The 71,012-nt window shown below is 46.8% G+C and overlaps 4 protein-coding genes across 4 annotated transcripts in view; 2 read left to right on the top strand and 2 right to left on the bottom strand.

The window, feature by feature from the left end:
- Positions 1–5,247, top strand: part of DMKN (dermokine) — a gene marked incomplete at both ends in the record, with an annotated part of 11,719 nt that extends 6,472 nt beyond the window's left edge. Inside the window, 4 exon segments of the mRNA XM_081216022.1 lie at positions 1,387–1,443; positions 3,984–4,043; positions 5,068–5,091; positions 5,200–5,247. Coding sequence (XP_081072148.1) covers positions 1,387–1,443; positions 3,984–4,043; positions 5,068–5,091; positions 5,200–5,247 — 189 coding nt within the window.
- A 6,739-nt stretch (positions 5,248–11,986) lies between these two features.
- Positions 11,987–15,560, top strand: KRTDAP (keratinocyte differentiation associated protein; the record flags this gene model as incomplete). The annotated part of the gene is made up of 6 exons (XM_081216021.1): positions 11,987–12,073; positions 13,448–13,489; positions 13,586–13,627; positions 13,805–13,849; positions 14,722–14,769; positions 15,453–15,560. The coding sequence occupies 6 exons, from the start codon at positions 11,987–11,989 to the stop codon at positions 15,489–15,491; spliced, it is 303 nt and encodes a 100-aa protein (XP_081072147.1). The 3' UTR covers positions 15,492–15,560.
- A 25,369-nt stretch (positions 15,561–40,929) lies between these two features.
- Positions 40,930–43,034, bottom strand: LOC308605518 (free fatty acid receptor 2-like). Its single transcript, XM_081215626.1, has one exon. The coding sequence runs from the start codon at positions 42,933–42,935 to the stop codon at positions 41,946–41,948; it is 990 nt and encodes a 329-aa protein (XP_081071752.1). The 5' UTR covers positions 42,936–43,034; the 3' UTR covers positions 40,930–41,945.
- A 22,637-nt stretch (positions 43,035–65,671) lies between these two features.
- On the bottom strand, positions 65,672–68,174 carry LOC308605521 (free fatty acid receptor 2-like). The gene has a single exon (XM_081215629.1). It carries the CDS (start codon positions 68,108–68,110, stop codon positions 67,184–67,186), a length of 927 nt encoding a protein of 308 aa, XP_081071755.1. The 5' UTR covers positions 68,111–68,174; the 3' UTR covers positions 65,672–67,183.
- Between the last annotated feature and the right edge of the window lie 2,838 nt (positions 68,175–71,012).

Below are 71,012 nucleotides of genomic sequence, written 5' to 3'. Positions count from 1 at the left end.
GGCCAGAGGACTGACAGCCAAACGTTTTTGCACATCCGGGGGGCAGTAAGGGGAGTGCTTGCAGTCAGGCAGCATTCATTTGGGGTGGCTCCCCTGAGGATCGGATCTCCTAGGAAAGGGGCAGGACAGAGGTGGGCAGAGAAGAGGAGGGAGAGTCCCCAGCTCCTTCACGGTGGAGGGAGGGGCGACGAGGCAGCCGAGGACTTCAGCCAGGGTGAGGAGTCAGGACCGGGGACCAAACGTTCCTGGCAAGTATGGGGGTGGGGTGGGTTTCAAGCCCAAGCTGGACTCTCTGGATTTACCCCGATGACAGCCATGGGCCAAAAGGTCCCTGCAGATTTCCGGAGCAGGGGTCCAATCTACCCTTGCCTTGGTCCACTATTCCCTGAATTCCTAGTCCTTGAGCTCCCCCTTAGAGCTTATTTCTTTGCCCAGGACCAGAGGAGTTTCCACATCCGGTGACCTCCAGATGGATGGGGGCCCAACCCATTCTCTTTTTAAAAAAATTTTTATTTACTTTTTATTTTTATTTTGGGCTGCGTTGAGTCTTCGTTGCTGCGCGCAGGCTTTTCTCTAGTTGGGGCTACTCTTCGTTGCAGTGCGCAGGCTTCTCATTGCGGTAGCTTCTCTTGTTGCAGAGCACGGGCTCTAGGCGCACGGGCTTCAGTAGTTGTGGCACGCGGGCTCAGTAGTTGTGGCTCGTGGGCTCTAGAGCACAGGCTCAGTAGTTGTGGCGCACGGGCTTAGTTGCTCCGCGGCATGTGGGATCTTCCCGGACCAGGGCTCGAACCCATGTCCCTGCATTGGCAGGTGGATTCTTAACCACTGTGCTACCAGGGAAGCCCCCCTGACCAGGGAAGCCCCCTCCCCCCCAATTCTTAAAACACCACTATCTCCCCACTAATCTCAACCCTTGTCCTTGAAATAAATATTAGCTGTCCCACACTCCTGGTCTCTGCTCCTTTCTTACATCTCCACTGTTGTTCCAGGAGGGGTTAGGAAGGGGAGACTTCAGCCCTACAGCTTTGGGAGGTGGGCTGGAGGTGGCGGGGCAGGTGAAAAGGTGGGAATGTCAGGGGCAGCTTCTGGTCCTGAGGTTTTGCCACAGCTGTGTTCTGCCTGAGGCTGGGGGGAAATGGGGCTAGAGAAGAATGGTGTCGTGTGCTGTGTATGTGGTGGAGGGGTGGTTAGTGCCTCCAGAGACCTAGCTTCTCTCTCCTTGTTTCCAGAAACAGTTTTCTGGTGTCCCTAAAGACACCCAGCTCCCCCCTGGACCTTAGTCACAGTGAATCCTGTAGGCTGAGGAATGGTGGTCGCAGCAGCAGAGGGGCTTCGGCGAGCAGGGGTCAGACTCCCTGCTCACCTGTTCCCCACTTTCATCCACAGGGCCGAGTCCCAGACCTCAGCACTCGCATCCTCCTCTACTTCCGTCAGCTCTGGGAGGTAGGAGAATTCTCCCTCTTTGCAGAACTGAGGATCCTGGTCATCCTGTCCCTTTCCCCTCCCTCCCTCAAGGCAGCTACCCCTCCCTCCAGCCTACCTGTCACAAAATTCCCCCTCTTCTCACTTTTGAGATAGGTAATCTCACCCAAGTCTTATCACCAATGCCATCAGAAATGCTTACACCCTCAGTCTCCTGTAGGCTTATCTTTATCTAACCCCAAACTACACCCAGCCACCAAAACCTGTTCTTGAACATGACCTTGAAACTTTCCCAACCAGCTGCCCCCCTCCACCCTTGGAATTCTCTTTCCTCGAGGCCCGCTCATCTCTCATTCTCCCTCCAGAACTTCAAACGCAACACTCCTTTCTTGAACTGGAAAGCAATTACTGAGGTAAGGGCAGTGGGACCCCTCATTTCAGGGTCTGGAAGCTCAGCTCTGAGGACGCGGGGTTCTGGGCCCTGGGCAGTGGCTTGCAGGTTCTGTTCCGGTTCCTCCCCCTCCCTGCTGGGGGGGGTGCCTCCCTCACTTCCCACTTTCCTCCCTTTGTACAACGCCTCACGAGTGGAGGTGGGATGGGAGAGGGAAGCTGTGAGTCACTGAAGAAGGAGCAGCTTGGGAGGTCCTTCCTGGGATAAAAGCCGAGGTCCAGGGTTAGGGCCTCCACAGGCACAAGATCACGAAGCCAGCCACTGTCTCCGCCTGCTGCTGTTCTGGCTGGGCGTGGCCTGGGTTGGGGGAAGCCACAGCTGCGTGGGTACCGTGAGCAGGTGGAGGGGACCATGGGTTGGGGAAGAGGGAGGGACCTGGGACTGGGGCCAACTCTCAGGGCTGGAAAGGGGTTACTAGGGAGGAAAGTTGAAGGGCGGCGGGAGGGCAGTGTGCATGGGGGGAGGACGGAGGGTCATGGTCGAGTGCAGGCAGGTGCAGGGGGTCTGATTATCTGGGTCCTGTCAAAGCCCACACGTCCATTCTGCATGGCCAGTGGCCTTCGGGAATCAGGACGCTTGGGCACTGAGGCAAGGGCTGCCCACTCACTTGTCCATGTGGGCACATGAGGCTGGACAGATGGGGCCACATTGTCTGATTTTTCAAGAAAAGCTAGAAATCTGGTTTTCAACAATTTAATTTAAACATGTGGACCAAGCAAAAAATGTCTGGAGGCCTGCGGTCTACCAGTTTGTGCCCACGGTGTAAGGCCTAATAGTGGGGTTAGAATTCAGGTATGGATAAGGCAGAGAGTTAAGCCAGACTTGGGAAGAACATTCTGACCCTGAGAGAGAGAGAGAGAGAGAGAGAGAGAGAGAGAGAGAGAGAGAGAGAGAGAGAGAGAGTGTGTGTGTGTGTTTCTAGTAGAGAAGTGACAATGGCAGGAACTAAACTTCCCTCTTACTGAGGAGATTTTCCCCTTACCTCGATTGGGGCAGGGGAGGTGGCCAGCGCATCTGCAGTGCTTCTTAAGGGGGCTCCATCTGCTTTCTTGTATTTCTCCCCTTCCTTTCTCTCCTTTGACCCAGAGCTAACCTAACGTACTTCACTTCGTCTCTATGGATAACAGACCATCCTTCCAAGGACCCTGTAGAGAACAGCATTTGGGAACGGGGATTAAAAGGCCTATGAGGGGAGCAGGGTTTGCTGCAGGCAGAAGGCGGGCTGGGGCTGAGGTGCCCAGCTCTGCCCCGGGAGCTTGTGCGGGTACCGCTCATTTGTTACTCTAGCTCCGACTCCAGGTGCCTGGGTGGCCGAGGTGTTGCCAACCCGTTCTCTACCCTGGCTGTCCAATGCTGAGTGTAGAAATCTGTCCTGTGTCTATCTGGGCCATCGGTTTCCTCCAGGCCTTCTCTGTAGGCAGCACTTATCACAGACCACTGAGAGGGGTGGGGTGGGCCGGGTGGGATGCTGGGGCTCTAAAGGGAGGGCAGAGTCTGGGCGGTGGGATGCTGGAGCCCCGAGAGTCTGGCAAGGCCTGAAGCACCACGGAGCCACCCTCACCGCGGTGTCCTCTCCCTTCGCATCCATGCGTCATCGGACCAGAGGAGGGTAGGCGGTGCTGGTCAGGTGAGCCCCTCCCTTAGGATGCCCTAGAAGGTCCCTGGTTCCTCTCAGCCTTGCTCCCAGGTCTGGCCAATCTGCAGTTCTCTCTCCTCATGGCCCGTTCTGTAATTTTCTCAGCCTGGCACAGGATGCCAAGATGAGGCATCTTGGCATCCTGTGCCATGTACCATCTTCTAAGGTACGGTAACTGCCACCCGACCACCTGATTCAGACTTCACTTCTTTCCTTGGTCTCCTCGCCTCACCTCCCCAGGGACCCTTGAGGAGCTGGGAGAGGTGGGGAGGGGCAAGGGAGGCAGGGCCATCTGGGCTGGGACCATAAAGCGAGGTGAGGGCGTGGGCTCTGGCTGAAGGAGATTCTGTAGAAGAAAACACATGACACAAGGAGGGGAGGAGGCAGGGGCTTTGAGAAAGGTCCAGCCAGGGCCGGGATGTGGGAGCAAAATGCCTTCATCCCTTCTCTCCCGCCTCCTGCTTCCTTCCGCAGAACTATGATTGTAACCAGCAGACACACCTTACTGCCACTGGGGGGCAGCCCACCACTAAGGTAAGGCTTGCAACCTTCCTGACTCCCACTGCATGGGGTCTGCCTGGGGGCGAGGTGGGGGAGGCTTTCACTGCCAAGGTCCTCTGGGTAGGCTAGCTGAGGTCGAATCCTGTTCACTTTGATAGTCATGTCTCCCCACCCCTGTGCAGGGGGACTCCAGCTCCCTGAGAGAAGTTTGGAAGAGAAGGGTAGAAGGTTCACACCCACTCACTCAGAAAAGGTTCTAGGGGAGCCGTGGGTGCATCACCTGCCATGGAGAAAACTGGGACCCAAGATCCTCTCAGTGAGGAATATAAGGCTCCAAAAAAAAAAAAAAAAAAATCACACGACACACGGCAAAACAGACAGACAGGGTTCCTTTGTCTGCTTTCCACCTCTTTAACTGCTGACCTTTCCTGGGGAGAGGAGGCCAGCCCAGAAACTCTTGGTTGGTGGGAAAATAAATATTTCATTTCACAAAGGAGATAACAGGAAAAAAAAATTGAGGATTTTGTTTTATTAAGGTGCAAAGGAAACAATCTGATAAATTCATGAATGAATGTGCTACATACTAATTAGGCTGGTTAAAAACAAACAAACAAACAGGTAGTATTTCCCTCCATCTCCCAGAGTAATAAAGCCCCTGCCCTTGGGGAGAGGACTTCTACTGAGAGATCAGAAAGTAGCTGCTGACTGAAAGGAGGTGAAGATGTAGTTAACACTGCCTGTGGGTATCCACTTCTGCCCATCGCTCGTGGCCAATTTCTATCCCCCTAGCAGGCAGAGGGAGACCTACCTTTCCTCTTTTCACTCCCCTTGGTCAGTGTGTGCTCAGGGACCATATTCAATATCATCTTGGGTAAAATGCACTCAGGGTGAGAAATCTGCTGTGGCTGAAGGGTCACAATCAGACCAAAGGACCTTTGGGGTGATCCTGGTCTGAGCCTGTTCCCGCCATGGGCCCTTCCTGAGCCCTAAGGACATGGTCGAGTACAGAGAGGACACTGAGGTCCTCACCTCACCTCCTCTGATCTTCTCTTTACAGGGGGGAGTCATGATTTCTTCCTCGGTAAGTACTGGGGCAGAGAAAATCCGGCTGGCGAGAGAAGGGGTCTGAGGCCAGAGGGTGTGCCGGGGACGGTACTCTGTTCACTCAGACATTCTCCTCGTCCTGCAGGCTTCCCGGGCGCGACCTGACCTGCTGCAGTGGGTGAAGTTTTGGTAGGTGAGTGTCAGAGTGAGCTGTGCAAGGCTGCAGCCAGGAGCTGAGACACGCCGCCCCCCGGAGTGGGTGGGGGGAGGGAGGGCTGGGGGCTTGGCACTCCCTTTGCTCTGGGTGGACACACTAAAGGTATTAAGGAGGAGACCCCAGGGTGGGGTGTGGAGAAAGACTCATGAGAAGATGACCTAGAACACTCGGAATACCCTCTGAGTACTGGGTGGTGGCCTGACAGAGGCCGGGCCAGGCAGGGCCAGAGAACAGCAAGGCAGGCTCGGTTAAGCAGTGGGAACAGGATAAGCATTGTGGGGGGGGAGGCGGGGGGGACTGTAGTGAGGTGAACCTTTCGGGTTTAAAGGTTCAGAGGCAGAAAGACGTGCGTCGCCGGTGGGGAAGAGGTAATATTTTAGGGAGGAGTGAAGGTGAGGGGACCGCAGGTGACACAGGCAGGGCATGAGGGAACTGTGGGCGCAGAAGCTGGGTGAGAGGATGCCTGGTTTCAGCAGCTCTAGGAGTGGCCGTGTTCTACCATCTTCTCTTTTCTTGTCTTCTAGAAAATCACTTCCAACCGCGACTGAAGCCCTGAAAACCATCAGTCATCAAGAGACCTGACTGTGCCCCTCCCCCAGCTCTTGGTCTGGGTGCTAACACCTGCTTTTTCTAGGCTGGGGACCTGTCTGTCTGTCCCTTGTTTCCTCCCACCCACTGTGGTGTCTCCTTGACCATCAGCCTCAGTGGATACACCAGCCATTGCTTCACCTGCTCCATTTTGTGACCTGAAGTCACCGTGACAGAAATTCCGGAGGCACGTCCTACTTTAGAGTTTCTCTGTGGAAATAAAACATGAGTCTTGTTTTCCTAAGACTTTGGCAATTTTTTTTTTTTTTTTTTGCGGTACGCGGGCCTCTCACTGTTGTGGCCTCTCCCGTTGCGGAGCACAGGCTCCAGACGCGCAGGCTCAGCGGCCATGGCTCACGGGCCCAGCCGCTCCGCGGCATGTGGAATCTTCCCGGACCGGGGCACGAACCCGTATCCCCTGCATCGGCAGGCGGACTCTCAACCACTGAACCACCAGGGAAGCCCAACTTTGGCAAATGTTATTCTTTAATACTACACTGATGGCCTGGATCAGGGAGGAGGGAAGAGGGAGGTTAAGGGGCAGGTAACTCGCCTTCTTCCTGACAGGGGTATAGAGGATGGGCCGAGAGAGAGAAGACTCGGAGGTCCTGACAGGAAGTAGGTAGCGGATCTCACCGGGCCTGGGTTTCTCCATCTGTGAAAAATCATCTTTGCCCAATTTACATGTGACTAGCAGGCTTACTGCACTTGGAGCAGTCACGGATGTTCCGCTGGCCTGAAGAAGCCACAGGGGAGCTACTGAAATCAGGAGGTGGGAGTTAAGGGCTCTTCCAAGAGAGGAGACCCATCCTGGAGGGTCAGGGTCGGGCAGATGGAAGAGGGCGGGGCTGGCAGCGAATACGCCTCAGCCTCGTGCACACACCACGGTGTGGACAAGGGTGAGTCTGGGTGGACGTGTTTAGGAAGCTGGGGGGAGTGGCGAGTACCCAGTCCCTTGTCACGTGCCGTAGAGGCTCTCCAGGAGACAGAGGGGTGGTGGAAAACTTCTACTCCATTCATGCACCAAGGAAACAGCCAGAAGCTGGGGCGCAGGCTGAGCCCGGGCTGATCACCAGCCGAGGAGCCCTGGGCACGGGGCGGGGAGTCTGTGCTTAGAGTCTCTGAGCGAAGTCCTGCCAAGCCCACAGAGTGAGCCTAAACTAAGAGGCCTCACCACTCTCTGACACCTCTGAGGTCCTTGACCTCCCCTCAGGGACCCAGGAAATGAAAGGAGGACAGGAAGCATCCTGCCAGCTTAAGTGACTCCCTCAGAGATTGCAAGTTCTCCGAGGGCACGACCACTGTCTGCCTTGATCATTGTTCCATTCCCAGGGTTTAGCACAAGGGCTGGCACAGGGTGGGCCTCAAACAGTTGATGAATAAATGAAAGAAGTCGGGCCCAAAAAGGACTTGGGGGAACCAATTTGATGTGCATCCTCTTCTCACTTCTGTCCTTAAACTGTGGCTCCTGCCTTCTATTCATCTTGGGTTTCACCTGGGAAGGGAGGGCCTTGCAGTACCTCCTAGGAGCCACAGGGAAGAGAGTGCGGCCCGTCCAGGGGCTGAGGCTCGGTCCTTCCCGCTGACTGACAGCGGGCTTCCTGGGGTGTGGGGTGAGGGCTACAGACTGCTGGACCTCGGGTCACCTTGTGCCAGTCCCTGAGGGACTGAAGGAGAAGCTGAAGTGGTCAACATGTTTCTGGACTTGGGGCGTTCCTGGTCCAAAGGACTGAAAGCCACCCTCTGAAGTTTAAAGCACTAGTTGAAGCAGGCTAAGGCCCTCAGGTGTAAAGGACTCTCATAAACGGGCAAGCCACGCCTTTGTCCTGCCAGAGCCTCTGAAGCAGCTTCATGGCAGAGCCTCCGACTTTCGATTTTCCCCTAACGTCCATTCTCCCACGGCAGCCAGGGAGGGTCCCCTGCTCAGAATCCTCCACAAGCTCCATTAATTGTAGAATAACATCCCCTCGGCGTGGCTCAGCACCGTTTGGCTCTGGCTTCCCTGTCCAATGTCAACCTGGACCTGCTGGGAAAGGCTCCCAAGGAACACTGCTGCTACCTGTCCCTGGAACCCGAGATCTTCAGAAGGTTGGAACTTTACTGACTTTTGGTCTAAGTTCAAAACCCCAAGCCAGCTTAACCAAGGACACCTATCCAATTGCTATTACATCACCTTGTTTTATTTTCTTCACAGAACTTGTCATGTTCTCGAAATGATCTTGTTTCCTAATTTTTTGTTAGGTTATAATCTGTCTCTCTTTAACTGGAACATAAGCTTCACAGGACAGGTACCCTGTCCATCTCGAATCCTCCGCAGCAGGAGCCACAATGGCTGTTTAATAACTATTTGGGTTAGAGGATGGAAGGAGAGATCAGAATTAAGTAGGCTCAGTCCAAGAGGTCTTCCTGGGAGAAGTTTAAGCAAAGCGTGCACAGGGCAGAGGGTGGGCAGTGAAGGAAGAAACCACACCTGCTGGGCAACGTGACTGCTTTCTTGGGTGTGACCCTAACCCTGGCAGGGGGAGGACAGGACGGGACAGGGATGCCCTGGGCTCTGCCCTCCAGTAGCCCACACCCCAGCCTCCTTTCTCTCCAATGATTCTAGGCTTTTCACCTAGATGTTCACCAAGACCCTGAGGCCCCAGCGTGCATCCCTGCAAATCCCCCATTCCTTCCCTGAACCCAGGAGGCTGGCTCCCAGCCCCTAGGTGTGTCTGTAATGTAGCAATCAAGGCTGGGCCTGGCCTCCTACCCACACTCAAGTTCTGGCAGATTTGGGGTGGGGTGGGCGAAGGCCTGTGGGAAAACAGGGGTTTATTGGTATTCTCGGAGTGGGAACTAGCTCAAGCAGACTTGGAGCTGGGGTGACGCAGAGCCAGGCTCTGTGCCTCTGTCCGACTCCACTAACCCTCTGTGATGCAGCCGATGCTGAATCCCAGGTAGATTCTCCTGCCACCCATCACTCCAACCGCGGGGACCTTCTGCCAGTGAGGATCCCCCTACCCTCTCTTCCCCAGCCTACCCAACCACTGGACACTGGACACTCAGGGAACACAAACTCACTGAGGCAGTTTAGGTGGGGGAAGGGGAGGGGACTGGGAGAGAGACACTAGACTCTAGATTAGCATTTACAGCATAAATCATGTAAAGCCAAAATTACCCTTGAACATCCATCAGGATGGTGCCAAATGGAGACGGATCATAAGTCTAGCACAGCCAGTGTTTTTCCTCCAGAAAAAGAACAGAATTCCTTTGGTTGTGCACATGAAGTAGTAGGCTTGTATTTAGAGGCATTATACAAAAGAACCCATCTTTAAACACTAGAACTTCAAACACTAGAGCTAGAAGACTGTCTTTTAAACACACACTTGCTGTGACAAGATGCTCATACTATAAGAGGCTTCTGGAATCCGAGGCAATCACAGGTTCACCCTGAGACGTATGCTCACTGAGTACCATTAATCTCTTCATTCTCTTTGGCAAGAGCATAGTTTAACCCACTGACATTGATGCATGTCTGCTCAGAGCTGCCACCTATGGCTGTGCAGGCTGCACACCACAGAAGGACACCTGGTTGAGAGGACAAAAGGGGGTTAACTGCAGCCTTGACCCCCGACTCTCAGGGCATGGGTCTAATTCATACAGGGCGCTAGGTGGGCTGGCTGAGGCCCTTGGTAGGACACAGTACAGCAAAGGGGCAATACAGTTGCAGCCTCTGGAACTCTGGGGTTCTAACACTGGCCTTGCCACACCCTGGCTGTGTGACCTAGGGTGAGTTATTTAACCTTTATGTGCTGTGGTTCCCCTGCCTACAGAATGCGGATAATTGTTAATACCTGTCTCACAGAAGCACTGTGATATTTCAGTGAGATCATGCATTTAGAATACCTAGCACAAGGCCTGCCACAGAGTACGACATCAATAAATTGGCTAACCTGATTACTAGCGGCATTAGCATGAGGCGGAAAGGGAAACAGGGAAATCAATTTGTTGGAAAAGAAAGCTGGAGCCCAGCAGATGACGGCGTTGGGCTCATCTGTCGCTCTGGAATTACCCAGGCTGAAGTGCTCCTCCACTAGCAGGTCTGATTGGACTTCATCACTGAATATCAGCTCTAATTTGTTAATCCTTCATTCTGCTCATTGTCCATTCAACTTCATTCACAGTTGACGCTATGCTGACAGAATGGTGGTTAATGAGCTCTTTCAGTCCCTGTTAATTAATTGGTGAGAATTCATTACACATAAACACTTGTGTCCTCCAGAAAAACCTTTTGGGGAGGTGCTCCACCCATCTGTCATTTTCTCACTTGTCCCCTCTAGGAATACCAGCCTTGCGTGACACCTATGTGACATGGTCATCTATGCTTAGCGAGTTTTCCTCAAGCACCGCCTCCTCAGGTAGCTCTGCGAAAGGAGCGGTGCCATTAGAAAAACGGAGGAGGCTTCTTGAGGCTAAAGAGGGGCAGGATGTCGGGGACTGGGGAGTGGGGGGCAGGAGGAGAATCGAACTGAAGTGCCAGCTTCTGGGGTCCATGAAGACTGTTGGTGAATAAGATCCAGCCCGCTTCACCTCCAGGCCTGTTATCTCTGTGTATTGCATCAGGATGGGGTAAAGAGCCCATGCTGAAACGAGGTCTTGCTTTGTCCTGGCAGCATCCCTCTATGTTTCAGCACCTCCCTGTTACACCAGGAACCAGTTGGGCTACCTGAGCCTCAGTTGTGGAGAACGCTACTTGATTAGGATGTTTTGTCACTTTGAGGTGATACAACTGCCAAGCTGGGGGAGTGGGCTGGGGAGCAGAATAAGCTCAATGAAATGGTGTAGGTGCTCAAAGTTCAGGGTCTAGAGCCCAACTGGGTAGCTCTAAGACCTATTTTTGCTTTTTTGTGTTTCTCTATTCTCTCTTTTTTTTTTTTTGTCTGCGTTGGGTCTTCATTGCTGCACGGGCTTTCTCTAGTTGCGGCACATGGTTCGGGGGCTCTAGAGCGCAGGCTCAGTAGTTGTGTTGCACGGGCTTAGTTGCTTTGCGGCATGTGGGATCTTCCCTGACCAGGGATCGAACCCGTGTCCCTTGCACTGGCAGGTGGATTCTTAACCACTGCACCACCAGGGAAGTCCCTGCGTTTCTCTATTCTTTGTCTTCTTAGCTCAAGACAGTTACATCTCTGAAGACCCAAGAGTATAAGATGGGCAGCTGGATAATGGGTCCAGCCCCAAAGGAAGAAAGTGCACAACTTGGTGGAAGGATGCTTGAATTCTAAGATATCCAATCTAACGTATGTTGAATCCACCTCCACTGTGTAAGGGCATGGTGCTAGGGCATGGTGATGTAAAGGTGATTAAGACATAGTTCCTGACCTCAAGAACTTGATATTCTAAGAGGAAAGAACACAAGTTACTCTAGGTACAATGCCAGAGAGATACAAATGAATTGCTATGGCAATTACGGGAAGGGAAAAGTTTGGGGAGGGGGATGACAGATGATGGGAGACATCTGGGAAGCTTAATCCAGGATGGATGTTGGGTTCTGAGAACAAGAGATGAGAGAAGGGCATTTTAGGCATAAGGGCATGGGCAGCTGCTTGGAGGAGGAAAAAGAAGGCTATCTTTGGTAAGGAGTCCAGTTTGGCCAGAATGTGAAGTATGTGCAAAGGGAATGAAAGAAGGAAAAGTTAGAAGGGTGGGTTGAGGTCAGAGTATGGAAGGCCTTCAAATGCCAGTATAGGGAGTTTAGACAGAATTGGATAGGGTGGGGAAAAGCCTGAATTATAAGAGAGGAACAGAGAGATATAAGGAAAAGTGACAAAGACAAAAGGAGAGGTTGCTTGGGTGCCATGGCCAGTCCTTGGGAGAGACAGGTCCAACCTGTCTCCATCTCAGCTCCATTTGCGTGAAGAACCCCATTGCCAGCCTACCTTCCAAGTGCCCAGGGCAGAATGTGAATTGAGAAATCCAAGGTAAGTGGGAAACAGTCCACACCTCCCCCTCCCAGAGCCCCAGGGGTGGGCGACAGGATCTGGGCGTGAGTCAGTAGGGTGGGGACCCCAGTTCTGTTCAGATCTGCCTCCCTGGGAATATAAAGGGCAAGCCTTGCCTTGCCTCAGAACACCCCAAACTTGCCACCATGAAGATCCCAGTTCTTGCTGCTGTGGTTCTTCTCTCTCTCCTGGCGTTCCACTCTGCTCAGGGGGCTGCCCTGGGCAGTTCTGAGGTGAGCACCTCACCTGGGTTCTCTTTCTCTTATACCTTTTAGCTGACTCAGTCAGTCACTGGATAAGTGGCTCTTATCTTTGGCTATTACCAGGGGCTGAATGAGAAGCTGGGGCTCTGAGGGAGGGAAGAAAAGAGGAAGGAGACAAAGCATTCCTGGGAAGGGGCAGAGAGGCTTATATTTCTGGAAAGGATGGTAAAGTGCGGGGTAGAGGCTGGACATCCTGAGAGGAGACGGGGGCTGAAGTTGGTCGTCTGGGTTCAGCCCCACATCTGTTTTGTTTGTAACCCTGGGAATGGCTGTCAGGTGGCTAGAAGCGCCTTGCTGCCTCTGGAGCTTAGGCCATATCAAGAATCCTTAGGAGCCAGTCCCCAGCCAGGAAAAACCCTGAGGTCCCTCTCTCCCCACCTTATCGCACTGTGCGGGGGATGGGGGAATGTCCATGCTGGATGCGCACGTCTACGATAGGGGTCACAGACTCCACTGCTTAGGATCCTAGCAAGTGATGTCGGTGAGCAAGAGGGCTGGTGGGGCCTCAGGGGAGGTGGAGTGAATTTGCTCAATCTGGAAGGGGACAGTCTCTATGCCATCTGACTGCTGCTGAGTGGGAAAATGTACCCAGCATGGCCGGAGTTTAAAATTTTTCAAGAGAACCTGGAAATCGGATGTATGAATTTTTACTAATTAAAAACCTTTAATTCAAATTAAAAAACAAACAAACCAAATTGCGATGAGATCTAAACATTTGGGTCTAGCCTGTAGGCTACCTGTTTGTGACCTCTGTTGTGGGAAGGAAGAAATGAGGGGCAATGAAGCTGGGCAGCTGAGGTCGGGAGGGCAACAGATTGGAGGCACTGAAGTATGGGGGTGGGAGGTGGGCTTCCCAGCTGGAGCAGGGAGACGGGGACTCAGACTCTGGTGGCAATTCAAGTCACAAAGCAAACCAACCTCCAGCAAGTAAAGGCAGACAGGGCACCTCAGAAAGTTGGCCCCCACCTGCCTTCCAATCTCCCGCGCCCAGCTCTGTGGGCTGAGCGTGGGTGTCTTGGGAACACCCCGAGTCCACGGCAGAACCACACTAGCTCATTTTTCTTGGGAGGAATCCTCTTTCTCCACCCTCTCCTCCTGCTGCTGACGGTGGATGTGGCCCTGGGCTCCGACTTCTCTGTCTGCCCCGTGCCACTCTCCCATCCCTTCTTGACATGTGCACATCTGTCAATCATCCGCCTCGCTGGGACAGAGTGGGTTAACGGAGGCCCCGTGGTGGAGAATGGGACTGGCCTGTAGAGGGAAGCAGAGCTGGCAGAGAGGGTTTGGGGAAGGGGATTTGCCATCGTGTGATCATTTGTCCCCTTTCTCCTCTTCGCTTTCCAGGAAGGAATCACCATTGGTAATAATGCAGCAGGATCCGAGGAGGTAAACCACCTGTTTTCCCACCATCTGACGACGAGTTCGTCCCCCATCTGTTCATGTGTCTAAATAACTTTCTGAACACCCTGCTTCTTTGCCTAGACCTCTCACACCCAGTTTCTGGACATTGACAAGTTGCGATCTGTAAGTTTAATTCTTTAATTCAGCCCCCATAAATATCCACATCCTAAAGGAGATCAATGCCTGGGTAGAGAGCTTGCAGAGCTGTCATGGTCCTTCACCTTTCCCAGAGGGCTAGGGGCTAAGCTCTGTCCTTCCCTGGAACTGATCCTCTTCTGGTCTCTTTCTCTCTCTGCAAAGGTTTTTAGGCCTAATGAATACCTGAACTGGCCCGCCCTCTTCGAGGTAAGCACTTGGGCCCCCTTTTTCTCCTGACTGTTTGTCCGGGTAGTGGCAACGCATTCTAGAACCTTTTGGTTCTTTCCTGGGTTCTGGGAGGGAGTAACTGTCCCACTTGGATGCTGCCCAACTGAAGAAAACTTCCCGGGGAGGCTGTCGTGGCCAGACCTTATTTTCCTAACGTGGCCCATAAAGACAATCTCCAAAAAGGAAGAACTTAATCAGTCAAGAGTTTATTCGAATCCCCTCATCCTCCAGGAAGAAACTGAGGTTCTAAGTTGGGTGACTTACCCAAGCTTAGAAGGCTAAGTCAGTGGTAGTGCTGGAATTAGAGCCTGTAGTGCATGACCCTGCACATACTCGTTACATGCCCTCTTGTAAATGTCTTCACTTCTCTGAGCCATGGTTGCCTCATCTGTGATGTGGGGACGATGACAGTACCAACATCAAAAGACTGCTGTGGGGGTTCCCTGGTGGCGCAGTGGTTGCGAGTCCGCCTGCCGATGCAGGGGACACGGGTTCGTGCCCCGGTCCGGGAGGATCCCACATGCTGCGGAGCGGCTGGGCCCGTGAGCCATGGCCGCTGAGCCTGCGCGTCTGGAGCCTGTGCTCCGCAGCAGGAGAGGCCACAACAGTGAGAGGCCCGCGTACCACAAAAAAAAAAAAAAAAAAAAAGACTGCTGTGAAGACCAAATGAAATCATGCCTGTAAAGCAGTCAGTATAAGGCAGGCACAGAAGAAGTACTCAGGAAATATTAATGCTTACTGCAATTATAAAACAATGACACCGTCACCACTACAGAGAGCTCTTCAGCAAGCGCTTACTGATCCATGCTCACCTGACCTGTAACACATCACTCTCTCTTTTTCTGTTTTAGTCTATCAAAAGGAAACTTCCTTTCCTCAACTGGGATGCTTTTCCTAAGGTAAGAGGCAGTGGGCATTAGGAGAGAAAGGAGGCTGGGGCTGAGGGAAAAAGCAGAGGATCTGAGTGGGAGAGTGGGGAAAGTGAAAGGAGGATAAACCTTCTTCTGATCAAAGCTAAGTAAGTCACACAGAGGAAGACAAATATCATATGGTATCACTTATATGTGGGATCTAAAAAAAGGCTACAAGTGAACTTACCTACAAAACAGAAATAGAGGCACAGATGTAGAAAATAAACTTATGGTTACCCAGGGCGGGGGTAAAGGTGGGGAGGGATAAATTGGAAGATTGGGATTGACATATACATACACACTACTATATATAAAATAGATAACTAATACGGACCTACTGTATAGCACAGGGAACTCTACTCAATACTCTGTAATGGCCTATATGGGAAAAGAATCTAAAAAAGAGTGGGTATATGTATATGTATAACAGATTCACTTTGCTGTACACCTGAAACTAACACAACATTGTAAATCAACTATACTCCAATAAAAATGAAAAAAAAAACAAAGCTAAAGGAAATCGCAACTACTATAACTCAGAGGGGAACAGGAACTTAGACTGGAGCAGAGATTCCTTTCCAGAAGGGCCCCACCCTATCCTGGGCTTTCTTAGGACTCCGGCTCCCCGCACCCAAGGGTCTCCAAACTGACCGTCCTCTCTCTCCCCACAGCTGAGAGGAATGAAGGATGCAGCTGCCAACGCCCAATGACCAGCCCCTTCGAGACCCAGCACTGCTGATACCACTGAAAGAGGGGTCCAGTGTGGGATCTGATCACCATGCTATCTATGATCACTCTTTGCTGCCTCAGTAACTCCAATAAAATGTTTTCCAAACAAACGGCTCCTGTATCTGCATCTCTGTCCTTATCCTACTGGGCTCTAGAAAGGAATTAAGATGGAGTGGGCTCCAAGGCTGATAGGCAGACATCTTGACTTCTGAGAGGGGAGTAAGTAGTGGGACAGGAGAAAGTGGGAAGGGCAGGTATATCAAGCTGGCAAGAGACCCCTTGTGTCTCAGCACCTTAGTACTAGTTGATATCCTTGAGAAGCATGAAGCTGTGAGTGGTTTGGTAATATCCCCAAGGAAGCAATCCTGCCCCCTGAACTCCTGGCACCCTCCCTGACCTGCCTTCTGGGAACCTGATTCTTTTGATGGTGGCCATTTGGTATAACAGAGCTATCTGGAATCCAAGGCTCAGGACTCAGCTTAAATCATAAGAGCTCATCTGAAATCCTTTTTTTAAAATTAGGTAGGTTATAAATAAAGAAAACTGGTGGTGTGACCCTGGGCCTTTCTAAGCCTCCTTTCTTTTTTTTTTTTTTTTTTTGCGGTACGCAGGCCTCTGTCTGCTGTGGCCTCTCCAATTGCGGAGCACAGGCTCCGGACGCACAGGCTCAGTGGCCATGGCTCACGGGCCCAGCCGCTCTGCGGCATGTGGGATTTTCCCGGACCGGGGCATGAACCCATGTCCCCTGCATCGACAGGCAGACTCTCAACCACTGCGCCACCAGGGAAGCCCTATGCCTCCTTTCTTTATCTGTGAAATGAGTGTGGAAATAAACAAGAATGATAATAACTAGCTTGAGGTTTTGTTATGCAAGTCAAATGAGATAAGGTATATAAAGCCCTTTGCACAGGGCCAGGCATAGAGGAGGTACTCAACAATTGCTTGTTTTCTCCACTAACCGCCCACCCCCCACCAGAGTTACCACTCATTATTCACTCACTCACTCATCAATCCATCCATCCATCCATCCATCCATTTACTGCACAGGTCTAGAAACGTGGAATGGATTCAGTTTCAGTTCCTGCAGGTGTACTCAGTATGGAATTTGTGTACTCTGTGTGCCTGCTCTGTGTACTTAAAACGTTGAATTAGTTGGGATTATTTCTGGTTTCTCTTGAAAACTGGGAAAATGAGAAAGCAAGGGACCCGCGATTGGCTTAAATCCAAGTAATAGCTGCCCTCTTTACAGGACGTGGTCTCCAGATCAGCAAAGCTCCACTTGGCAAGTTTCATTTATTTAATGGTCTTTTGGCTCTTACAAGCAACTGAATTTGCAAATTATGGCCTGTAGCTTACTTGAAGAGGTAGTCTACATAGGGAAATTAAACTTGTGTAGGGGGAGGAAAAACTTCCTTCCACCCTCTGAAATTCTGTGGCTGGCCTAATAATTAAACTGACATGAGACAGATTAACAGGAGAAAAGCATACACATTTGATTTTTTTTTTTTTTTTTTTACATATACACAGGTGTCTCCACAGAAGGAAAATGAAGACCCAAAGAAGTTGTTAGGTCCAAAAGCCTGTAAGGTACATAACTTTTTGCAAAAAGAATGATAAATTGTGGGGATGTGACAAAGCAAAGGCCCTTGGACTAGGGGCAATAAATCGTGGCTCAGTGGCTAGGAAGTATGTGAGGGAAACGAATGGAAGATAAGGGTTATTTTAGTAAGTTTGTTTATACAGGCCGGAGTCAACTCCCAGTCTCTGGTGATAAGAATGTTCTTCTCTTCCTGGTACAGGGAGGGCACCTTTCTCAAGGAAAAATTTACATCCTGCTCTTAGGTAGAAAGGGGGAGAGCCCTTCCTGTATCTGCTGTTTCACAAGTGTCTTCAGCTCAAAATGATCAGTAATCAATAATTAAAGAAGAATATTTTGGGATGGCATGTTCTGAATCCCTTCACTTGGTTCCAGCTTTCAAGGAGCTTAAAGTCTAGATGAATAAGACATGTAAATGTTGTTTATACCCATCCTTCTAGTTAACTTACAGTAAGAGACACATACACACTAATGAGAAGCAACTTATAAATGGGCTCATTAACGGAAAAGAAAAAATGGAAAGTGGTCAAATGTCACAATCAATTAAAATATTTAGCAAAGACTGAGTGCTCATAAACTGGGTGACAGGAAATGGAGTAGAGGGAGAGGGAGGGGAAGTCCTTAAGCTACATTTATTGAGTGGCTAGGTTTTAGGGGAGGATCCAAGTCATCACAGAGAAGGCAAGAGTACCTCTGAGATAAAGCAGTTCTCGAAGTGTAGTCCTGGCATCAGCAGCAACAGAACCACAGGAGAATTTCCGAGAAGCACAAACTCTTGGGCTCCACCCCAGATCTACTAAATCAGAAACTGGGCGCGGGGCCCAGCAATCCATGTCTTAACAAGCTCTCTAGGCGAGGCTAACGGCTTGAGAACCACCGAGAAAGGAAAGCAAGAGAATGATTAATGCAAAATTCAGGATGGTGGTTACCTCGTAGGTGGAGAGACCATCATGTGACAGGGAAGGGGGCACAGGGAGGCGGATGGAAGTGACAGAAGGCTTCTATTATTCATGTTTTAATTTTTTCCTTAAACATATCAGACGGGAGGAAACAATATCTTTTCCTTCTATCCTTCGAGGTTCTTGGCTGGGTCTCTGTGACGAAAGACAGGTTAACAGGAGAAAAGCATACACATTTATCTAGTATAAGTTTTACATGACATGGGAGCAATCATAAGTAAATGAAGACCCGAAGAAGCAGTCAAACCTGTACGGTTTTTTTTGTTTGTTTGTTTGTTTTGCGGTACGCAGGCCTCTCACTGTTGCGGCCTCTCCCTGTTGCGGCCTCTCCCGTTGCAAAGCACAGCCTCCGGACGCGCAGGCTCAGCAGCCATGGCTCATGGGCCCAGCCGCTCCGCGGCATGTGGGATCCTCCCGGACAGGGGCGCGAACCCGTGTCCCCTGCATCGGCAGGCAGACTGTCAACCACTGGGCCACCAGGGAAGCCCCAAACCTGTACGTTTTCGTGCTAGGTTTGATGGAGAGTGGGAAGTCATGGGAAAACGTGATAGGACAAAAGGGATATGAGCTCAGTGAAGGAAACTGGGGAAACTTAGCAAGGTGTGTTCACTAAGATTCCTCTTGGGGGGTCCCTCTACCTTTGAGACAAGGAGGATCCTTTCCCCTGGGTAGAGGGAGGGCACTTCTCACATGAGGGTCTTATGACTTGCTACTAGGGAACGTCAGTGAGTCCTTCCTGCACCTATTTTCTCGAATTCCTTCAGCTTGAAATATTCAATATGCTAAGGCACCATATTTTGGGGTAGTGTGTCTTGAACCCCGCCGATACACATTTTATACATACTTATGTATGCAGCATTCCACAACAATATATTACCAAAACAAGAAAATGTCTTTGAGTAATTTGTGAGTGCTGAGGGGATGCAGAATAAAGAAACAATTTGAGTCTAGGAAGACTGGAATCTGGAGGAAAAGAATGTGCAGACATGCTTGTGTAAATGGGTGATGGATGTACTCTAGATCAAATGAAACTGACAAAAATGTACCAACATGGGTGAGATAATTCAGAGGATTCAAAGAACAGAAGGCAAGATACCTGTTCTCTCTGGGGAATGTGTAGGATGAGGAAGAAGCCAAGAAGTAGCCATACTTCACTCTACACTTTATAAAAACAACCAACGCATTCTGTGTGGACATTATGCCACTCATTAAATAGGATGTAGAGATATATGTTGAAATATGGAACAATCTCGAAGATTTGGTAGAATAAAAAAAAGGGGGCAGAGCCGTGTGAATAGTATGTTAGAAAAAAGATGGTACGAATATATGCTCTTATTTGCCTAAAGTATCTCTAGAATAAAACTCAAGAAGTAACAGTGATCACCTCTGGGGACTGATGTACTCGCACTCTTTGGTGCGAGTACCAAAATCCTTTAGGATTTTATGGAAAAAATTCTTTTTAGCATGTGTACATATTCAAAAGGATAAAGTAAAAAAAACAAAACCCTAATAAAACAAACACACCAAAAAACCTTCTACATTTTAAGGTGTCAAGGCCTAGCCCTTGAACTGGTCCTGAGTAGGCACTTCTTACTGAGTGAATGATATGGATTTCCCATACATTTACCACACCCTTCTGCTACTCAAAGTGTGGTCCTTGGACCAGAAGCATCAGCACCACTTGGGCTTGTGAGAAAGCAGAATTTCAGCCCACCCCAGAGCCAATGAATCAGAATATGCATTTTAACTAGACGCCCCCCCTGCCCACCCCCATAGGATTCAAATGCACAGTGAAGTTTGAGAAATACTGACTGCCTGAAGCATTATGTTAAGTGCTGTGCAGAATGCCTTCAAGGAGCTTCTGATCCAGCTGCAGTTAAAGGAAGTGCATAGGCAGAAAGCGCTGGATACAACTAGAAAATATGCATTTAGATTCAGCAGAAGGGAGAAATTCTTTTGGAGTCGGGGTAAAAAAACTAGGGGAGGGACTTCTCTGGCGGTCCAGTGGTTAAGACTCGGCGCTTCCACTGCAGGAGGTGTGGGTTCATCCCTGGTCAGTGAACTAAGATACCACATGCTGTGCTGCGCGGCCAAAAACAAACGAACAAACAAAACGCCTCCAAAACCTAGGGGAAGTAACTTTTGAGCTGGGCATTGAAGAATTCATAATAGGACTAAAAAAGAACAACAAACCCATTGGTCACCTTTAGAGGCTGCTGGGAAACAATTCATTATTTTGAAAACTGCTAAATAAAGGGAACCAACAAAGAAATTTTTTTATTGTTTAAGATGATTTGAAAATGGTATTATAGTTCTGTTTTTTAAAAAAGAGTCTTTATCTTAGAGATACATAATGACAAATTTAGAGGTGAAATAATTAAACTGTTTGGGATTTGCTTCAAAGTAATCTAGTGGGGTGGATAAATTGGAGTAGGTATAGGAAGTAAGGTTGGTAATTACTAAAGCTTAGCGATAAATACATGGGGGTTCATTATATACTAGTTTTTTACTTTTGTGTATTTTGAAATTTTCCATAATAAAAGTTTAAAAAATATATTTTTTAAAAGTGTGCTTTTGTTCTTTTGGAGCAAGGGGGAGGACGGTGGAGGGTCCCCCCAGTAGGCAGAGCATAAATGCAAAACTGGTAGTGCAGCATACTGGACTGGGGACATTGTAATTCAGCCTGGCTACGGGCTAGGGGCTGAAGGCTGGAAATGCAGGTTGGGTCTGATGATGGAGGGCCATGGCTACAAGGCTGAGAAATTTCCACTCCATCCCGCAGTCAGTGAAGAGATTCCTGCAGGTGGTAACAATCACAGCAACAAGAGCCACTCTTATTTGGTTCTTATCACAAGCCAGGCTTCATGCCAAGTGCTTTGCATGTATTATCTCAGTTGATCCACATAACAACGCTATTAGGTTGGCATCAATATCCCCATCTCACAAGTGAAGAAACTGAATCTCAGAGAGATGAAGTACTTACCCCCACTTTAACTGGAGTTGTACAACATTCATTTGCTTTATAAACTGGGGTTCTATATAAGATTTTGCTGGACAAGATGCTTCCATTTCATAAAAAAGTTTGGAAATCACTGCTGAGAATGATGGGCAGCTGCTGAAGGCATTTAAGGCACTATAGCCTGGTGGTTAGAACACAAGTTTTGAAATCAGACAGATCCGGCTTCAAATTCTGTTCCTACCACTTTACTAGCTATGTGACCTCTGGGTGGTCACTCTGTTGGGGCCTCAGTTTTATCATCTGTAAAGTGGGAATAATATCAATACTTCACAGGAGTTAAGAAACACTCAATAAATGTTAACCTAACATTCATATTAACAAAAGGTAGCTGTTATTAGTACTCTCTGTAACTCCAGTCAGATCATGACCCAGATAGATTCTCACTGAGAGAGCTAATATTCACAACTGCATGCATTTGCTCTCTCCTAACAGATGAGGAAACTGAAGCTCAGACAGGTGAAGTGACTTTCCCAAGGGCATCCAGAGAGGAAGCAGCAGAGCCAGGTTTTGAACCCAGGTTCTGTTAGACTCCAAAGCCTTAGAGCTTTCAATAATTCTAATTTCCTGTCCATAAGACACAAAAAGAGCACCTACCATGTGTAAGATATTGTGTTAGTACTTTACATTTGTGATCTTATTTAATCTTACAACTTTATGAAGTCAGTACTATAATCAAGTCTGTTTTATACAAAGGATAATAAAACTCAAAGGGGCAAATCATGGCTCGGTTTAACTTTCTGTCAATGAAGTTTCTCGTCAAACTTTTGAATGATAAAACCAGGACTGAAGTACAGAGTTGTGCATACGTGCACCCCAGCAACTGCCATCCAAGGGATACACTAGAAACTTGAACATATATGCAAAGAGGCAGGTATCCGGATTCTCACAGCAGCAATGCTTGCAATAGCTCAATGGTGGAAACCACCTATATGTCCATCAACAAGAGAATGGATAAATAAAATGTTGTGTGTCCATCTGGTGGAATGGTAGGTATCCAGCAGTGAAAATGAGATAAGAGTTACATGTATCAACCAGGCTGAGGTTAAAAAATGTTAATTGAAAAAATGCAAGTTGCAAAATAATACCTGCAATGTGAAACCATTAATACAAAGCCTAAAAACATGCAAAGCAATACTATGTGTTTATGGGTACATCTACCTGCCGTAAAAGTGTAAATACCAGTGGGAAGGATTTTCACTAACTTGAGGATTGTGTTCCCTCTGGGAATGGAAGACAATAGGTTCAAGAAGGGTACAATCAGGCTTCAGCTCTATCTATTACATTTTAGTTCTTAAAACAAGTCTGAAGCAAATAAGTCAAAATGTTAAGATGGATAAAGCTGAGGGATATGTACGCCGGGCTTTGTGAATATGGTTTCTCCTATTTTTATGTATGTTTGAAATATTTCATGTTAAAATATTTTAAAGCAACAACAATAAAGACGCCTTAATTTCAACCTGCCAAAAGCCCTTCAGCCATGAAGGGGTTCTGTGGCTGACACCGCACTCCTCCCGCCACCTCCTAAGTACAGTGGGTCCTGAGAGCCCGGTTTGCTTCATTACAGACGCCCACGACGCTGGCACTGTGGAGGCAGCCCAAGAACTTCGACAGATGAAATGTCCTCAGATGCTTCTGAGAAGCGAACACAACGTGCCACCCTTGACAACTATCATCCTATTAAGACCTCTCACTGCATTTCCTGACACCCACAGATAAACCTACAGCAGAATTCCTGGGTGCTCCCCTCCAAAGCCCATGACAACCCAAACAAACAAAAAGCCCCCAGTCCTCTCCCACTAACAGACCCGTCCCATCCCTCATATGAACCTGAGCCTCCCAGACTGCGGACTGGAGTACTGGTCCTCAGTGTCTTCTACTGAACTTGACCTCTTTCACATCTGCCCTCCCACCAGACCCTCCATCACCCGTGGATACACAGTCACCTCCCAGGAGCCCTGAAAGCTCCTTCTTTTATGTTAAATCAGATCATGCCGTCTTTCCACTCTTGACTCTCCGATGATTTCCCGTTACTTTCAGAATAAACCCTACCAACTTTACGATGGCCCTCTTCTCCTATCTCCCCGACTTCCCTGCTCACTCTGGTCCAGCCACCCAGCCTCTCTGGGGCTCCTCCAACAGGTCCAGCTTGCCCCTCCCTACATGACTCTTTCCCCGCCGCCCTTGCTGCCTCACTTCATTCAGTTCTCTTAAGATGATAGCTCCTCTGTGAGACCTTTGCAGTCTGACCACCCTACCTAAAGAATCACCTGCCCTTGTGATCTTCTAATTCTGCTTGATTTCTTGTTATAGCATTTATCGCCACCAGAAACATCTCTACTAACTTGTTATCTTTAGAGTCCTCAAGAGCTGCACTCTCCAGTGCAGCTATCTACTGTCCACGTGTGGCTATGGAGCACTTGAAATGTGACTAGTCCTAAGTGAGATATGGGGCAACTGTAAAACATGTACACCGGATTTTAAAGACATTACAAAAAAAGAAAAAAGAGTATAAATGTCTCACTAGTATTTTTATATTGTATGTTGGAATAACATTTTGGATATATTGGGTTACAGAAAAATATATTAAAATTTACTTCACTGGTCTTTTCTTACTTTTTCAAAATCTGGCTATTGGAAACTTTTAAATTACATATACGGCTCACATTCTATATTTTAGATAGAGCTAATCTAGAAGAAGATCTGTACTATGAAGATAGAAACTCTTTTGCTGCCCACTGTATCCCTAGCACACAGTGCCTGGCACACAGTAGGCACTCAATAAACACTTGTGAATTGAATGAAGGACCAATCCCCTCGTCCATGCCTAAGCTTACATGCACAATCAAATACCGTTCTTTCACTCCCTCTCCTACAGGCGAGGGGCCCTACCTTAAAATCCCCCAGCGCCTCTCATGTGATTCCCTGCATTCCTGATACAATGTGTCCTCACAGGGTCACTGCGATCATCTCAACCAGAAACCCTCCCCAGCACGACAGACCTCACTCCCTACATACAGCACCCTCATCACTCATTCTCAGCGTAGCATCAGGAATCAACGTCCATCTAGCATTGGTGACCTGATGAAAAGATCCCTCAAGACTTCTGATGATCACAGGTCCCCCTTACGGCTTATGGTCAAGATAGCCCTCCTCACTAATTCTCAACAGAACCTCTGGGGCTCCTTCCCTAAGGAAGCAGGAGCCAGAAAACTAACTTTTGACTCCTTAAATCATCTCCAAATCAGATTATTCAGAGTCACAGAGGCAGGCTGACTGGATTGAGAAACCAAGGTCTCATTCACCATACAACTTAAAAATTGTGTCCTGGCCTACTTGAGAATGGACTTGAGGATATGGGGAGGGGGAAGGGTAAGCTGGGACAAAACGAGAGAGAGGCATGGACATATATACACTACCAAACGTAAGGTAGATAGCTAGTGGGAAGCAGCCGCATAGCACAGGGAGATCAGCTCAGGGCTTTGTGACTGCCTGGAGGGGTGGGATAGGGAGGGTGGGAGGGAGGGAGATGCAAGAGGGAAGGCGTATGGGAACAGATGTATATGTATAAATGATTCACTTTGTTATAAAGCAGAAACTAAAAAAAAAAAAAAAAAAAATTGTGTCCTGGCAATTCCCTGGCAGTCCAGTGGTTTGAACTCCGCGTTCTCATTGCTGAGGGCCGGGTCGGGGAACTAATATAATCCCACAAGCCACGTGGTGTGGCCAAAAATAAAAAAAATTGTATCCCATTACCAGGCCACCTTGTTATTTCTTATAAATCAAATCGTCTGCACCATGATATTGCCCTGGATATATTTTTGTATAATTCATTCAGTGTAAACCTTTACGACATGGCACGATATTTGTAACACATTTTACTTTGGCTTTGATTCATTTCTCAATATACCACAGAGAAACCTCCCAAGGTCTCTCCTGACCTGAGAGAAGCCTCGTCCAGCTCCCTCCCCACAAAGACACTGCCCAGGAATAAATCCTCCTCCCCTTGAGGCCCAAACTTACAGTTCTGATTATTCTCAGTGGAGAAGTCAGTTTCCAGTTCCGACTTGGCTTCAAACACCAACGCTAATTCCTCTTCCGCCTTCCCCAGCCCCATGGCCTGTGCAGGATGCCAAGCGTTGAAGGAGGGACACCCCAGCTCCCACGGGCTGCACTCGGTGCTTCCTTCCCTCCTCAGGCACTTCCGGTGGGAGCTAACCTGCACATGCTCCCGGGCTCTGGGGCCCCTTCCTCGGCTCTTTTCTGCCCACTTCCGGTTAAGACCACCGCTGGCCCCAGAGTGCACCACTGGCCACTCATCACACCTGTTTTGGTTGAGCATCTACACAGAAAGGCATTTTCAGGTCTCGTTCGAGGACTGTCACCCCATTTCTCACCATGCGGGCTTGAAGGGCACAGGCACACTGAGAGAGGTACAGAAAAGGCTGGAAAGCTGAGACATAGTTTGAGGGACATTGACATAGTTTGAGGGACAATGAGGCCCAGTCCTGAAGTGGGAGCCTTCGAATCCCCAAATTTTGAGGCAGTGCTGAGCTCTTCAGAATCCAGAAGGCAGAGTGGAGGGATGGAAGAGGAGTATCAAAAAAAAGTAAAATTTCCATCTTTTAAAATTGATTACATGTTGAGATAATATACTTTGAACATGTTGTGTTAAATAAAACATATTATTAACGTTAATTTTATGTTTCTTTTTACTTCTTATAATGTAGCTATTAAAAAATTAAAAATGGCTTACATTGTATTTCCATTGGATAGTGCTGGGGTTGATAGAAGGATACAATGCAAAGCTCTTAGCCCAGTGACTGACACATAATAAATGTCTGATAAATTCTCTAAATGCATTTTTTACAGATTGCTTCCACGTGAAAAGTTTTTTTGCTGGTTATTGAGGATGCAGCCATGAAAAAATTGAACTGTCCTGTGGCGCTCAGCTCTAACTGGGGAGACACACAATAGGTAAGTGAACACAGAACAAGGCACTTTCAGATCATGATAAATACACTCTGAAAACGAAACAAAACGGGCAGTGGAACAGCAGGAATTGGCAGTGTCTCTCTTTTTTTTTTTTTTTTACATCTTTATTGGAGTATAATTGTTTTACAGTGGTGTGTTAGTTTCTGCTTTGTAACAAAGTGAATCAGTTATACATACACATATGTTCCCATATCTCTTCCCTCTTGCGTCTCCCTCCCTCCCACCCTCCCTATCCACCCAGTTCTTGCAGAGAATGAAGCCCTAACACTCTAAGGCATCCACTGCATGTCATGAATTAGGTCATCTCCTATTGTATTAGCAAGAGAATGGTATTAGCCAGTATCATCCTTTGGAAAATTGAGTAAACACTTACTCACAACATTCTCTGCAGGGCTTAGTTCTCTCCCAAGACCCTGAGAAAGGCTGCATGAGAGGATATTTAGCAAGAGATTTGAAAAAAGATCACTTTGACTACAGCGTAGTGAGTGGAGGGCATAGGGGCCGAGAGGCAGGAATGGAAGCATGGCAATCGGTGAGGAATCCTCCACAGTGGCTCAGATGAGAGATGGCAGTGCCTTCCACTGGTGCTGCAGCTGGTTAGTGAGAAATGAGTATGTATTTTGGAAGCTGGAACAACTGGACACAATGGATTAGACATGGAGAGGAAAAGGAGAGAGAGGAAGGAAGGAGTCAAGGATAACTACTGAGTTTTTGGTTTAAGCAACTGGGTGGATGCCAGTGCCATGAATGGTGATTTGGATTCTAGTTCTGCTGGGGGACCCTGGGCAGATAAGTGACTTACTCTCTGCTGAGCCTCAGTTTTCTCATCTGTAAAATGGGGGTTGCCACGGAGGTTTGATGAGATCATGCGCAGAAAGCACAGGTCTGGCACACGGTAAGCACTTAAACTGCTGTTATTATCATTGTGATCATTCCTGCACAACTAGCACACTGAAGCAGGTAAAAGCAACGGCTCTGAAAACAGTCGGACCTCAGCTGAGTCCCTGCATTGTTATGTGACCTTGGCAAGGTCAATTCATATCTCTGAGCCTCAGGTTCTTCTTCTGTAAAGGGGATTAACGACGATATCCTCCCTTCAGATCCAGTTGTGAGGATTCAGTGAGTCTTGAATATGAAATGCTTAGCACTGGGCATAGTACATAGTAATTGCTCAGTAAACAGGGTCTAAGTGTTAGAGTAATTTGACTTTTCTTCTGTGTGTGTCTGGGGGCAGAATTATTACTTAAAATAAGCCTTTTTAAAAAAACATCTTTATTGGTAAAATAAGTATATATATATATATATTTTAAGGGAACTATATATTTATTTATTTATTTATTTATTTTTGGCTGCATTGGGTCTTCTTTGTTGCATGCAGGCTTTCTCTAGTTGCGGCAAGCGGCGGCTACTCTTCGTTGTGGTGCGCGGGCTTCTCACTGTGGTGACTTCTGTTGTTGTGGAGCACGGGCTCTAGGCACGCGGGCTTCAGTAGTTGTGGCATGCGGGCTCAGTAGTTGTGGCTCACGGGCTCTAGAGTGCAGGCTCAGTAGTTGTGGCACATGGGCTTAGTTGCTCCACGTCATGTGGGATCTTCCCAGACCAGGACTCGAACCCGTGTCCCCTGCACTGACAGGCGGATCCTTAACCACTGCACCACCAGGGAAGCCCTAAGCCTTTATATTTTTATTATGAAAAATACATGCTCACTGGGAAAATGCAAACAGTACAGAATTATGTAAAGTAGCAGGTGAGAGCTGCTCTCCTTCCCCTAACTCCGTAAGTAACCACTGTTGGCTGCTGCATAGCCTTTCCCGATTTCTCTCTCTCTCTCTCTCTCTCTCTCTCTCTCTCACACACACACACACACACACACACACACACAGACACACACACATACCTGTGTGCATGCACATTCCCATCTTCTTCTGGAGGCAGAATAAAATGATGGCTGAGAGCTCAGGCTCTAGAGTAACACAGACCCAGGTTCTAGTCCTACCGCTGCCACTTTATTTGCCATGAGATATTGGGCAAGTGATTAACTGTCAATCTAAGATTCAGTTTCCCTTTTTGTAAAAAGAAAAGCCGTGGCAGTACCGACTTTGTGGTTTGGTAAGGAATAGTGTATGCAGAGGGATTAACAGTGTGACTGCATGTACGAAGGTCTCGGACACTTAGCTACTACTATTATATACATAATGGATCATACTGTTTACTTTATGCTTTTATGCAACTCTTTTTTCTTTCCTTTTTTTTTTTACACTTTAGAAAGTTTTAATTCCTATCTTTTTAATGCTCTTTTGCAATCCTTCCTTCCTTTTTCTTCTTTCTTTCTTTCTTTTCTTCCTTCCTTCCTTCCTTCCTTCCTTTCCTCACTTTAGAAAGTTTTAATTTCCCTTTTTTAATTGAGGAAAATTGGTATACAAACTTCAGGTTTATACTATTATAATTTGACACCTGTATGCACTACAAAGTGATTACCACCAAAGGTCTAGTTACCATCTATCACCACGCGATTGATCTTGCATCCGTTTTTGTAGCTAAGATGTCTTGAGCCTCTTTCCACACCACGACTCATCAAGATTCGACGCAGGGTTAAGGAGTTGGACCCCTTGTCAACTCTTCATCCCTAAGTTTCTGCTTCTGAGAGATTCCTGGCTGCATGTGAGTAACAGAGGCCACAGCCTCTGCGGTGTCTGGGCCTCCCAGGATTTGGAGGCAGGTAATAACCTTGTCTACCCAGGAGGTGGCAGGCAGAGTCCAAGAGAGGACAGCAAGTAGCACAAGGAAGGTGTGGGGCCCTCACAGCCTTTCGCCCCTGTGGCCTGTGCCCTTGTAACTTGCTGTGACTTCTGAAGTTGCACCTTGTCTTCTGCAAGGGGGTCACGGCCCCTACTTTCACTTTTCCTTGGGGCGCCTCAGGCAGACTTCAGACTGTCCAGAGACCAAGCTACTCTTAGATCCCAACATACTGATGTCATTGTTTTATAGAACCTGCTGTCTTGAGTATTTTGTAACTGGCTTTATGATTGTAATATGTTTTTTAATTTTCATCTCCCCCCAACCCCCCCTCCACTGCCATCCTTTTTTGGAGAGCATCTACTGGTTTTGGTAGATGGTTATTTTCATCCCACCTCTCTCCCACCGTACACGTACTGCTCTTTCGTTCTGGGACTTATTCCCTCTCCTTCAAGGATCTAAGCCCCCTCCTAGTACCAACCTCTTCTCTATGCTCTATTAATTCAAACAGTCCTACTTTCCTTCTTTTTCTGCTCCAACCATGTCACAAAACGCAGACATCCTCCTTCATCCTCTTTGCTCAAAGGTCCTTGGATTACTTACCCATGTCTGTACCAGTTTTCCTCTTTGTGAGAGAGCTTGTCTTGGATTCTTGACGACCATTTCCTTGAGAGGTGATAAACCTTTAAAGTCTTATTTGCAGAGGAAGTCATGGGAGGGGTCAGACAAATGACAGTGGCATGGGATGAAAGGTCAGGAACAAGGCTGGTGATTTCTTTGGCACAGACAGTTCTTGGCAAGGGTCATAACTGTATTAGGGCCAATAATAATTTGTTTCCTATCTGGCCCATGGGCTGTTATCAGGATCAAATGAGATAAGAGTCCGAAACCACTTTGTAACATGTAAAGCACCTTATAACCTGTTAGGTATCATTAGTCCACAAAATCACCCATATCCCACCCATGCTGTGGCAGGAAGAGTGCAAGATGGAAAGTCAAGAGACCTGGGTCTGCTATCAACTTGTTGAGAGTGCGGAGCAAGCTTCCTTCTCCAGCAGATTGATTCAGTCATTTGTTGAACACCTGCCTGTGTCATGAATGGTCTTGGGTGCTGGAGATGCACAGGTGAACAAAAAAGACAGGTTATCCTGGAACCCACATTCAAGAGGGGAAGATAGGCAATAAACAAGTAAACAAACAAATAACAATAATAAAGAAGAAATACTTGAGGCTAATGATGGTAGATTGAATACCCGTGTCTCCTTTGGGCCCCTTCTGAAATCACACCATAATGACAGTAAAGAGATCTTTTTGAAAGGCACTAGGCCCATAAGGATGGGGAGAAGAAAAGAGGATACAATGCCACCAAAATTTTGGAAGCACATGAATGAGTGGTAACTGGTAACTGACTTGGCAGACCTATGAAAATTGAATCCCAAGCCAGTAGTAGGAAAAGCCAAGACTCAACCAAGCTTCTACTACAGAGCCCACAGAAAGCTCATGAACTGGTGGCAAGAGGTACCTCTGGAAATGGGGGTGAAGTGCAAGCTAACATAAGGGAGAGTGGTTGAAAGTTTATTTGAAAAGAACCCCCAGATCTCTTCCCCAGTTTCCTGATGCAAGGCAACTGCCCCTCACCCAGGAAAAGACTGGAGTTTTATTCTCTGGAGAGGAGAACACAGAGGGTTTTTGGAATGTGGGACACCAGACACACTAAGAAGAGGGAGCAATGTAATGTACATCAGAGATTAAAGGAATGCTACATGTTGAGACCTTCCAGCTGTCTTTTCCATGTGGCTCCGAAATTTCTGGCAGTCCAACTTTCAGCCTCCAGGCAGGAGATTAGAAGAATCTTTTCCGGGAACTTTGATCAGCCCAAGAGGAAAACCCCTAAGCATTGCCATGGGAGGTTCCCCAACTAAATGACCCAGCTGAATCACCCTGCAGTGAAGCCTAACTCATGTGCTCACAGCTTCCATTCATTATTTAATACCTATGGAAGGCAGCCTCCAAGACAGCCCCAGTTATCCCACCTCCTTGTATTCACCCTCTTGTATAATTCACTCCTCCTTTCAAAATGGGCTGAGTGGGAATTCCCTGGTGGTCCAGTGGTTAAGACTTGGTGTTTTCACTGCCATGGACCTGAGTTTGATCCCTGGTCAGAGAACTAAGATCCTGCAAGCAGCAAGGCACGGCCAAAAAAAAAAAAAAAAAAAAAATGGGCTGCGAAAAAATGATGGAAGATCACCTTGAAGATTAGGTTTTTAAAAAGACTGCCTTCCTTCTTGTCGTTTCTTGCTTTCTTGCTTGCTTGCTCTGGTGGAAGCCAGCTGCCCTGCAGAGAGGCCCACATGGTAAGGAACTGAGAGAGGCCTCCAGCCCATAGCCAGCCCTCAAGGAACTTAATTCTGCCAACAACCATATTTTTATGTGAACGGTTTCAAATATGATAAAAAGCAGATGGAATAGTACAATAGAATCTTATCCATCACCCAGATTCAACATTTATGGAGATTTTGCCATATTTTCATTCCTCTTTTTCCCTTTTCTGACTTTAAAGCAAACCCTAGACACCATGTCATATTATTTTTATATACTTTGCATATATCTCAAGAAAGTATTAGTCTCCTTCCTTCTTTTCAAGATGAGCAGACAATCAAGGATTCCCAGATGTCTGATGACAACTTCTGACCTAAAGGACAGAGGCCAGGGGACTTCCCTGATGGTCCAGTGGTTAGGAATCAACCTTCCAATGCCGGGGATGCAGGTTTGATCCCTGGTGGGGGAAGTAAGATCCCACATGCTGCAAGGCAACTAAGCCCATGCACCGCAACTAGAGAAGAGCCCATGCGCTGCAGCGAGGAACCTGTGCACCATGGCAGAAACCCACTGCAGAAAAAAAATAAAAAGAAGAAACCAGTACCTAAAAAGGTAACTTGGAACAGGGAGATGAAAATTCCTTAAAGAGATCAGAGTGAATATTATAACCATGAAACAAAGTCAAGAATAAAAGAGAGTACGTGGATATGAAAAGTGATAGCAAAAAGGAAAAATTAAACAGAAGGGCTGGAAGATAAACTTGAGGAAATCTCACAGAAAGTAGAGCAAAAAGATGAAGTGATGGAATATGGAAGAGAAGGAAAAATTAGTAGGTCAGGCTAGGAGGTCCAATATCCCCCAAATAATAGGAGTTCTAGAAAGAGAAAGGAGAGAAAATGAAGGCAAGGAAATACCCACAAAATGTTTTAAGAGAATATCCCCAAACTGAAGGATACTATTTTGCAGATTGAAAGAGTCCCAGTGCCTAGTGCAATGGATGAAATTTTAGAATACTTGTGAGAAAGGTAAAGGACCCTACTAGTTTCCCCTAAGAAAAAGATAGACCATAAACAAGGAATCAGGAATCAGAATGTCTTGGGAACTTTCAACAAGACTGGGAGCTAGATGGCAATATGGCAAAGTCTTGAAAATTCTGAAGGAAAATGATTTCCCATCTAGAATTCCACATGTAACCCATATCAATTAAGCATGAAGGTAGAATGAAGACATTTTCTGACATGCAGAGTCTCAAAACATTTATTACTTTCTAGAGAAGCTGTTAGAGGACATAAACAAAGGAAGAGAAACAAGAACAGAGAAGTAAAAGACCTCTCAATTTAAAAATGTCCAGGGGTCAGCTGTACACCCGGCATAAACCACCACCAGTCAAGACTGGAACAGGTCAGAAAGTTCTCGGAGAGATCTCTTCAAGAAGATGAATCTGTCTCCTACTAATAACTCTGAAGGTCTTGAGAGGAGATAAGACAATTGGCAAAGAGTTTGGGTGAAATCAATGATAAGTATGTAAAAAACTGAGGATATGAAAAATAAGGCAACTATTAATTCTGGGGTGGGGGGAAGTTGTGCAGGGTATAAAAATAATCATAGTTTACTATAGAGCTCCATTATTTACATAGTAACAATAATGTAAGCATTGAGTATTATTCTAACACAATTTTGATGTAAGTATATTATGAATATACAGAGTGGGAAGGGTGCATGTGTGTTTATGTATTGGGGAGAGCCAAATCCACATCTGACATTGGGGTAAGTTCACAGATAAAACCTTATATTGAAAAATGAGAGAGTATAGTAAAATAAGTAAGTTCCTTACAGACATGAGGGATAAATATTCAGTTGAAAAAAGGTGAAAGCAGTTGCCTCCAGGAAGGGGTAAATGTTTGTGGTGGGGCAAGAGGGTGAGGGATGCTGTTTTTCATAGCAAACTATTTGACTCATTAAACAGTGTGCATGTATACCTTTTATAAAAATAACAAGTAAGACCCAAAAATAGATGATATCAGACAGTGATAAATGCAGTAAAGTCAGTAACTCAGGATAATGTGAGTGAGCATATCAGAGGGAGGCAGTTTTGGACTGGGCTGAGGAGAAAGTCCCATGAGCAAATGAAATTTAAGTCACAGGCAGCCTGAAAGATGAGGACTCAGCCATGTGAGAATCTAGAGGAAAAGGGTCCAAGAAAAGGGGGCAGTAAGTACAAAGGATCAGAGGGCAAGATCTTAGCAAGTTGTTGAAAGAACAAAGGAAGAATAAAGTGAGAAGGATGGGGTGCTGGGCAGGAGTTGGGGGCAGATGAGCTTTGGCAGATGGACAAGTGTCCGATCAGGCAGGGCCTTGCTGGCCATGGGGACACCTTGAGTTTTATTCTGAGAGCCATGCATGAGCAGCAATTGGAGGCCTCTATGCAGAAAAATAGAATTACATTTTTAAAATACTGCCATGTATAAATATCTATAGGGTGTGAGATACCGTTCTAAGTGTTTTGTATGTATAATATTAAACTCACTTAATCCTCATGATAGCATGAAGATGCGTTAGCCCTTTTTTTTTTTTTTTTTTTTAGTCAGAAAACTAAAGCACAGAGAAGTTGAGTTGCACAGTGTAAGCCAGGATTCAGTCCCAGTTACTGTGACTGCTGCCTGCTGGAAACCCTTCTGGTTAGTCCAGTGGAGGAGAAGGTCTAGATACGGTGATTCTCAGCCCTCTAAGCTTCCCAACGCCTGGGAGCTGTAACAAACTAAAGTGCCCAAATGCACTGGCATTTTTAGAAGCTCCTCAGTACAGCCAGATCTCAGTGCAGTTGAGAATCTTCAGACCAGAGACTTTTGAAGATTCCCCAGGGTTCCACAACTCTGTCCTCACACCGCCATTTCTGTTGCAGGCGGCATGGGATGGCTCCTGGTTACCGCCGCGGCCTCCCACCCAGGCTGTCTCAGAGCCCAGGCATCCTGCCTCTCGCCAGCCACCACCCTTTCCCAAGAACCTGGCTTTCTGTGCTGGTCTCTGCTCTGGGTACTCAGGTGTCTTGTTCCACCTCTGCTTCCTTTCTTTCCTCGGAGTCTCAGCTGCCAGTCTCCACCGCCCTCCCCAGCGTTCTGTACCAAGCCAGTGCACACCACATGAATCACGTTTCCTTCCCTCCTTTCTCTTCTGCAGTGAGGTAACCGATTGAGAGAAAGAACGTGCCCGTCTATCTAGTTTTGAGAGGGAGTCTGGGGTCCGCACCACGGGTCAGAAGACCGTATTGATGAGGATTGGCGCATGTCACTTGACAGCTCTGAGCCTCAGTTTTCCGTGTTGTTAAGCAGGGAGAAGATAATGTGCTGCGCTTCCTATCGGAAACCTCGAGGTCCCCCTATTATCTGATGCTTGCCTATCTTCCAGCCATCACTCAGGCCCAGTCACCCTGGCCTTTCCGGTCCTTGTGCAAATTCATCTTGTTCAAGTCTTGCACTTGACTTGAACCCTTTGCTCGGAACATTCCCCCCCCCCCCCCCCAGTTCTTGGCTTGTGTGATTCCTTCTTGTCATTCTGGTCGCAGCTCAAAGGGCACCTTCCAGTGGCCTTCCCAAGCCACTCATTCATTCCTCAAAGTCATCCCCTACCCCGACTCTGTCTTACTGTCTTCACAGTCCTTAGCATCTTCTCAGAGTGTCTGTTTATTGACTCCCTGTCTTCCTCTCCCACTGGAATGTGAGCTGCATGAGAGCAGGGGTCTTGTCCTTGTTCACTGCCATGTCTTTAGCACCTAGAACAGGGCCTGATGCGTAGTAGGCCTCCACATACCTTTGTGGATGAATGAATGCCTGTGTATGATGACATGATGTCTGATGTGGCACTTTAGAAACTCGAGACTGCTGTACGTGAGTGTGGGCTTTTTATTTAAAACATCTGGATTTGGGAGCCGTATGTTTACTTTCCTAACACTGTTTCCTTGAGGCTGATTGCAGCTTGGGCTGACAGACAGCAGAGGACAACGTTTGGGGAGAGGGAGCCTGCGGTTAGGATAGAGCCGAGGCTCGCCCCTCCTCGGGTGAGCTGTTTGTGGACAGCTGACCGCAGCCTGCCTTGGTTCCCCACCCCTTCACTTCCTCTCCCTTATCAGACATTGGAAACTTTGCCAAGTAGGTTACTAGACTGACTACTGCATCTGAGGGTTTAGAGATCTTTGTCCCAATTTCCTGGTTGAATGTGCAACTTGTAGATGAGAAAGGTCCTCATTTCCGGTGACTAGAGAAAAATAATGAAAAGGAAAAAAAACGGGGCAAAAGTATTTAACCACAGCAAGTAGAGAAAGCTGAAAAGAGAGAGAGAGAGAAAGAGAACTAACAGAAACCTGAAGGTAAGGGGCAGGTAAGTTAAAGGGAGTGGAGTTGGAATCTTGGCTGTGTATTTACCTTCAGACTGTCTCCAGGCCCACCGATGTCTGCTTTCTCTAACCGCAGTGATCCCCACAAAACCACACTACATGTAAGCTCTGGCTGTGTGGTCAGTTGAGAATTTCTGAGGAATGGACACAACAGTATCTTCTTCAGAAAGGGGAAGTGAAATAGTCAGTGCTAGTTTCCCCTTTCCTGCTGGTCAGGCCCCCAGGTCAGGCTCAGCCACCTCCCTCTACCCCTGTTTCCTGGTAGTGGCTCTAGGCTGCTGTCTGTGTTATTCATTGACCAGGCACTAATACTTCTGTTTACCCATCTGTCATCCTGCAGGGGATTCAGAGGAGTCCCACAATCTAAGCAGCCACCCGGATGCTCTTGGATATGGCCCAGTCAGCCACATTTAACTAGTGTTTATCGTGTTGAAAGTCCTGTGCCAGAGCCTTGTGCGATATGTAGCCAGGGAGAGAGAAAGTTTTCTCAAGTAGGATGTGACCACTCTGCCACCTGAGCATATGTGCTGAGTGGTGCATCCAGTGACGTGCTTGAGCTGGCTTGCAAGAACAGATTATTAGCATCGCTTGCCAAACCCATGTTCAGTGTCTTCACATTGGTAGAAACTGGCCCTGGAAGGAGTGTGTGTGCCACAGAAATTGGCAAGTACTGCAAATCAGGGCCTTTGCTACCCTCCAACCCCCGCCCCCTGCACCCTCATCCGAAGAACCAGCATACACTGGGGACATCTAGTTATCAAAGGCCTCCTCCTCCTTGGTTCTTGGATGGCCAATTCTAATGAAAGAGGAAACAGCTCCACTTTCAGGGAGCTCCATGTTTGCTAGAATACTTTATGGTTCTTAACTCTGTTGTATATATTATCTACTTGATCCTAACAATCATCTCCCTTCAGTGGTAAGCACAGACACCAGAGTGATCATCTTGAAATGGAAATCAGATTATTTCACTGTCTTGTTTAAAACCCTTGAATAGCTTCAAAAGCTCTGGCAATAAACTCATACTTCTATCTGGGGCCTAAAACACTTCGTGTCGTCTGGTCCCCCCTGACTTCTTGGACTTCCTCTTTCACTCTCTCCCCATTTCACAATATTCCAGCATCAGCTTCACCTGAGATTGTTAGAAATGCAAACTCTTGGGCCCTGTCCCAGACCTACTGATTCTGAAACTGTGGGGAGGGAAGACTGTAATCTATGCTTCAGCAACCCCCCCCCACCCTGTGGTTCTAATAGATGCCTGAGTTTGCAGACCACTACTTTGTCACCACACTAAGATGGGGGCAGCATCTCTCTGCCCCTGAGATGCTAAGGTTTTCTGCCTCCTTAGGGCTTTTGCACCTGTGGTTACTGTTTCTAGAATGCTCTTCGCATGGGCTGTGGGGTCAGTTGAGAATTTCTGAGGAAGGGACACAACAGCATCTTTTCCAGAAAAGGGAAGTGAAATAGTCAATGCCAATAGTCAATGGCAATTCCTTCTCATTGTTCAGGTCTCAGCTGACCATCACTGACTCCGGAGAATCTTCTAAACCCTCTCAATCCCTCATTATACTTTCTCCCATATCCCTATTTTGGTCCATTTGTAAAAACCATTTGCCACATTCTGAAATTCTTCAAAATTCTTGTTGCTTGTTTACTTGCTTATTAACTATTTTTTCCCACTAGAATGGAAGCCCCAAGAGGGCAGGTATCTTGTCTCTTACATGCTCTGCATCCCCAGCCCCTAGAAAACTATCTGGCTTATAGTAAGTATATAAGTAGATAAAAATCAGTACATATTTGGTGAACAAATGAATTACTAATTTCCCAGTAAAGAGATGGGCTATGTATCAAATGACTTGATGGAGATCAAATACTTGTTAGTGTGTAGCTAAAACTTCACGCTGAAAGTCTCAGACCAGGTCCAGAAATTTTCTTGCACTTTTTAGCAAGAGCGGCCATGTCCCTAAAACCCTGGGAATCTCTGAGTTGGAAGGAGTCTGGCAGTTAACTGGTTCAGCCCTTATCAGATGTGTGAGTTTCCTCCATGTTCTAAGATGAGTGTCTTCTACTTCAAAATTCCTGGAGACTGGGGAGTGATTACCTTGTTTAAGTGATTACCCTGACTGTTTAAGATGTAACTCCCTGCATCTTTTGCCCATGATCTTTGTTCTTTGTGGGGCTACAGAGAATACATCTTCTATAAAATGAACCTAATCTTGTTCCAGCCACATATTCAGCATTCTCTTGCTTGTTTCTCATATGTTGGTGAAAAAAGCAGGCACTTCGGAGTCTGGAAGACCTGGATTCAAATTTCTTCTCACTACTGACCTTAGAAAGTTCCCTTAATTGTCTCAGGCTCCTTCTGTAGAACAGTGCCTGGCATTTAATGTGTATTTTTATTATTATTATTATGTTTTAAATCTCCAGAGCATTTTGGTTCATTTTTCTGGCCTTGATTCCTTGGGTTAATTTCCTTTTTAAAAATGTGCTGCTTAGTACTCAATATGTTACTGATTAGATCTCAGGGGAGTGGTTGTCATCAACTTGTTTAGACTCAGTTTCTTTTAATGCCACCCAAAATCAAATCAGCTTTTTTTTTTTTTTTGGAAGGTGTAATATATCACATATGCATAGTAAGTCTACAGTCAGCTGAAAATCCCAGATTTTTTTCTTACACGTTACTGTCAAACCATCCTATATAGTTGACTATATATTATTTCCGTCATTTTAAATGTTCTACTTGCTATGTCTCTTTTAAGTGGGAGAACATCTTTGTTTCACACAGGTTGGTATCTTAGAGCTAAATAACACTGTATGGTTTCTCAGCAGTTTTATCTATGCAGTCTCATTTGACTCCTCAGAATAACCCTGAGAGGCATATGGTATCCTCATTATTATGCTTTGGAAACGGTGGCTTGGAGGTTGTGACTTGCTCAAGGTCATCCCACTGGGAAGCAGAATCAACACTGAAATCAGAGCTCTTATGACACCAGTCCGGTGTTGTCTTGAGGAAGAAACACAGAAAATGAGCTACCAGTTCAGTGGGAGTAATAGGGAAAGTCTTTCTGAAGAAAGTGAATGTTGAGTAGGTTTCATAAGAGGGGAAAAAGCAAACAATCTGAAGATGAGTCAGGACGGGGTGGAGGTGAGGGGGACTTCTAAGCAGGAAAAGGTCTCTGAAGGATAATTTCTTGGGCCCCTGAGCTAGGCCAGTGGTTCCTGACCTGAGCCGCCCTTCATAATCACCTGGGAAGCTTTTTAAATCTCACCTGCTGCAGCCCCACCCCCGGAGATTCCAAGTCAGTAGATCTGAGGTGGCTATTTGTATTATTTTTATACCTCTACGTGTTACTCTGATGTATAGCCTCTGTTGCAAACCATTAGGCGTTGGAGAGCACAGTCTAGGGGTTCTTCTTTTTTTTCTTTTTTTCACCTTCTTCTTTTCTTTCTTTTTTTTTTTATTAGTTTCTGCTTTATAACAAAGTGAATCAGTCATACATATACATCTGTTCCCACATCCCTTCCCTCTTGCGTCTCCCTCCCTCCCACCCTCCCTATCCCACCCCTCCAGGCGGTCACAAAGCACGGAGCTGATCTCCCTGTGCTATGTGGCTGCTTCCCAGTAGCTATCTACCTTACGTTTGGCAGTGTATATATGTCCATGCCTCTCTTTCGCTTTGTCGCAGCTTACCCTTCCCCCTCCCCATATCCTCAAGTCCATTCTCAAGTAGGTCTGTGTCTTTATTCCTGTTTTACCCCTAGGTTCTTCATGACTTTTTTTTTCTTAAATTCCATATAGGTGTTAGCATACGGTATTTGTCTTTCTCTTTCTGACTTACTTCACTCTGTATGACAGACTCTATGTCTATCCAACCTCATTACAAATAGCTCAGTTTCGTTCCTTTTTATGGCTGAGTAATATTCCATTGTATATATGTGCCACATCTTCTTTATCCATTCATCCGATGGTGGACACTTAGGTTGTTTCCATCTCCGGGCTATTGTGAATAGAGCTGCAATGAACATTTTGGTACATGTCTCTTTTTGAATTATGGTTTTCTCAGGGTATATACCTAGTAGTGGGATTGCTGGGTCATATGGTAGTTCTAGTTTTAGTTTTTTAAGGAACCTCCATACTGTTCTCCATAGTGGCTGTACCAATTCACATTCCCACCAGCAGTGCAAGAGTGTTCCCTTTTCTCCACACCCTCTCCAGCATTTATTGTTTCTAGATTTCTTGATGATGGCCATTCTGACTGGTGTGAGATGATATCTCATTGTAGTTTTGATTTGCATTTCTCTAATGATTAATGATGTTGAGCATTCTTTCATGTGTTTGTTGGCAGTCTGTATATCTTCTTTGGAGAAATGCCTGTTTAAGTCTTCTGCCCATTTTTGGATTGGGTTGTTTGTTTTTTTGCTATTGAGCTGCATGTAAGGCCAGAAACTATCAAACTCTTAGAGGAAAACATAGGCAGAACACTCTATGACATAAATCACAGCAAGATCCTTTTGGACCCACCTCCTAGAGAAATGGAAATAAAAACAAAGATAAACAAATGGGACCTAATGAAACTTCAAAGCTTTTGCACAGCAAAGGAAACCATAAACAAGACCAAAAGACAACCCTCAGAATGGGAGAAAATATTTGCAAATGAAGCAACTGACAAAGGATTAATCTCCAAAATTCACTTCTTCTTTTCTTAACCCTTGTGTCGAGGGCTGACTTTCAATAGATCGCAGCGAGGGAGCTGCTCTGCTACGTACGAAACCCCGACACAGAAGCAGGTCGTCTACGAATGGTTTAGCACCAGGTTCCCCACGAACGTGCGGTGCGTGACGGGCGAGGGGGCGGCCGCCTTTCCGGCCGCACCCCGTGTCCCAGGACGAAGAGTTCTCCGCACCGGACCCCGGTCCAGACGCGCGGCGGGGGGCGTCGCGCCGCGCCCCGGGGGAACGCGGGCGGCGGCCCGCCGGCGGGGACGGCGGGGGACCGGCTATCCGAGGCCAGCCGAGGCTGCCGCGGCGCTGCCGTATAGTTCCGCCTGGGCGGGATTCTGACTTAGAGGCGTTCAGTCATAATCCCACAGATGGTAGCTTCGCCCCATTGGCTCCTCAGCCAAGCACATACACCAAATAGGGGTTCTTCTTGCAGAGAAATGTTAGGCAGGTAGAATTGGGAAGGGAGAGAGGATACAGAGCAGGCAAGGGGATGATGAGATATGAGTTCCTGAGAGGAAATTTTCTGATGAAAGGAAAACTCTGCAGGTTTAAGCTGGAGGATAACATGTTTTAAGCCTCTGTGATACACTGATAACTTTGAGCTGGGACTCGCCTCAATCCTCTTTCTGAGTCCAATCTCTATTCATCGATCTAAACAGGAATCCATCCCTCCACTCTTATTGCACCTTTAACATATTTCTGTGGTTTCAGATGCACCACCCTCCCCCTTCGCTGCCGAGTCTAGTTCTCCATCCTATTTTGCTCTCCTTGTGCTTGCAGAAATGTTACAAAAATTGTGGACACTGTCTTCAGAGTTTTATAACCTTTATTTTCATTCATTTTTCTTCTTTTTTTTTTTTTTTTTTTTTGGTCATGCCACGCGGCCTGCAAGATCTTAGTTTCCCAGCCAGGGATGGAACCCATGCCCCCTGCAGTGAAAGCACGGAGTCTTAACCACTGGACCGCCAGGGAAGTCCCTAATCTTTATTTTCAATGTGCCAGACCAGGCTTTTCCCTGTGCTCATCAGTGTTGAGCTCTAACTGATGGTTGCCAAGCTGGGTTCTGACCTGTGGGGGGCGCCATGGAGGGAGAAGACAAGACCCAGACCTCAGGTGGCTCCCAGTTTATTGGGGGAGACAGGTACACACATGAAGACGACTGGATCATACTTAAAGAGCAGCAAGTCAGATGGATATTGCCCACACCTAGGTCATTATAGCTCTAAGCCCCAGTCCTGCCTCCTAATCCCCTTGGTTCAGAACCTTCCTGCATCTTCTTTGACCTCATTTAGAATTTCTCTCCCATCTCTTTCCCAGTGGCTCCATTCTAGCACCAACAGCTAGACCAGTGTGTAGGTGTTGTTTCCAAGCTGGTAGCAAGGTTGTTTTAGGGCTCTCTGCTTCAGCTACCAACCACCTTACACGGACAATTGGAATCTGTATTCTCTACATTGCTTCAGAAACTCTGGTCTGATAGTGCTCCTATGCCCAACCGTTTCTTCTTTCATCCTGGGGCTGTGCTCCTTTGGGAAGGAAAATTCAGTCAGGAAAGGATACAGAGCTGGTGAGAGAGATTTTTTACAGTCCCAGTCGTGGTTTGGGTCTGAGGATTCCTGAATCCGGGCCAGGAACCCGTGTTCTCCCTCTCCCAGCCTGCTCAATTCATACAAAACCCAGAGTGCCTCTGAAGGTCCCGGGACATCCTTAGTCCGTGGTGAAGTCAGAACTCGGTGCTCCCTCTCTTTGACTCACACCCTTGTCCACATTCGCCACTTTTGCTGACTCTTTGCCTCTGCATCCCAGCAGGGAGGAGCCCTGATGCCGCAGTGCCTGCAACCCTTTCCCAAAGGCCCTGCGCACGACTGAAGAAGAGAAATAGAAAAGCAAGGGGTCCAGACCGGCATTGAGGGAACTCAATACCAAGGCTTCTGCCCGCCACCTGGGGCTTACATTCATGTGGAACCCCACCAGGTGGGATATGTTATATGGCCCAAAGCACAGCAGGAAATTAAGGAGGGTCACCACAGCCAGCCCCACAGCTCGGCGCCGCTTCTGGGTCCCCACATGGGGCTGGGTGAGCATGATCTGCACGAAGCGCCAGTAGCAGAAGATGGTGACCGTCATGGGGATGAAGAAGAGGACGAGGAGCAGCTCCAGCCGTAGGCGAAGCACCACCTCCAGCTGCTCGTGGTTGAAGTTCTCACAGCAGGTTATGCTACTCTCATTTGTGGCCCTCTGGGTTGAGTTCATGTACTGCAAGACGATCACTGCGGTGCAATGACCAAAGGACATGATCCAGGAGATCAGAGCACCAATCACTCCATACACAGGCCGGCGGGACAGCTTGTACTTCACGGGGAAAGCCACTCCCAGGTAGCGCTCGATGCTGATGCCTGCCAGGAGCCACGTGCTGCAGTAGATGCTACTGTAGAAGCCAAAACCCATGAGGGCACAGACTAGCTTAGGCAGGTAACAGAGGAGGTCAGACGCGGCCTCCATCATCTTCAAGGGCAGCAGGAGCAGCAGCAGGAGGTCCGCCAGCGTCAGGCTGAGCAGGAGGATGTGGATGGGTGCAGGGTGGGGCTGGCGGACGCGCCCCACAAAGGTCCGCAGCGCCAGGAGGTTGGCAGGGAGACCAGTGAGGAAGATGATGATGTAGGCTGTGAGGATCAAGGAGTTTTCCAAGTTGAGCATGACTGTTCTGGAAGAGGGTGAAAAAGGGCAGGGTCAGGAGGACCACCTCACAGCCTGCAGACCCTGGTCGTGGTCAGTCTGTGGACATCCTCCCAGGCACTCTCCCTTTCCCAGGCGAGGGCTTTGTGCTCCCACTACGGCTTTGCTCACACACCACCTGCCAGAACTGCTCAGAGCAATTGTTGACTTTGCCTGGGGCGGGATATTAAGCAATAGTTATTATGTTTGCCATCATGTGTCTCTGGGGGAGGCCAACCCTTGGCTTCCCAAGGGAATTCCCCCTCCGGTTTTCCCAGCCTTTCTTCTTCTCTTGTCACAGGTACAGGAAGTTACTGTTAATCAGTTTCCAGCTTTCCTTAAGTCCTTTCCTCAGCCAGAGACCTGCAGAGAGAAAAGACAAACCTCACTACAGCAAGGAGGGAGCTGGACGATGTCTCTCAGGAGAACTCGGGCTGTGAAAACCCAGGCCCCGCAGACCCAGTGCTGGTTCCTCCTCAGGACCCTGCCACATGCCCAGGAAGCAGGTACCCAGCCCCCAATCCACCTCCCTACCTGTTTTCCTTCTCCTATTTGCAGAACACAAATTCTCCTCCACCTTTCCCTCCCCTGTCCAATTCTGGGACTATACTGAAAAGGGGAAGCTGGAAAAGTGTAGAGAGGGGCCTCGGGGAGGAAGCGTGTGCCAGCATTGTCCCCTGGGGCTTGCCCCTCCAAAGACTTTAGAGAATATTCAGAAAAGCACATGGGCAGTAACTGGCTCAGGAGCTGGGTGTTTTGACAATAAAAAGAGGAACTCTTCTTAATGAGGTAACAGTTTCTGTTTGGTTTGTAGTGCTCACTACCCACGCACAGCCCGGGCCCTCCATCCTCTCTCTGGTCTTAGGGCCTGGTCCGCGGTTCCTTGCCCCCCACCAGCTCCCATTTCTGGATGTGATCCTTGCATTCAGTTTCCGACAGACTTCATCCAGCGCCAGCCCCACCCCTGTCCCCCAACCCCAACCCGTTTCCCTCCAGTTCTGATCCCGGCATTGCTTCCCAGAGTGCAAGTACTAAGCCAGCTGCCTTGCCTTGTCTTTGTTCCGGATAGAGGGCTTCTTGGGATTAGTCCTGAAGGAAAGTCTGAAAGCTTGTGGAAAAGAGGAACAGAGCTTTAGCCACTGCTACCGCCCATTTCACACAGGAAAAAATGGTAAGGAACCTGGCTGGTAGAAAGCTTTTATACCAGCACGAGTCATGTGACCAGAGGGGAGAAGATCAGTAATTGAGCGCTGTCTCCTCTCGAACCCAAAGGAAGGGGTGCCAGCATCTTTGTTCTCCGCCCCCCCCAACTCAAGAGATCCCCACTCTGATTTCCAAACTCAGATTTTCTGTCCTTAGTTTCTGAATTTTTTTTCAATCCCAAGCATTTTTTTTTCCATTAGCCAAGTCAGATTATCTCGTCTTTTTCTCTTTTCTAGGTGATTTCTTCTGTAATTCTACTCAATCTCAGAAAAGAGGTTTTATGCTTCCTTTTATTCTTCTATTTTCCTCTTTCTGTATAGTTTCCTGCCCTCTGCCCCCAACAGATGTCTTTTGCCCTCCCAGTTGAAACAGATTGCTTTCTCCTAGCCTATGTCTTGTTGCGGTGGAAATAGTGTGGGATTCAGAGTCATGCAGATGTGGGCTCAAATACAAATCCCTCCCTTGTGACCTTGAGGCAGATCAATTTTCTGAACTTTTAGTTTCTTTCTCAGTCAAGTGAGGATGGGAATACTTACATCCCAAGACTTCTGTGAGGAGTCCCTGAGATAGTGTATATAAAGCATACAAGCCAGTGCTTCACACGTAATGGATGCGCATAAGTAGAAGTGGTCCCTCCACCCAAGCCTGTTGGACAGCTTCGTAGAGAGTGAGCCACCTGGTAGAAGAGGCTGAGGGCACAGGAATGCCATCTGACTTCAGAAAGTGGCAGGGATTCAGGAGAGCTGGGCCCAACCTCCTAGCCACCCTTGTTCTTCTCTCGCTATTTCTCCCTCTGACTTTTGAAACACACACCTGAGGAAACAAAGATAATCAGAATATGTTTTCTCTTGACCTAGGGAATAGGTCTCTGCTTTGCCATCTGCGGCCTGATCCCTGCTCAGAGACTCTCCATTCTTTCCCTAGGACTTACACTTACTTATTGTTTGCTCATTCATTCATTCAGCCATTAGTTTTGTGGCCTAGAGCCCCAGGGTCCAGGTATCTCAATATACAGCTTTTCTTTCCTTTCAGCTCTCCACTCCTCTACAACAGAGGAGTTCTATCTTTTCATTTATTTCCTTCCCCTAGCACACACATGCACTTCTCAGATTAACCAGGGAACTAAGGAACAGACCATTCTCTGTTGCTTGCTACCAGATTTATTTGTGTTGTTTTGCTTTTATGATTTTCTATAAATATTCACAAGGATCTGGGTTTAATTGCAAAGTGGAAACTTACGGGAAAGCAGGTGTTGAGGAGTTAGGAGGGCTTCTTTATCTCTGCCTCTCCTTCCCCCACACCATGCCTTTCTCGTATCACTGTTGTGTGTCACCTACGTTGGTGGTCCCCCATAAACTCCCTTCTCTGTGTTCATGGTAGTTATAAAGGTAGCATAATAATAGAAACTTCTTGATTCATGATGCCCACCTATGTCTCAGGAAAAAGAAATGCAACCTCTCAGCTGAATTCAAGGGGTGGGTAAGCTTTCACAAAAGCCACATCTTTCACAATCTCTCCCAAGTTCAGTTTTCTGTCATCACCAAGCTTATTATAATAGGAAGTTGGACCCATTATCTAAAGTTACGTAGAATCACTTTCTCCACTTCCTTATTCCTTAGTCATCCCTCTGTCCACTCTAATTTGGGTTACATCCCTATTTTGCCATAGGATCTGCTCTTCCTAAGGTGAGTAGTGACTCTCTGTTACTAAAGTCAGTGGACATTGCCTTCCTATTTGATTAGCGTCCAACACATTTTCCACACCCTTCCTGAAACATTCTCTTTCCATGAAGTCCTATATGTTGTGCTCTTCTGGTTTCCCTGCCTTTTCTTTGGCTGCTTCTTCATTTCCTTTGCTAGCTCACCTTTTCCTACTCATCCTCTAAAGGTTAGAGTTCCTTAAGACGTGGTGCTAGGTTCTTTCCTGTCCTCATCTGATGCTCTCTTTCCAGTCTATTGCATCCATTTCTACAGCATCATTTACCATCTTCATAACACCCAATTTTCACTCTCTATCTTGGACTTCTGTAAGCTTTCGCATCCACATGTGTAACTACCTAGTAGGCATTGTCATTTGGATGTCTCCCTGACACCTCGAACTCATTGGGTCTGGAGCTAACTTCAGCCGTTCTCCACCAAACTAAACCTTTTTCTGGCATCTCTATGTTGGGAATGGAATCTCTTCCCATTTCATCCTTGAGCCATAATCTTAGATTATTATTTAAGTCCTCAGTTCTTTTTTAAAAAAATTAATTTATTTAATTTATTTATCTTTGGCTGCGTTGGGTCTTCGGTGCTGCGTGTGGGCTTTCTCTAGTCGCGGTGAGTGGGGGCTACCCTTCGTTGCGGTGCGTGGGCTTCTCATTGTTGTGGCTTCTCTTGTTGTGGAGCACGGGTTCTAGGTGCGCGGGCTTCAGTAGTTGTGGCACACGGGCTCAGTAGTTGTGGCTTGCAGGCTCTAGAGCACAGGCTCAGTAGTTGTGGCGCACGGGCTTAGTTGCTCCGAGGCATGTGAGATGTTCCCGGACCAGGGCTCGCGCCCGTGTCCTCTGCATTGGCAGGCGGATTCATAACCACTGTGCCACCAGGGAAGTCCCTAGAGTCAATCTTAAAGTCAATGTTAACACCATCTTCTTCCTTGTGCCCCAGATGCATCTCAACATACTTCTCAAATGCCTAACAAATCTGTTCGTCTCTCTCCATCTCTGTCATCCCATCGCAGTGCAAGCCACCACCACCTGTTACAAGGATTTCAGCCGAGGCCATGACTAGCGGCTCCCTCACAGCCACTCACTCTCCAGAAAGTCCATTTCAGTCATAATGCACTTAGTGGGATCTTTCTTAAAATGTCAAGCCAATTATACCATTCTCCTGTTTAAAATCCTTTCAGAGGCTTCTTATTGCTTTTAGGATAAATATCAAAATCCTTAACAAGGCCTATAACGCCCACCTGGCATGGCCCTTGCCAACTTCCAACCTTAGCTCACATCACTCATCTCTCTCCTTGCTCTCTGAGCAAGACCATCTTTCACGTCTGTGAATGTGTCATCTTTCCTTCTGCCAGGGGCCCTGGAAGCCTCTGCCTGAAATGCTCTTCTCATTACCCACTCCAGCCTCCCCAGTTAATCCCTAGTCTTTCTGGTATCCACCTCTTCTTTCAGAAAGCCCTCCCTGACCTCCTAGATTGAGTTAGATTCCCTTATTATATGTTCTTGTAGCATCTTTTCTATTGCTGAATAGTAGTCTGTTTAAGATATTTTATATTTTATTTATCCATTCACCTGTTGATAGACATTTGGGATTTTTCAGTTTTTGACTTGTGTAAATGAAGCTGCTGTGTACTTTGTTGTTCAGGTCTTTGTATGAATATGTTTTCAGTTCTTTTGGGCAAATACCTGGGAGTGTATTGGCAAGGTGGTATGGTAAACTTTTTGTCTGACTTTTGAAGAACCTGCCAGTTTTCCAAGCTGGCTGTACCATTTTTATTCCTATCAGCAATGTATGAGCATTCCAGTTGCTCCACATCCTCACCAACACTTGGTGTTGGTTAGTCTTAAGTTTTAGGCATTCTGATTAGTGTGTCGTGGTATTTTATTGTGGTTTTAATTTGCATTTCTCTGCCAACCATTGATGTGGAACATCTTTTCAAGTACTTCTCGGACATTTGTGTATCTTCTTTTGTGAAGTGTCTGTTCAAACCTTTTGCTCATTTTTTAAAAAAAATTGATTACTTTAATAATGAGTCCTGAGAGTTCTTTATTATCTGGGTACTAGTCATCCATTAGATATATATATTATAAATATTTTCTCTCACTCTATGACTTGTTCTTTTGCTTTATTAATTGTCTCTCGAACAACAGAAGTTTTGCATTTTGATAAAATCTAATTTATCTAGTTTTTCTTTTATGGTTTGTGCTTTTATGTCCTAAGAAATCTTTACCTACCTACCAAATTCCAGACTTCCTTTCCCTGTTGAACTGCCTGAGCACCTTTACTGAAAATGAATTGATTGTATGTATATGAGTGGATCTATTTTCTTGAATCTTTTTTCTGCTCTGGTGATCTTTATGTCTTTCCTTCCACCATTTCCACACAGTCTTGATTACCGTAGTTTTATAATAAGTCCTGAAATTGGGTGGTATAAGTCTTCCAATTTTGTTCTTCTTTTCTGAAATTGCTTTGGCTTTTCTAGGTAGTTTGCATTTCCATATAAATCAATTTCTACAAAAAATCTGCTGGGATTGGGATTGTGTCAAATCCGTAGATCAATTTGGGACCATTGACAGTGGAACAATATTGAGCCTTCCAATCTATGAAGATGATGTATCTCTCCATTTGTTTAGGTGTTTCATTTCTCTCAGCAGTGCTTTCCAGAGTTCACCATAGAGGTTTTGCATATCTTTTCTTAATTGATTCCTAAGTACTTTTGGTGCTGTTGCAGATTTCATTTTTTAAAAAATTTTGTGGGGCTTCCCTGGTGGCGCAGTGGTTGAGAGTCCGCCTGCCGATGCAGGGGACACAGGTTCGTGCCCCGGTCTGGGAAGATCCCACATGCCGCAGAGCGGCTAGGCCCGTGAGCCATGGCTGCTGAGCCTGCGCGTCCGGAGCCTGTGCTCTGCAAGGGGAGAGGCCACAACAGTGAGAGGCCCGCCTACCGCAAAAAAAAAAAAAAAAAAAAAAAAAAAAATTTTGTTTTCTCATTATTTTCTGCTCTCACAGCACTATTTACTATTTCTTCATAGCACATATCTCAGCTTATTATGATACATTTATTTGTGTGAGGATTTACTTAATGTCCACCTCCCTTACAAGACTATCCATGATGGCAGGGAACATAGCTGTTTTGCTCACCATTGGGTCCCCAGGGCCTGGCATAGAGCCTGGCACACATTAGACACTTGAGAATTATTTGCTGGTTGATGTGTGGATGAGTGGGTAAGTAGAAGAACTGGAATAGAGAGACGTCATTTTCAAAAGCTCAGAGATATTTGTCCTCAGATGCCTCAATTTATCTTCTTCTGGGACCATCATAAGAAATCCCAGCCAGTAATCACTTGGGCACTCTCTTGCAGATTAAGGCACTCCCAGTACTTTTGCTGGAAGCCACAGTGATCCTTTCTTATGGTCAATATTGATAATTCAGGTTAGTGTACTTTATTATATAGATCTTGCTTACAAAGATGAGGAAGATGTAGCTATAAAATATTCAAAAGTTAAAGGGAATGCAGGATTTCACCAGTAGCAGCACTAACAATAAGTAAAGGGCTGTCGTTTCACGCATTCATTCAACAAACATGTATCTATTCCCTAGGATGTGGTGGGATCTGTGACAAGCACCAGGGATATTGGGGTCAAAAAAATAAGCATGGCCTCACCCTCATAGAGGGCGGTTACGTTCTAGTGAAAGGAGATAAGCAATAACAAGCAAATAGGAACAGGGGAGTGGTTACGCAGTGACGGACATTATGAAGGAAATGAAGCAGAGTGATGACAGGGAGAGTGGCCATGGTGTGCTGGGGGTCAGAGAGGTACTGCTGAGCTGAACTGACATCTGAGAGGTTGAGCTGAATTTGGTGAAGAGACTGTGTCAGGTTCCGGAAGAAGAGTGGTCTGGGTGGAGGAAGCAGCGAGTGCCAGGCAGCAAGCACCTTTGCACGTGGGGGGAACAGAAATGCCAGTGTGACTGGAGCATGGTGGGCCAGAGTGAGACCACACAGGGCCTTCCTGATGACAGTAAGGAGCTGGGATTCCATTCATAAGCTGTGCGAAGTCACTTACGGCCATAAGAGGAGAGGGACGGGTTGAGAGTTGAGAAGCTCACGCCAGCTCTGTGTGAAGAATGGTCTTCAGGGGAATGAAGTTGGAAGCAGAGCGATCAAATAGTTCACTGCAGTGAACACTGCAGTCATCTAGGGAAGGTTGATGACGGCATGGATTCAGGAGAATGTAGCAGTGGAGGTAGAGAGGATCCGTTGGGATTTGGGGTACATAACTTTAAATAAATAACAGTAAATGAAGAACTTCAGAATGCCAGAGAGAATGGAACTCTCCTGGGGAATTAGAGGGAAGATGATTCTAGACCAGTACATCCAAATGGACTTTAGATTTTGTTGCTCCCTTATGCCAGTGCAGTTCAGCCTACTTGCATTGTGTATTATGCTTTTTGAGCCCCTGAAGTGGCCTTATGATAGTATGAAGGTGACAGTTTATGCCCTTCCCCACTTGCATTCTCTTGTTTTAGCCACCACTTGTCCAGGCTTTCTCTGTCATCCCAATAGTGGTGTCCTCCAACTCTGCAGCCATCTCCAGTGCTGGTGCAGTACTGAAGAAGAGAAATAAGGAGCAGGTCAGGACTAGCATCTTAGGAGTACCCTTCAGACCCTGTCTCCGTTGGCCTCTGTAGTGGGCATCATGGGTTTTTGCCATGCACTGCTGGTAACCATACCCCAACCTTCCTCTGCAGAGACTCTCCCTCCTTCACTCTCTGCTCACCTGCTTACTGTTATCAGACTGGACTCTTGGCCAATAGTATTAGACCAGCTGTGGTGGTGGAATAATGGTCCCTCCAAGAGATAACCACATCCTAATCCCTGGAACATTACATGGCAAAAAGAAAAAAAAGAAAAGAAAAGAAAAGGATTTTACAGGTGTGATTAGAGTATTATGATAGAGAGCTTATCCTAGATTACCTGGGTGGGCCTTAAACATCACAAATGTTCTTATAAGAAGGAGGCACAAGGAGATTTCAGACAGAAGAGGAGAAGGCAGTGTGATCACAGAGGTAGAGATTGGAGCAATGTGGCCATAAGCCAAGGAATGTCAGCAGCCCCTAGGAGCTGGAGGGGGCAGAGAATGTGTTTTCCTCAGCCCAGTGATACTCGTTTTGGACTTTTAGCTTCCAGAACTGTGAGAGAATAAATTTCTGTTAAGCCACCCAGTTTGTGACAATCTGTTACAGCAGACACAGGAAACCAGTACATGAGCCAATATTTATTGCCCATTCAAATGATACTATGTACCAGGCACCGCACTAAGAGTTTTGCAAAGACGAACTCATTTAATCTTTCAACCCTTCTGTGAGGTTGGCATACTCATCCCCACTTTACAGATGAGAAAACTGAGATATAAAGAGGTTAAGTAATTTGCCTGAAGTCACACAGCTGGTAAAAAGAAGAGCTGAATTCTAAACTTGGGACCCAGGCAGTCTGGCCCTGGGGTCCACAGTGGTCACCACTGCGCTGTACTCCACAGTGTACTGGGAGGGTCCGATTAGAACCAATTTCCCTGGCATCCCCCAGGAGTCCTGTAAATCCCACACAGGAGGACACAAGGGCGCAGGCAAGGGTGTAAGGTCATGGCATCTGCGTCCCACAAGGAATGTCTGCATGGTCTCCAGCCTTCCTGCCGGTGGCCCTCGCTCTTTCCCTGAAACCATGAAGGAATGACCTTCATCCCTAGTTTCCTAGGATCCACAGGCATCTCCCTAATGAGGAAGAGTGCAGTAAAGAGGCAGTTAAATCATTTATATAGGGGCAGTTCTTCCTTGTCATTGTTTACCTTTGGCCAATTATCCCATTTCTTTTCCACACCTGACCTGCCCTAGGACCCTCCCAATATGCGTGCGCATCTTTTTGCCAAGATGGATTCCAGCACAGAGGCCTGTGGGAGGTTTGACAACACTTATTATGGGGTGGCGCCCCCTCCCTTTTTGACCCCCGAGGAGCCTTCCTGTGCATGTGCAGCTGGGGAGGTTTCCCTGACCTCAGGAGTGATAGATGTGGCCGTCTTATCTCTTTACTCAGCAGGGCTCAGCTCCTGCCACTCACTTTGCCCTTGGAGTGTCCAGGGAAAACAAAGCTCCAATTTACCCTGCTTGACAAACTCCAGCTGCTCTGCCCAGGGGCCCATCTGCCTCCTACCTCATCCTGACACCTCAGACTTGCCACTTCTACCTTCCCTGGACAAGAAGTGTTCCTACAAGGATTTGGAAGTTTCAAAAGTGCCCTCCTGCCACAGGAAGGTAAGGTGATAACAAACATGACTATCTGCAAGTCGTAGCAGTGTCAAATTCTGTCTAACTCTCCCAGATGCCCCTTGGGCTCTCTCTAGAAGGGTGAACTTGGTTTGACGGAAAAGAGGAGTTTGATGGCCCTTTTCTCAGTAAGATTATTCCAAGTAGTGTTCTTTGGCAGTTTAGGATTACAGCCTGTGCAGACGGAGTGTCTCTTGTCCTGAGGTCCCAGCAGGGATCTCAAGGCTGGCCCTGCCGGCTGAGAGTGGTTTAGCCGCTGCACGTGCCTGCAGCGTGTAGCTGAAGGCTGGGGTCAGCCCTGCTTGAACCACAGAAAGTGAGAGTGGGAAAAGGCAAGTTCCCAAAGCACCAAAGGAAGGAGTTCTATGTCAGGACGTGCTACGCTCAGGTCCCGTGCAATCCCCAGTCTGCACTGTGGTGTTCCCCCTTCTCGCTCTCTCTAGAATGTGTAGTGGAATATTCATAACTGGCAATGACATTGTAACAGCTCACCTTGCATCTGCTCATTTCTTTGTTTACTTAAACTCACAAACCCTGGTGCTTTCAATTTTACCAGGCACCATTGACTTGTGTTTCTTGCCCCTGGTTGCCACATACCAGTGTGTCTCAACATATCTTTCGAGAAATGATGAGTTAAAGGACCAGATGAGGAGAAAGACATACCGGCCTGGCTGGGGATGGACCACTCTGCCTGGGGCTCCAGTCTGGCCTGGCACCCGTGTAAGCATCTGCCTGCATTCATATTCAGACTCCATCTACTTTTCTTCACTGCTACCACACGTCAGGTTGCTGCTCAGAGTGGCACCTTCCGCTTAGTCCTCCAGAAGTTTCAGTGCTTATCTGGTGTGTGCTTTGCACCCCACTTCCCCAAACACCAACAGCGATCGGGGTGCTTCCCAAAGCGCTCCCAGGGAAAGTCGCCAGGCTTCTGGGAGGGGGTGTAGGTGTGTAAGCACCTTGCTGGCTGTTCTCTTCTAGGGCCACAGAGTTTTCCCATCCACAGGAGTCACTGGTCAGAGCACTTGGTGAGCTCTTCTGCAGCTGGCACTCGGCCTCCCCTCAAGTCTCTGCCCCTGTGAATTGATCTCTCAGAATCCAAGTTCTGACTGTTCTCCCAGGCCTCTCTTTACATCCGTAATTCACATAACCCAGATTTTCTTTCTAGGATTCTTTCAGGTCATTTCTGTTTACTGTGTCTTACCCCTTCCTTCCATTCTTTCTTCACCTCCCTTCCTCTCCTCCTCAACCCAGAGCTACGTTGAATTCACCAAGTTCCTGTTCCTTTCCCAGCATGATCCAGTCAAAGCAGGTTAATCTCTCCAGTTTTGCATCGCACGGCATTCTTTGGCCAGCAGAGTATATTTCCTAGAAATTGGGATGCTGGCTTTCAAGTCCAGGGGCTCCAGCCAGCCCAGAAAGATGTTCTGGGTCCAGGCAGGCCCACTAAGCCCATTGCTGTCTGGGGAATGAGACTCCGCACTTCCTCTCACGCCTCCTCTCTTCCTCTCACGCCTCCTCTCTTTCCCAGGTTCTATGCCTGGTTTCTGTGCCACCTCCTCCCTTCTCTCCAGTATCCTATTCCTGAGCGTCATGCGTCCCAGACAGCTGTAGCCTCCCCAGATGCTCCCACAAGTCTCTTGGATCAGGAAACTGAGGGCAAGGTGACAACCAGATCATGCGTTTCATCTCTCTGTGAATGAAAGGGGCCGGAGCACCAAAGATGACAAGCATCGTTCTTGTCTTCAAGGAATTTACATTCCAGTGGGTGGGGATAGGGCGAGAATACAACAGTATCTACATGAATATAGAGGATATATATATATATATATATTGCATGGCACATTCTATGAAGGAAATAAAATCAGATGGTACAATAGAGTTATGGTGTGCGTGCGGGGGGTGAGAGTGCTTTAACTGAGGGGTGGGGAAGTGTTCCCTGAAGGGGTGGCACTTGAGCAGAGACTTGAAGGAACCCTGCTGGGGCTGTGGAAGAGCTGAGGGAGGACAAGATAGTTTGTGCAAAGACCCTGAGGCAACACAAAGCTCAGTGTGATGGAGGAACTGAAAGGAGGCCAACGTGGTTGGGGCAGGATGCACCTGAGGGAGACTGATGGGAAATGAGGTCGGAGACGCGACAGCGGGGAGGGAAGCCTCATCACGTAGTGCAGCGGGAGGATTCGGGTTTCATCCCCAAAGTTATAGGAACCCATGGAAGGGCTTTCCGCAGAGAAATGAAATGATCTGATGTGTGGTTTTTTGGGGTTTTTTTTGCGGTATGTGGGCCTCTCACTGTTGTGGCCTCTCCCGTTGTGGAGCACAGGCTCCAGACACGCAGGCCCAGCGGCCATGGCCCACAGGCCCAGCCGCCCCATGGCACGTGGGATCCTCCCGGACCGGGGCACGAACCCGTGTTCCCTGCACCGGCAGGAGGACTCTCAACCACTGCGCCACCAGGGAAGCCCTGATGTGTGGTTTTGGAAGGCCCCTCTGGTTACCTATTGGAGTACAAGAGTGTCTTGCTCTGCTATCTGTCAGGGCTTTGATTGCCCCCAGGCACTGGGGAAGCCTAACGATGTAGGGACCCCCACGGGTACCTGGCATCTGTCATTCACCCCTCCATCTCCCTCTGTCTCCCCGCTTCACTGGCCTCCTGCACAGGCCCACTTTCCAGACTAGTAGGAACATAGAGAAGACACTGTTCTTTGTGTCTCTTGATTAACTTTACTTGCATCCTTTTACTGTTATTATTTTCTACAGGTGTTTGTGACATTCTGATTTTAAGTGAATGATACAGACTCATGGGCAAGGAAATATCGGGAAGGAGGAGAGTGACTTTTCTCCTTGAGTCTTTTCTTGCCACCCTTGCTGACTATGAATATTACTGAGGAATCTCATTCTGGAGCAGAAGTCAAGCCGCAGGTGGTTCCCAGGATCCTTAGACCCCTGCTGTTACCTCCTTTCCACCCATGGTTGCCTGGGAACTGTCTGTTCTGCTCCTGTCCAGGTGTTAAGGCTGGATAAGCAGGGAGAGAAGGACCAAGCCGGGACGTCACTGGCCTCACCTCCTCCCCCTTTTACAACCCTCTAGGCTGATATGGAATGAGAAACGCTACACTGCATGTCACACCCCACCCCTGTCCAGTGCTTTCCTGAGGTCAATGGAGATTCGCACTGAAAGCAGGCCCTACTCTGGCCTGCAGAGTATTAAGAGACTTTTCTATAGGCCAGCATTTGTTTCCCAGGCCTGGCTGACGCATCCCCTTTAGTCTCTGAGGAACAGAGTGTGGTGGGGGTATTTGGGGAGAGAGGGTATGGGATGCGATGGAGTAACCACTTTGAAAAAGCATATTTGATATAATTTATATTTCAAAACCAAAAACAGTTGTTTTATGATGTGAGCCAGTGAAAGTCAGCTTCTGCTTTATTTTTACTAAAGGTCAAGAGGTAGTAAGAAGGCAAGATGGCATCTCAAGCCCAAGTCCATGGAGGGAGCTGTATCCAGAGCTAATTTAGGCAAAGCTCCAAGCTCCTCTCCAGATTCTATCCCAGCTCAGCACCCCCTTCATTGCCATCACCACATATAACCCATAGGGAGATGTAAGCAGGAGTGAAACACTCAAGTTTTAGAGTCATCAAGTTATATTCAAATGTCGGTTCCCATCCCATTTCTGCCCATGTGTTCTTTGGCAAGTTGCCTAACCTATAGTTAACCCACTAAACCCCTAGTTTCCGGAGTTGAGAGCATGGACTCTGGAGCCAGCTGTGTGGCTTGGAGTCCTGGTTCTGCTACTCCTTAGCTGTGTAACCTTGGGCAGGGTGACTCATCTCCAGGCCTCCCTCAGTTTCCTCATTTTTGGAATGGGACTAATACACCTACCTTGTAGGGTTGCTGTGAGGATTGAAGTGAATGTGTATATGTATGCATGCATGTATGTGTGTGTGTATACACGTGTACATATATGTATAAATGTGTGTATGTAAGTGGGTGCCTGGGGCATAGCAGGCACGTATAGTACTGGCTGTTACTATTATTATTTTATCTTTGTTTAGCATAAGGCTAAATTGTATGTGAGAAAAATTAGTCGATTTTTAAAAACTCCATAAGTAAATCATATTGCACGTGGTATGGGGACACAGAAGTTGTGATACTGCTGTTTGATAACTGAAGTGAAACGCGAGGCTGGACCACAGCGTTCTACCCTCTCCTTCACATCTCACTGCTTCCCGCTGACTTCTCGATCTTTTCCTGCTACTTCTTTTCTTTACTGGATTTTTCTATCGTGCAGCTTAAGGAAGACCAGCCTCCTTAGGTCTCTATTGAATTCTTCTAGCCCTCTCATCCTTCCTACTCCTCCACCTGAAGAATTATTCTCATGAGGATTCCAGAGTCCCATAACCACTCTCCCCTCCAAGAGGGGAAGACACCTATTGTATCATAGATCAGCAGTTCTCAAAGTGTGGTCTCTGGGCCGGCAGCATCAGCATCACCTGGGAACTTGCTGGAAATGGACATTCTTGACCCCTCACCCTAGACCTGCTGAATCAAAAACTCTGGGGGTAGAGCATTGCGATTTGTCTTTTAACCAGCCCTTCAGGAGATTTTGGCGCACACTAAGGTTTGAGAGCCACTGTCACAGAGGAAGGGTAGGTCCAGTGGCTTTGTGATGTTGTTCAAGTTCACAGTCCTGTTCTGGACACCTGGTGCTCATGTGAAACTGTAAGTCTCAGTTGTGAACACAGGGACCAGAGGCAGAAGGGGAGGTCGAAAGGGAGCCAGCTGGCCACTCTGAATGCCTTTTAGCCTGGTTCCCTCCTGAACCTTCCAAAGGCAGAGCTCAGGGATGTCAGCCAGGCAGTCGGGGAGACAGGCTGGATTCCCATGTGGGCTCTGTCTTGATGAGCTGTGAGGTCTTGGGGAGTCCCTTAACCTCTCTGGGCTTCCTTGTGGGTTGTAGCCCTGTGTGAATAGAGCAGGATTGTTTGGGGGAGTAAGTGAGGTAACATTTGCAAAAACACTTTGCCAGACTGAAAATAGTCCTCTACTGTAGATTGTAACCAGACAAGTAAACTCTTTCCTGGAGTGATCCTCAACTTTTTTCCAGTGGCCGCACGTGGGACAGATTATGCTCCCATGCTGGACAAACTCCCAGAGCATTCCACCTGCAACTTCTACCATTCCTCTCTTGCTCAGCAGAGAGAATGTTGACAGCTTGAGTCAGAAGTTCCAAGGAGCAGAAACGATGTCTCTCTGCCTCGTGGCCATGACCTTGTCAGTTCCCTCGGCCCCACGCTAGCCCCGTTCAGCACTGGGCAGTATTCCCATCAGCATCTCTCTAACCCTCCTCTCTTCTCCCTCCCTGGTTCGGTCCATCTCTTGGAAGTGAACCCCTTGCCTTGTCCCCAACAGCGTGGCCCTCTCCTGAGTCCTTCTACTCTATGCCATCAAAGGCCCTTTCCCAGAGCTCAAGCAGCCACCTAAGAACTTCGCTTTACTCTGATTTTTTATTGAGCAAGAGGGTGGCAGCCTCCAAAAGGAAGTCTTCAGGCTCCTAGCGAGGGGGCAGAGTTGGAGCTGCCTCTCCTCATCTGGCTCTTCTCCAGGGTCAGGCTTTTACCAAGACGGCCGTGCCATTGGCAGAAAGTCAATAGCTGATTACTTCTCTGTCTTTCCTCAGAAAGCCCTGTCTTGGCAACTCCATCGAAAGGAGCCTCCATCCTCTCCTCCGTATTACAATACTCTGCTGTGTTTTCATCATCGTGTTTTACCGAGATCTAAAATCGTTTTGTTTGTCAACACTTCTTGGTGACTGAGAAGTGCTACTCAGGTCACAGGCTGGGTTTTCTAATGCTCCGGTAAAAGCTCTTTGTTGTGCCTAGTAATTAGAAACACACACGTAGGCATACTTTCAGGTTAAGCAAACAAGCATTTTTTATTTGCTGCTTCTCACCACCCCTTGGCCCAGAAATGAGGAGGAAGCCGCACTTATATTATCAAAACAACATTGTGAACTCTCTGGAGTCTTTTATTATTATTGTTATTTTTTATTTTTTTGGCCACATTGCGCAGCATGCAGGATCTTAGTTCCCCAGCCAGGGATCGACCCTGAGACCCCTGCAACGGAAACGCGGAGTTTTAACCACTGGACCGCCAGGGAAGTCCCTAGAGTCTTTTATTAGTTTGGTCACATAGTAATCGTCTAAAGTGCATCTTATTCCTGGAGAGTCCAAGTGGTAGACCTGAAAGGATGTACCAGTATCCTCCAACTCCAGGGCACTTCCATAACACAAACCTCGTGCGAGCTGGTAGCTTCTCTGTCTCGTTGACCATAGTATTCCCCGCACCTTGAGCAAGGCCTGACGTGGAGCAGATACTCTGTAAATATAGCTGAATGAAGGAATGAAAGACAGATAAGGATGCGGGCTGGTGTCTCCATCTCTGGAGAAAGGAGTGGGCCTTTGTCTTCCTGACACCTTGCAGTGAGAGCCTTTTGGGAGACCTAGCATCATGGTTTAGAGCATGTGAAACATTTAGAACAGTGCCAAGCCCACAGGAAGTTCTCTATAATGTTCCCTGTTCTCCGCGACCCAGGCAGAGGCCCCAGCAGACTCATTTCCCCTCCCGGGATCCTAACGTTGAGCCCTTTCGTGCTCCTTGCAGCACACCCAGTGGATGTTGGACAAAATTCTGTACCGCTGTCTCTGAGTCCCCCCCACTGGCTCCTGACTTTTCAGGAAGCTGGTGGAATAAAAGGAGCACTGGACCTGGAGGATCAACATAGATTCTGGTTCAGGTGTGAACATTGCCTGGCTGTATATCTGTGAGGGAGCTACTTAGCTTCTCTGGACCTTGGAGCCTCACTGATGCAGAAGGCATAAGAAACCAACTTCAGTGATTATCTTATGACTCAATTGTGATTATCTTATGACTCAATTGTGATTATATGTGTGGAAACACTTTTAAAACTGCAGAACAGGAACTTCCCTGGTGGTACAGTGGTTAAGAATCCGCCTGCCAATGCAGGTGACAAGGATTCAAGCCCTGGTCTGGGAAGATCCCACATGCCATGGAGCAGCTAAGCCCGTGCGCCACAACTACTGAGCCTGCACTCTAGAGCCTGCAAGCCACAGCTACTGAGCCCTTGTGCCACAGCTACTGAAACCCAAACACCTAGAGCCTGTGCTCTGCAACAAGAGAAGCCACTGCAACGAGAAGCTCGCGCACTGCAACAAAGAGTAGCCCCCGCTCGCTGCAACTAGAGAAAGCCCGCGCGCAGCAACGAAGACCCAACGCAGCCAAAAATAATAAATAAATAAATTTATTTTAAAAACCGCTGCAGAACACACTTCTTCTGATTTAAGTTATTGTTGTTAACCAAGCATCTGATCTATTAGAGCACCGAAGGCAGTCCCCAGCATGCCCAGAACTATGTGCCATTCCTTGTCCATGTGCTTTGCCTCTAACCCTTGCATGTCAAAATGCAAATGAGTTGGTGAAATTATGAGAAAGATAGCTTCAAATCTGCTCTAATTTATTCTTGAAATATCATAAAAGGTATATTTCAGAAATATCCACTCTTTATTATTGGTGACAAATTATTTACCAAATGTTTGTATTAATACCTTCGTTCTAAGTGACAGAAACTTGCCCAGGCTGATTAAGGAAAAATGGGAAGTTTTGGCTATGTAATTGAAGAGTCTGGGGCAAAGCTGCTTCAGGAATGGCCCGATCCAGGTGTTTAAACGAAGCTGTTGGTCATGTGTCTCCATGTCTTAGCTCTGTTTTCTTATGCCAGCTTCATTCTCAGGCAGGCCCTTTCCAAGTAGTGGCAAAGGTGGCTCCCCAAAGCTCCAAGATTACATTTTACCAGCCTAACAACCCTGTGGAAAGAGTGTGCCTCTTTCCAAATCATTCCAGAAGAATCTAGAAATGGTTGACTCTGGATGGACTGGCTTAGGCATGAACCCAAGTCTGGGTGGCATGCCCTCCCCTGCAGCTGGTCTGGAGCCAGCCTTTTTCCCCCAACCCCCCATCCCATGCCACATGGACTGAGAGTAGAGAAGGAGTGATTGACTAAAGGAAAAGTGGGATGCTGTTACCAGAAGAAGGAGGAAAGGATGCTTGGCAGGCAAAACTCCAGGTATCCACTCGCGGCAGGTCACCACACAGGAAACAGGCTCAGCACAGAAGTAAGGACTGTTAGATCATAGGCCAGCTGAACACCAGGGCGTTAACCTACTCTGACGAGCAAGACCAGTTCTGCTTGGTGCCTCCCCACCTCAACTTATGTAATCCCTCCACCAGTTTACCTCAAGTCCTCACTCAGTTTTCTTGACCTTTACTATTCTGGCTTCACCCGTCCACTGGCAGTGAACTCCTCACCTTGTTCCCCAACTGGGTGACCCTGTGGTCACTTGGGCCTCTCATCCTTTTCCCTTTCTGGGTCAGATTTTAAGGTGCTTTCTCCCAGGCACTTGCTCTGTGTTTTGGATGACTAGCCTCATCCCATTCCCGAGCAGATGGCTCTCAGAGTTCAGCCCTGAACGGACATTTACCAACTTGTGGAGGTGCAGAGACACAGGTACTTTCTGCCATCTCAGGGTCTCCCAGGAGCCAAGAACATTTACACTTGAACTTGCAATGTGCCAGGAAGTGGAAGTTCAAGAGTTGAGCTCTTTCTCAGGCCACTCAGCCCTCTCTGTTTCCCCAAAACTCTGTTTCCACAAATCTAATTTATCTTCTCTAGATCTCAAGCCATGATTATTCTTTCACATGTGGTTCTGCTTTCATAATTCAGGTATCCCGTTTTACATCTTTTCCTGGGCTAACCAAACGAACTTGCATATGAGTTTGCTCAGGTACTCCTGTCCCTGCCCTTCCTTGCCCTCACTCCTTGTTTGGTCTGTCTTCCCTAGTCAGACTCCAATTGAATTGGCTATTCCTCAGCCCTGTCTCACAAAACCACTCTAGAATCCCTAGACACATGAGTACCTAAGAAGAAAGTGGGGCCACGTGTTCAACTGTCCCCAGAGGGCTGGGGTCCTGACACAGCCCGTCACTGTGTGCAGGCAGGGCCTCTGATTCTGTCTCCCAGTGTCCCGTCCCCTGACTCTGCATCGCCTCTGCCTTTTCCCCACCTCAGCTCTACTTAAACCACATCGATCCAAGATGACTCCAGTTTCCTTGGAAGCCATTTGACAAAAAAACATAAATACATGATAGATGATGCTTCATGGTTCCACAGGAACTGTGTCTTGTCTTGGCACATGTTATATGGCCCAGAACCAACAGAGGCTACGTTCTGATCCCCACGAACCAGGACACTTGACACTGCCACCCCCTAGATTCCCCCCTCAGAATCCCAGCATCTTATTTTCTTTTTATACCATTGTCAATCTGAGCTCTCCTCCAGGACCCAGACTTCCTTCCAGTCACCATTTCTCCCCAGCACATGTGCACTTCCCATATAAACAACAGAATGGGGGGAGAACCCCCTCTCTGCTACATTTAATTGTATCATTCTACCTTCATGCTCTCCTGGAATGTTCCTAACAATCTGGATTTGGTTAAGAAAGATGAGGAATGGGGAGAGGGACCACTCTCCTTTACCCCAGGGGCCTGGAAAGGTTCTCTGCCCCACTTTGCCCATGTGTACATATGTATATTGACATATACACATAGTCCATATACATGTACATGCCATGTGTTTGGCGCATATGCCAATCCACTGGGTTACTTTGAGGGTCTCAGGCCTCACTTGAACTCCTTTTCCTGTTGGCAGGTAGTGCATGCCTGGTCTGTTCCCTCCTGGTCATGACCTTATGTTGACTACAAGCCCAGAGTTGGAAGAAGAGCTTGTGGGAAGGAAGGTGGTAGTGGTAGTGGGGTTTCTGTACTATGAGTCTTTTTTTTTTTTGCTTTTCAGAAAGAGCTGGATTTATGTTCTCACTTTGGAGAATAGTTCGGCAGTTTCTGCTGAAACTGAAAATGCAGACGCCGGTGCTCACAGTATTTCCCTCCTTTGAGGAATTTTCCCACAAGTGTACGAAAAGACATGTACAAGGATGTTCGAAGCAGCACTGTTATGCTGGTAGAAAATCTTCAAGTCCACAAATCATTTCACTCTTCCCTGCCTTCCTCTTATCACTCTGCACCCTGCCCCTGTAGCAGGGCTTCCTCATGGGGGTGATATTGTAAATGCTAGAGTTGGCCTCTTAGTAGGCTTCTCGTAAGCCATCAGTTCTCCAGCTAAGTGGGGATGGGGCATATAGCCTCTGCCAAGTGAGCTGGTGACGATCTCAGAGGGATATTATGCAAGTAGGATGGAGTGGGTGGTTGAAAATACATGTTTAACATAATTTTATATTTGCCAGACAATAATACACTGCACAGTGCTCCAGGAATTATTTATTTTATCAGCAGGTGCAACAGTAGTTGCATTGAGCTAGATTATATGAACTAGATGTTATCAAGTACTCTAACTGCAAAATAGGGGCTTTCACTGTAGCTTTGCAAACCTCCCACGCATAAAGCACACTAAGTGTGTTCATAAATTTTACCCTGATGAGCTTTCCTTAATCGTTTTCTTTTAAGGATACTTTTTTTTTTTTTTTTTTGCGGTACGCGGGCCTCTCACTGTTGTGGCCCCTCCCGTTGCGGAACACAGGCTCCGAACGCTCAGGCTCAGCGGCCATGGCTCACGGGCCCAGCCGCTCCGCGGCATGTGGGATCTTCCCGGACCGGGGCTCGAACCCGTGTCCCTTGCATCGGCAGGCGGACTCTCAATCACTGCGCCACCAGGGAAGCCCAAGCATACTTTTTAAAAGATTTTTTCTTGATATGGACCATTTTTAAAGTCTTTACTGACTTTGTTACAGTACTGCTTCTGTTTTATGGGGGGGGGTTGTTGTTTTTTTTGGCCACGAGGCATGTGGAATCTTAGCTCCACGACCAGGGATTGAACCCACACCCCCTGCATTGGAAGGTGAAGTCTTAACCACTGGACCACCAGGGAAGTCCCCTTTCTTTAATCTTTGCTGAAAAAAAATCAAATGTACAGTTTTTTTCAGGATGACACTGGCAATGATAATTAGTATTGAGCCTTCCCCTTCCTCCAGTTAATATAACTTCTAAGATCAGAAATTCTATCTATATTTTAGAACAGCATATCACCACCTAAATGAAGGTGAAGTAATCCTGTCCCATAAAACAAAAAGAAAAACTCCAGTGCAAAAAATCTTTAGAACAAGATTCTTGACTAGCATAAAGTGATGAACATGTTGGCCTGTGCAGAGCAATTATATATTATTTATCTAAACCAGTTTTGTTACTTTCTATCTTGTGATAGAATTGTTCTGGTTTTTACATCTCACTTATTACATCAAAAAGCTTTGCATTTCACCAGGCAGACTTTAAACTCACATCTATGAAAGTTTAAGTGGCATTAAACTTTAACTATGAAATTTTGAATCATTAGATGCTTAAACACCAAGTAGCATGATGTTTTATGTATGTTCAATTGCATTCATCAGAACAAGCATGTTTGTCATCTAACTGGACCAACAGTTCTCAAACTTGTTGATCTCAGGACACTTTCATACTCTTAGAAATTACTGAGGACCCCAAAGAGATTTTTTACATTTATATAGATTTTGGATGTTGACATTCACGAAAGCTATTGACATTTACCATATTAGAAATTAAAACTTTTATTTTTAAAATATGTATTAATTTATTTAAAAATAATAATCATAAGACCATTATATGTTAATATAAATAACATATCTCCATGAAAATAACTTTGTTTTAAAAAAAATACTGAGAAGAGTGGCATTGTTTTATATTTTTGCAGATCTCTTTAATGTCTAGCTTAATAGAAGGCAGCTGTTTTCTCATATCTGTTCTGCATTCAGTCCATTGTGATATCATGTCAGGTAGTCTCTGAAAAACTCCACTGTACATTAATTTGTGAGAGAATGAGATAAAAAAAGGAATTAATATCTTAATATCATTATGAAAATAGTTTTGATCCCACAGATCACTGAAACGATCTCTGGGCCCCCCAGGGGTCTCCAGACCACATTTTGAGAGCTGCTCTACTAGACTCACATAGTTAGATGCCATCTGGATTGGTTTTTCCTTAATTTGTGCTATTTAAAGGGAAGAAGAAAGAAAAGGTGGAACCAACTAAGGCACTCCTCATATAGTAAAATATCTAAAATAACCACTAAAGTAATAAAACAGGGCATAAAATATCCAAGTCAGTGATATGAGAAATCAATATGAGAATGATATGAGAAATGAAAAGAAATAAAACAACTTAATCCTAATAGACGGCAAGGGAAGTAAAAAAAGAAATATTAAAAGATGAGGAGGGCCTCCCTGGTGGCGCAGTGGTTGAGAGTCCGCCTGCCGATGCAGGGGATACGGGTTCGTGCCCCGGTCTGGGAGGATCCCATATGCCGCGGAGCGGCTGGGCCCGTGAGCCATGGCCGCTGAGCCTGCGCGTCCGGAGCCTGTGCTCCGCAACGGGAGAGGCCACAACAGTGAGAGGCCCGCATACCGCAAAAAGAAAAAAAAAAAAAAAAAAAAAAAAAAAAGATGAGGAAAATAGAAAGCACAAAATAAGATGGTAAATGTTTCTTTTCTTTAAAATTTATTTAAATGAATGTGTTCACTGTGGTAATTCATCTGACCAGTACACTTATTATTATGCCACGCATGATATGTGTGTACATTTCAGTATGTATGTACACTTCAGTGAAAGTGTTTAAAAATAGATGGCAGAAATTAATCCAAATTTATTGGAAATTATTATTATATAAATATAAATGAATGAAATCATGTAGTTAAAAGACATATACTGGGGCTTCCCTGGTGACGCAGTGGTTGAGAGTCCGCCTGCCGATGCAGGGGACATGGGTTCGGGCCCCGGTCCGGGAAGATCCCACATGCCGCGGAGCGGCTGGGTCCGTGAGCCATGGCTTCTGAGCCTGCGCGTCCGGAGCCTGTGCTCCACAACGGGAGAGGCCACAACAGTGAGAGGCCTGCGTACCCCCCAAAAAAAAAAAAAAAAGACATATACTTTTGAATCATAGGACCAGACTACAGGAAAATCCAACCACTGCATATATTGCTTATAAAAGACACATTTAAAACATAAGGTTATTGAAAGTTTGAAAGTGAAAGGATGGACAAAAATGTACTAGGCAAATACTAATAAAATAAAAACAAGTTGACGTGGCTATATTAATATCAGACAAAATAGATTTTAAGGCAAATTAATGTTGAAAGACATTCAACAATCTTAGAAGACAGAACTATAAGGAGAAATAGACAAATTCATCATCATAGAAGGAGCCTCTAACACACCTCCTCATGCAACTGATAGATCAAACAGACAAAAGTAAATAAAGGTTTTATGATCTTTAATTTGAACATTACAAATTAACAAGTTTGATCTAAAGCATATAGAGAGAACCCAGCACTCAACAATTGCAGAATCTATATTCTTTTCACACCTGGAGCATTAGATGGACTATATTGTAGGCCAAAAAGCGATTCTCAACAAATTTCAAAGAAATGGTACTATTCAAACAGTATTCTCTGATGGCAGTGCAATTTAGTTAGAAATGAAAAACAAGAAGATCAAGAAAAAAATCCATATGCTTGAAAATTAAGAACCATTTTTAAACCCAAGGGTCAAAGAAAAAAATCATATGAAAATTAGAGCCAATTTAGAACTCAAAATAATGAAAATTCTGCAAATCAAAATTGTGGCATCCCACTAAAGCTGCTCTTAGTGGGAAATTAATAGCCTTATATACTTACATTAGCAAAGAAGAAAGGCTAAAATTAATGAGTATCCAACCTTAAAAAGTAGGAAAAGGAACAACTGAAAAGACTCACTAAAGTAGAAGGAAGGAAACGATAAAGACAAAATTAGACATCAATGAAATAGAAAACAGGATACATGCCAGAGAAGAGCTGGGTTTTTTGAAAAGACAAATTAACAGACCTCTGGCAAGATTGATCAAGGAAAAAAAGCATATAAATACACAATGTTGGGGATTGAAAATAAGACATAACTACTAAGAAGTATCCTGACCCAAGTTTCTTCACACCACCACTGACTTTTCTCTGAAGACTTTTTTCTTGCCCATTTTGTAGACCTGAGCCAGAAACTGCTTTGATCAGGATACTTGTCCTCTGGGCTCACATGCAAGGACCTCATCTTCTTCTCCAGACACCTGCCTGTGCTGGATGTTCAGACCCAATAATTGGAACCCCCGCCTGCTTTAGGGCAAAGGATAGAGCTAAGAATTCTATAGTAGATACAGGCATACCTTGGAGATATTGTGGGTTTGGTTCCAGACCACAGCAATAAAGTGAATGTCACAATAAAGTGTCACGTATTTTTCGGTTTCCCAGTGCATGTAAAAGTGTATACTGTACTGTAGACTATTAACTGAACAATAGCATTATGTCTGAAAAAACAACGTACATACCTTAATTTAAAAATACTTTGTTGCTAAAAAGTGCTGGCCATCATCTGACAATACAGGATTGCCACAAACCCTCAAATTGTGAAAAGTGCAATGTCTGTGAAATGCAATATAATGAGGTATGCCTGTAAATTAATACTACCATCTTATAGACGCTGAGTGGGGAAGGCAAGGAATTCCAAGACTCTGATATTCGAGGATAAAAGGGCCTGTGCCTTCCCATGAAGCAGTATTAGCCACAAATGAGGAAATGTCATAAACCACAGGGAACAACATGAAAACACTCTCCCAGTGGATGACTTGGATTTGCGAGGCCCACTGCTTTTCTTTGCCCCTTAAGCTAGGCACAGGAGAACTCACCCCGGTTCTGTTACATTGTTCCCCTTTTTGAGCTCCATCCCCCGTAGAAACTTAACACCAAGCTGACAAATCTAGTTTCCTGTGAAGCTGACATTGGCCGCACCTAAGCTCCCGTTTCCTCTCTTTGCAGCCAGCTATGCAGCTCTTCTCTTCCAGAACCCTGACAGTGAGGCACCCCAGCTCTGCAGCCTATGTAGCCTTTTGTCAAAGGCTTTGCGCACAGCTGAGGAGGAGAAATAGAAAATCAAAGGGTCCATGCAAGCATTGAGAGCGCTGAGCATCACTATGCCCACCCGCCACCTTTCACTTGTGTTATGAAAGAACCCCATCACGTGAGACACATTGTAGGTCCCAAAACATACCAGGAAATTGAACAGGGTCACAACCACCAGCCCCACGGCTCTCCAGCGCTTCTGGGAACCCACTTGGGTCTGGGAGAGAATGATTCGCACAAAACGCCAGTAGCAGAAGATGGTGACCACCATGGGGATGAAGAAGAGGACGAGGCACATCTCTAGCCGCACAGGAAGCACCACCTTCAGCTGCTCTGTGGTGAAGTTGTCATAGCAAACAGAGAGGTTTTGGGCATCACTCGTCGACTTGTTGGTTGGTAAGTATTGGGCAACGAACACAACGCTACAGTGTCCAAGGGACAAGATCCAGGAGGCCACAGCAGCAATCACTCCGTACATGGGCCGGCGGGACAGCTTGTACCGCACGGGGAAAGCCACACTACGGTAGCGCTCGACGCTGATGCCCACCAACATCCACGTGCTGCAGTAGATGCTGCTGTAGAAACCAAAGCTAGTGAGGGCACAAAGTAGGTTCCCCAAGGGCCAGAAAAAATTATGCGCAGCCTCAACCATCTTGAAGGGCAGGAGCAGCAGCAGCAGGAGGTCCGCCAGCGTCAGGCTGAGCAGGAGGATGTGGATGGGTGCAGGGTTAGGCTTGCGGACACGCCCCACAAAGGCCTGCAGCGCCAGGAGGTTGGCAGGGAGACCAAAGAGTAAAGATATAAAGTAGATGAAGAGAAATCCCAGGCTTTGGAGACTTGAGGCCATCTTTCCTGAAGAGACAAAAGATGGTGTCAGAATCCTCTCTGACTTTGGGTTTCCCAGCCCCAAACCAAGGCGAATCAGATTCTTTGCATCTCCCCTCCATGCTTCACTGAGTGATTATTCCTAACCCTGAAGGCAGAGTGCTATTCTGCTTCCTGTGTGCCAGGGAGAAAGAAGGTCTCCTTGCTTCACAACCAAATTACTTCTTTAGAACACTCCCCCTCTCCATTTCCACTCTACAAATAGAGAGAGAGAGAGAGAGAGAGAGAGAGAGAGAGAGAGACCTAAGAGTTTTGATGTCGCAGAAGCTCCCACAGGAAAAGTTCTGAGGTCTCCAAGTGCCCACTAGAAAGGGCACTTTGTGAGAGCAGTGCCATCATCTGTCTTGTTCCCCATTTTGTCTCCAGTACCTAGAACTGTGCCTGACACATAGTAGGTGCTGAACTAACATCTGTCAATAAATGAATGGCTGTGTGAACTGTGCGCTTCATCACAAAGAGCGAGTGATCCCAAGACTGTCTCTGAGCTTCTCCAAATTCTACTCGGCCAGCTTGTGGCTTTTTTCTCTCCTTATCTTTGTCTTTTTTCTTTTTCTTTTCTCTCCCCAGGTCACAGAGCTTGAACACAAGATTCTCAGCTTCACCGCTGAAAATGGGAGTGTGGTTAAGCCTGAGGGAAAAGCAGCTTAAGCCCAAGGTGAGTCTCAGATGCTCAGCTTCTTGATTCCATGTGGAGCCAGTCAAAGACAACCTGTAGGTTTGGGTGGGGTAACAGAAGGGAACTGACCTGGACCAGGTAACCAGGATTCCAGTCCAGGCCATGCCTCAGATCAGTCACATGGCTCTGGGAAAATCATTCTAAGTCCTCTCAGCATCAGCTTGTTTTCCTTTGCACCACATATAACCAGTGATTTCACCAGAACTGCCACAATTCCCATATGCTGCCTGCCAATTCACCTTCTCTCCCCTTGAAGAAAGCACGTATCCGTGAGATTTATGTCAATCAAGAGTAACCTTTAATCTCCTTTAATTAAAAAGTATACATTTAAAATTAAACTTGAGTCTTTAACCTATTACTGGTAACATATTGCTGTTGGCCCATCTGTCTATCTCACTCCCAAACTGGAAAATCTCAGAAGTAGAGGGCCCGGTGAACAGGGAGATTCCCCGCCTAGTTGGGACGGAGCTCACCTTTTCTCTTCCTCCTGCCCTCACCCATGCCCTGGCCCTCACCAGCACCCTCTCTCCCTTGACTTATCCTGGCCCCCTTTTCGTTTCTATGTCCTCTTCCCTCCCCTCCTTTGAGAGTAAACCCCATATCTGCTACCTTTTCATAAGTTTATCTGCACACGCTCCTTCCATCCCATTTCCTCCTAGGGTTGTGATCCCAACAGCCTCTTCCCTGAGCACAAGCAAAGTCGGGTGCCTTACCTTTTCCTGGAGGAAGATGGATGGCTTTGCAAATATATTAGGTCTCAGAAGCAGGTGGAACCTTGTCTAACTGAGCCACTTTATTTTCCCCCACAAACAACAGTCTTTTATATCTGGAAGAGTCACATGGTCAAAAAGAGGAAGGTCAATAGTTGAGCTCTTTCCAAGGCAACCTGACCTGGATCCCCTACAAAATTCTGTCCCCACCAAACATATTTCTTCCAGAATCCAAATTGTGATTTTTCTTTTGAACTTTCTGCTCCTTCTGCGTTCCAAGTAATCAATTCTTTTCCCTTTCTGTGGGCTGTTTTTTTTTTTTTTTAAAGATGTTAGGGGTAGGAGTTTATTAATTAATTTATTTATTTTTGCTGTGTTGGGTCTTCGTTTCTGTGCGAGGGCTTTCTCTAGTTGTGGCAAGCGGGGGCCACTCTTCATTACGGTGCGCGGGCCTCTCTCGTTGCGGAGCACAGGCTCCAGACGCGCAGGCTCAGTGGTTGTGGCTCACGGGCCTAGTTGCTCCGCGGTCTGGGATCCTCCCAGACCAGGGCTCGAACCCGTGTCCTCTGCGTTAGCAGGCAGATTCTCAACGACTGCGCCACCAGGGAAGCCCCTGTGGGCTGTTTTTGCAAACAATTTTGCACACGCATCACTTTCTGCTCCCGCTACTCTTTCTTCACCTGTTCCCTCTTCATCTTTTCTCTCAAGATCCCTGACCTGGTCAATTTCCTGTTCTCTTTCCAGGAAGCTCTGGCTGAATCTGGTTAGTATCTTGAGCATTGCCTGACTTCCTCCGGCCCATTAGGTCCCTTTTGTTTTTTTACTTTAATTATGTTTTTATTAAAAAAATTTTTTAAAATTGGAATATAGTTGCTTTACAATATTGTGTTAGTTTATACTGTACAGCAAAGTGAATCAGCTATACGTATTCATATATTCCCTCTTTTTTGGATTTCCTTCTCGTTGAGGTCACCACAGAGCATGGAGTAGCGTTCCCTGTGCTATACAGTAGGTTCTCATTAGTTATCTATTTTATGCATAGTATCAATAGTGTATATATGTCAATCCCAATCTCCCAATTCAACCCACATACCTCCCTTCCCCCTTGGCATCCATACCTTTGTTGTCTACGTCTGTGTCTCTATCTCTGCTTTGTAAATAAGACCGTCTATACCAATTTTTTCAGATTCCACAAATATGCGCTAATATACGATATTTGTTTTTCTCTTTCTGACTTACTTCACTCTGCCGTTTTACTATCTGCATTTGATTGGCAACAGAAACTTACTGGAAAGGTCAAGATTGCCAGATAGGGCTGCTCTCATTATCTTAAAGTGCTAAGAGAGGGGCCTGTTTTCTCCATCCGCATCCCCAGCCATGCATAGCTGATTCCCAGGTCAGGAATCTCTCGGGAAACCCCTTTTCAGCTTAGAAAAGGGCAGTGCCTCCTGGGGTGACCCCACCCCTTCTCATGGGGT

The sequence above is a fragment of the Mesoplodon bidens genome (assembly GCF_964165515.1).
Source record: "Mesoplodon bidens genome assembly, chromosome: 18".
NCBI classification, from domain to species: Eukaryota; Metazoa; Chordata; class Mammalia; order Artiodactyla; family Ziphiidae; genus Mesoplodon; species Mesoplodon bidens.
The sequence above is the reverse complement of the archived record's forward strand: the minus strand, read 5'-3'. Positions and strand labels throughout refer to the sequence as shown.

Bases quoted from the DNA above. Each gene is read 5' to 3' on its own strand.
- LOC308605518 (XM_081215626.1), bottom strand. From the start codon at position 42,935: ATGCTCAACTTGGAAAACTCCTTGATCCTCACAGCCTACATCATCATC.
- LOC308605521 (XM_081215629.1), bottom strand. From the start codon at position 68,110: ATGGCCTCAAGTCTCCAAAGCCTGGGATTTCTCTTCATCTACTTTATA.